The sequence below is a fragment of the Pseudorca crassidens genome, chromosome 21, assembly GCF_039906515.1.
Source record: "Pseudorca crassidens isolate mPseCra1 chromosome 21, mPseCra1.hap1, whole genome shotgun sequence".
Classification (NCBI taxonomy): Eukaryota; Metazoa; Chordata; class Mammalia; order Artiodactyla; family Delphinidae; genus Pseudorca; species Pseudorca crassidens.
In genome coordinates, this window is record NC_090316.1 from 32672845 (window position 1) to 32733792 (window position 60948).

General features: G+C 41.3%; 2 long non-coding RNA genes across 3 annotated transcripts; both read left to right on the plus strand.

The window, feature by feature from the left end:
• Positions 1 to 24841: 24841 nt before the first annotated feature.
• On the plus strand, positions 24842 to 53146 carry LOC137215959 (uncharacterized). Of its 2 annotated transcripts, none has more exons than XR_010939509.1 (4): positions 24842 to 24961; positions 32586 to 32781; positions 34892 to 35086; positions 53003 to 53146. It is a non-coding gene; the product is annotated as an uncharacterized lncRNA (long non-coding RNA). The 2 variants fall into 2 exon arrangements; XR_010939510.1 differs by lacking the exon at positions 53003 to 53146 and adding an exon at positions 52040 to 52146.
• Positions 53147 to 54510: 1364 nt separating this feature from the next.
• Positions 54511 to 57276, plus strand: LOC137215960 (uncharacterized). Its single transcript, XR_010939511.1, has 3 exons — positions 54511 to 54855; positions 54978 to 55177; positions 56533 to 57276. It is a non-coding gene; the product is annotated as an uncharacterized lncRNA (long non-coding RNA).
• The last annotated feature ends 3672 nt before the right edge of the window (positions 57277 to 60948 follow it).

Genomic DNA, 60948 nt, shown 5'->3' on the forward strand with positions numbered 1-60948 from the left:
CAAGCAAGAACAATGGGTTTTAGTCCTTTTTTCCCCAAAAAGTTTGGCTAAGAAAAAAGGAAGAGAAATATAAGAATAGGTAGAGAGGGACGAAGGGTCTAGGAAAAAAATGTGTTTAAAATGTAGTTGTGTGTGTGTTTGTGTGTGTCAGAGAAAGAGAAAGAAGAAGGAAGGAAGAGAGGGAGGGAGGGAAGGAGGAAGGAAGGAAAGACCAAACATGTTGATAGGCTACAGGATCTGTAAGCCTTGGCACATTTGGGGCCAGGTAATACAGTCTGTATGGGCACGTTGCCGGTGGTGGAGTGTCTTGTGCTTTGTAGGATGTTTAGCAGCGTCCACGGCCCCTGTGTGCTGGATATCAGTAGCATCCCGACCGGATGCCAGTACAGTAGCACCCCCCTGTGACAATCAAAAATGTCTCCAGGGCTTTCCTGATGGCGCAGTGGTTGAGAGTCCGCCTGCCGATGCAGGGGACACGGGTTCGTGCCCCGGTCCGGGAAGATCCCACATGCCGTGGAGCGGCTGGGCCTGTGAGCCATGGCCGCTGAGCCTGCGCGTCCGGAGCCTGTGCTCCGCAGCGGGAGAGGCCACAACAGTGGGAGTCCCGCGAACGAAAAAAAAAAAAAAATGTCTCCACACATTGCCAGATACCCTGGGGAGGGAGGCAAATTATTCCCGGATGAGAACCAATGGGCTAGAAGAGAAGGCAGTGGAAAAGGTTGCTCATGTAAGAGAGAGAAGAGAAAAAATAATGCAGAATGCACTGAGGTAGAAGGAGCCTCTGGGATTCAGAACTTAGATAAAGGTGCTTCCTTTGTACAGAAGAGACATATCTTCCTCTGACACCAAAATGAGGAAGAAAAAAAAGGATAGGGATGCTAGGAAGTTTGCATTTGGGGATGGGATGGTGGGTGGTCAGGAAATCAAGGGCTGACTTCTGTTTCTTCTGTGAGTTAAGGAGATGAGGTCATCCGGTAAAAATGAACAAGCCACAAGCTGAGTAGGAGGCGTGAGGAAGTGGAAATTACTCAGGATGATGAAGCTGAAGTGAATGTGACAATGAAATGCCCCAAATTTTTAAAGTATTGAGGACTTGTAATTGAGGCCTCAACCATGAATTTGAACGAGTCCCAGTTTCAGTACGTGACTGATTTTCCCCCAAACACATCTAGCTCCTCCGTTAAAGAAATGAAGAGGGCCTCTTGTAGGATTGCTATGGCGTTGGATGTTTGTGGGTCAGGTCGGGAAGATGGCATAGTAAAGTAGGTTGGATCACAGACAGACAAAGACATAACTTCAGAGGTTAGTGGATCTTAGGCAATGTTTAATTCAGTGGTTTCCACGCTAGAGTCAATCAATGAAAAATTGTTAAAAAAAAAAAAATGACATTGCTTCAACTCTTAACTCCAGAAGTGATATCTGAACATTTGCATGAGACTGTGTATAGTTCATATGTTAAAAGCCCTTTTAATACTCCATTTTGTGTACTACATTTTCATATATAAATACTTAGTAATGATATGCTTACCTTTTACGTATTGATTTGTCAGATATCTTTATATATTAAAGAAATCAAACCCATGTGGTAAGTAGTATAAATATTTATCTCAGTTTTCTGTTTGTCTTCTGACTTTATCTTTGGTTCTATTCTGGAATTTCTAAATTAGAATGTGTCAAGTAATCAGTATGTCCTTCCATAGAAGTTTTGTGACATATTTAGAAAAGGTTTCCCCATACAGATATGATGAATCTATTCTCTATGTTTTCTTCTAAAATTTTATAGTTTTGGTTTTTTACATTTACATTTGTGGGCCACCTAGAAATTTATTTTAGCCTAATAAGTAAGCTAGGGATGCAATTAAGTTGTTTTTAAGAGGGTATCAATCACCCAAACATAATTTATTAATGCAACATTTTTAGCATTGTTATGTGATGCTACTTGTTCTATAAAAACAAATGCATGCAGTTATTTGGGTTTGTTCATGTACCTGTATTTATTCCATTGATGTGTTTGTTTATTTTTGGATATGGATATATTTAAGATGTCCACGAGTAATACATGTGATAATAGAGTTACTTATTAGGCTTAACTCCTCATTTTATGATGAGGCCCCTTGAATTTAAGTGGTTTATCAGTGGTCATCCAGGAAGCCCACTGGAACCCCAGAGTCTTTTTCTCTGTTGAGTTTGGGTTACACTATTGCCCTTCTAGCTTCTTATCGACTAATTCTATTATCAGCCGTTGACTAGGTCTGTGATGAGTCAGTCCTCTTGCGTGGTTAGTCATTGGGCACTCAGGTAGCCAGATGAGGGAGTTCAACAGATGACTGATGGGAAGAGAAAGTGTTTGGAGAAAATGACTACTCAGTAGTCAGGAAAGTGCCTTATTCTTCATATTATGTTACAACTGAAGGCAAAGGATTGTGAATCCTTTGGGTTATGGTAGAAATATTGGGCTGAGATTGTGTGGCCCTGGAATTGGAATTTGGAGATGTACCCAAAGAAGGATAGATAGATGCTTAACATTAACTATGAACCCATGAACCACTAATTTTCAATGGTTTGTGTAAAAGTGTTTCTCTACAAAAATTATGCATTGGTTTCAGTTCTTGAAAAACTTTTTCTTTTGTGCTAGTATAAAGAAAGAAAAAAGAACGTTCTGTTGATTTGTTGAGCTCTTGTAGTGCTTACTTCAAAGTTGTAAGATCACTTTGAACTTCTCAATTTAGAATATGTTAATATTAAGTAGAAAGATATTGGACAGTAGTTCTTTGGAATTATTTTTAAAGTTTAGGAAAATAAGTGAGCCACACAATTTTTAGAACCATCCCCAAAAGACAGAGCAGTTACTTGATCATTTAAATGTTTGCTTTTGATTAACAAAGCACCATAGAGGTCCTTGAATATATGAAACTCCAGTTACAAGTCAACTGTGTTGATAAATCAAAGAGAGAGATGAAGGAGTGGTTTAAACTCCATTAAATCCTAAACAAAGATGTTGTTTAGGGTTTCATTCCCAGCCAATGAATGTACAGATACATCTGGTAGTAGTAGAAGGATTACCTGCATAGACTTTACCCTTATAGGATGGGAATTCTTACTATTAATATTTAAATTAAGTGTGGTTTGATCATTCAGGGGACATTTTATCAAGTTCAGGTCTTCTTTGCTCTCCTTATTCAACATAAGGTAATGCGGGTAAATAACTACAATGCAGAAACACACAAAAAAGGTTTTTGAACATTGACTCCAACAACAGATGTATGGAAAACATTGGCTGGTTTGAAACTTTAGCCAACTTAATAATTTGATGCCCTCTGATTTGCAAATTGCCTTAGTGCTTCCAAAATAAGTGTTGATCAACTAACTGCAGGAGAGGAGTGACCCATTTTCAACCATGAGACCCTTAATTTAACTCTCTGTAGGAGCCTTAGGGCTCAAATTAAATACTAAAGCGATAGAAGTTAGAGTTTTCTAGTGGACTCTGAGTTATCATATACACACTACATTTTGATGTTAGATGCACCCTTTTTTGGGCAAAAAAGACACTTTGGGAAACCTACTGGTTAAGAGTTCCACAATTGGAACTTTGAGCAAAAACAAAAAAACAAACAAAAAACCCCCAATGTATTGCTTAAGCTGAGAGTAGCTGAGTCATTAAGTGAATCAGGATGTAACTTATGGTGAATATTATGTAATATGATGAAGCACTTGAAAGGTTGGATTCTTTTCGTTTCTTGGAAGATACTTGTTTAAATTAGCTCTTACCCACTTGGAATTCAGTTTAGTGATGCTGGTGCTGTGTGGATGCTGCTAATTGCAGAGTTCCAGAGTGATATTAGGCATATATGAAAAGTTGTGAACACAATCAGTCTCTGATGGAGGAAGGCAATACTTCTGACAAGGTCTCAGCTTATCATATAGTAGTGATGTGGCCAAAGTCTGGATGCACCAGAACCTTTTCTTTCAGATCACCTAGAAGTTATGCCGCTGTGGATAAAACCACTGGCTAGGTCTACAGTAGATGTTCTTTGGATAAAAATATACTCTCCTAGTTTCCCTTCCATGTAATATTCTCTACCCATATCAAAGAGCCCAACCTCTCCCACCTCTGTCTTTCTGTATTAATACATGTCCTCTGGAAGAATCCAAGACCAGCCAAATACGTCAACATGAAGTTAATAAACTATTGTGTCTGGGTTAGTCACATTTAAATGTTTTTTGAAATTACAAATTGAAAGTATATATTACTTCTCAAAAATCTTCAATACTCATATGACACATGTATCCTTATGGATTAATTTTAGGATCAATGATTGATTTTAGGATTATGATTGATTAGCAGAATTTTGAATAGTTTTTTGAAAACCTCATGAGTGTGTATCTGATTTTGGTGTATCGGATATATATACCAAATATATATATATTAATTTCATATTAAATATAATTCATCTTATATTTGAATTAGTGCATTATAGTACCATACATACATTTAAAAAATATTTCATATATAAGCTAAATATTTCCTCAAAGCAATTTTATGCAGAGGCAAGCAGGGAATATTATTAACACACTTTCTTCAGATGAAAACCTTGAATCCCACATCAAGACAAATCTAGACCTAGATTCTAGTGTTCGTAATGCAGTTTATCCCTCACTTTGCGTAAGAGTTATTAGGCTAAAAATTCTAAGGAAAGGACAGTGTGTGATCTCCATTAAAAAGGTTTTTCGATCCACCAGAGGGCAGACAGCAGAAGCAAGAAAAACTACAAACCTGAAACCTGTGGAACAAAACCACATTCACAGAAAGATGGACAAGATGAAAACGCAGAGGGCTATGTACCAGTTGAAGGAACAAGATAAAACCCCAGAAAAACAACTAAATGAAGTGGAGATAGGCAAACTTTCAGAAAAAGAATTCAGAATAATGATAGTGAAGATGATCCAGGACCTCGGAAAAAGAATGGAAGCAAAGATTGAGAAGATGCAAAAAATGTTTAACAAACACCTAGACGAATTAAAGAACAAACACCTAGAAGAATTAAAGAACAAACAAACAGAGATGAACAATACAATAACTGAAATGAAAAATACACTAGAAGGAATGGATAGCAGAATAACTGAGGCAGAAGAATGGATAAGTGACCAGGAAGACACAATGGTGGAATTCACTGCCGTGGAACAGAATAAAGAAAAAAGAATAAAAAGAAATGAAGACAGCCTAAGAGACCTCTGGGACAACATTAAATGCAACAACATTCACATTATAGGGGTCCCAGAAGGAGAAGAGAGAGAGAAAGGACCCGAGAAAATATTTGAAGAGATTATAGTCGAAAACTTCCCTAACATGGGAAAGGAAATAGCCACCCAAGTCCAGGAAGTGCAGAGAGTCCCAGGCAGGATAAACCCAAGGTAAAACACGCTGAGACACATAGTAATCAAATTGACAAAAATTAAAGACAAAGAAAAATTATTGAAAGCAACAAGGGAAAAACAACAAATAACATACAAGGGAACTCCCATAAGGTTAACAGCTGATTTTTCAGCAGAAACTCTGAAAGCCAGAAGTGAGTGACACGATATATTTAAAGTGATGAAAAGGAAGAACCTACAACCAAGATTACTCTACCTGGCAAGGATCTCATTCAGATTCGATGGAGAAATCAAAAGCTTTACAGACAAAGAAAAGCTAAGAGAATTCAGCACCACCAAACCAGCTCTACAGTAAATGCTAAAGGAACTTCTCTAAGTGGGAAACACAAGAGAAGACAAGGACCTACAAAAACAAACCCATAACAATTAAGAAAATGGTAATAGGAACATATATATCGATAATTACCTTAAATGTGAGATTAAACGCTCCAACCAAAAGACACAGGCTCACTGAATGGATACAAAAACAAGATCCATATATATGCTGTCTACAAGAGACCCACTTCAGACCTAGGCACACATACAGACTGAAAGTGAGGGGATAGATAGAGATATTCCATGCAAATGGAAATCAAAAGAAATCTGGAGTAACAATGCTCATATCAGATAAAATAGACTTTAAAATAAACAATTTTACAAGAGACAAGGAAGGACATGACATAATGATCAAGAGATCAATCCAAGAAGAAAATATAACAATTATAAATACATATGCACCCAACATAGGAGCACCTCAATACATAAGGCAACTGCTAACAGCTATAAAAGAGGAAATCGACAGTAACACAGTAATAGTGGGGGACGTTAACACCTCACTTACACCAATGAACAGATCATCCACACAGAAAATTAATAAGGAAACACAAGCTTTAAATGACACAATAGACCAGATAGATTTAAACGATATTTATAGGACATTCCATCCCAAAACAGCAGATTACACTTTCTTCTCAAGTGCATGGAACATTCTCCAGGATAGATCACATCTTGGGTCACAAATCAAGCCTCAGTAAATTCAAGAAAACTGAAATCATATGAAACATCTTTTCTGACCACAACGCTATGAGATTAGAAATCAATTACAGGGAAAAAAAATGTAAAAAACACAAACACATGGAGGCTAAACAATACGGTACTAAATAACCAAGAGATCACTGAAGAAATCAAAGAGGAAATCAAAAAATACCTAGAGACAAATGACAATGAAAACACAATGATCCAAAACCTATGGGATGCAGCAAAAGCAGTTCTAAGAGGGAAGTTTATAGCTATACAAGCCTACCTCAAGAAACAAGAAAAATCTCAAATAAAGAATCTAACCTTACACCTAAAGGAGCTAGAGAAAGAAGAACAAACAAAACCCAAAGTTAGTAGAAGGAAAGAAATCATAAAGATCAGAGCAGAAATAAATGAAATATAAACAAAGAAAACAATAGCAAAGATCAATAAAACTAAAAGCTGGTTTTTTTTTGAGAAGATAAACAAAATTGATTAACCAGACTCATCAAGAAAAAGAGGGATAGGACTCAAATCAATAAAATTAGAAATGAAAAAGGAGAGATTACAACAGACACTGCAGAAATATAAAGCATCCTAAGAGGCTACTACAAGCAACTCTATGCCAATAAAATGGACAACCTGGAAGAAATGGACAAATTCTTTGAAAGGTATAATCTTCCAAGACTGAACCAGGAAGAAATAGAAAATATGAACAGACCAATCACAAGTAATGAAATTGAAACTGTGGTTAAAAATCTTCCAACAAACAAAAGTCCAGGACCAGATGGCTTCACAGGTGAATTCTATCACACATTTAGAGAAGAGCTAACACCCATCCTTCTCAAACTCTTCCAAAAAATTGCAGAGAGGGCTTCCCTGGTGGCGCAGTGGTTGAGAGTCTGCCTGCCTATGCAGGGGACATGGGTTCGTGCCCCAGTCTGGGAGGATCCCACATGCTGTGGAGCAGCTGGGCCCGTGGGCCATGGCCGCTGAGCCTGTGCGTCCGGAGCCTGTGCTCCGCAGCGGGAGAGGCCACAACAGTGAGAGGCCCGTGTACCGCAAAAAAAAAAAAAAAAAAAAAAAAAATTGCAGAGAAAGGAACACTCACAAACTCATTCTATGAGGCCACCATCACCCTGATACCAAAACCAGACACAGATACTACAAAAAAAGAAAATTACAGACCAATATCACTGGTGAATATAGATGCAAAAATCCTCGACAAAATACTAGCAAACAGAATCCAACAACACATTAAAAGGATCATACACCATGATCAAGTGGGGTTTATCCCAGGAATGCAAGGATTCTTCAATATATGCAAATCAATCAATGTGATACACCATATTAAAAAATTGAAGGAGGAAAACCATATGACCATCTCAATAGATGCAGAAAAAGCTTTTGACAAAATTCAACACCCATTTATGATAAAAACTCTCCAGAAAGTAGGCATAGAGGGAACTTATCTCAACATAATAAAGGCCATATATGACAAACCCACAGCCAACATTGTTCTCAATGGTGAAAAACTGAAACCATTTCCTCTAAGATCAGGAACAAGACAAGGTTGTCCACTCTTGCCACTGTTATTCAACGTAGTTTTGGAAGTCCTAGCCATGGCAATCAGAGAAGAAAAATAAATAAAAGGAAAGAAATTGGAAAGATGAACCAGTTTGCAGGGCAGAAATAGAGACACAGATGTAGAGAACAAACGTATGGACACCAAGGGGGGAGAGCGGCGGGGGTGGTGGTGTGATGAATTGGGAGATTTGCTTTGACAGGTAGACACTAATATGTATAAAATGGACAACTAATAATAACCTGCTGTATAAAAAAATAAAATAAAATTCAAAAAAACCCCAGAAAACAAACAACAAAATAACCGTTCACTGACACAAAAGGGGTTATAGTTATTTACTGATTTTGGACTTGATTGATATCCTGTAGTTCCCTCAATCTGTGGCAGAATAATCTGTGCTCTTTAAAACGGACGAATATGTGACCTTGTCAAACTGCTGTGGACGCTGTGAAGCGGGAGAGGGGTCAGAAGAGAGTGAAGGAGAAGGTTTAGGATCTGGTAGGGGGTGCTTTACTCCAGGAACCCTCCCAGCACACTCCACCCACTGGGAAGAGAGAGAAGTTAAAAAGAAATTTTTTTGTTTCTTCTCAGGGTGAGGCTTGGGCCAGGAAATGATTTTATCCTTTGGATCTGTGGTTTGTGGCTTGTCCTGGACCAAAGATGTCTCTGACAACCTGTGCGGATGTAAAGCCCCTGCTAAGAAGATGCTCTTTAAAAAAAAAACAGTGTTTTCTTCTCTACCCATTTCTTGAAAGGACGTCCAGCCAGCAAATTAAGGTGTAGAGAGCTGTGGCAAATATTGTTCTAAAAATTCAACTGTGTTGGAATCTTGAGAATGTTTCCTTCACTTTCTCATGTACCCACAGAATTTCAGGGAGAGCCACAGGATGACACATGTTGCAATACAGTGCTGGAAATGCAGACTCATGTTGAAATCTTAGTCAACAACTTTTAAAAAAAGATAGTGAGATGTGGTGAGTCATGAATTATGAGTATAGTGCAGGGCCGAGGTTATAGAATAATTTCAAATTGGGTATGCCAGTGGGTAGAGGGGAGAGAGGAGGAAGGACAAGGCATTTTAGGTGGAGAAAACAGGATTGCCCAAGCCCCAGGGATGTGAAGACCACAGAATGATCAGACAAGGGTGAGGCTGGAAACCAACAGGGTAGAAGGAGCCAGTTGGTTGGAAAGATACACTAGAAGGCATTATAAAGAGCTCTAGATGCCATGCTAGAGGTTTGGGACTATTTGCTGTAGAAAAACGTACATTGTGATCAGAATGATGGTTTGGAAGGCATAGAAAGTGGACATGATTGAGAGAGCGATGGATTATACAGAAATAGAAAAGATGTGCATTTGAATGCAAACTGCAGTTGTTGGGATGGAAAGCAGGGAGCACATCTGAGAAAATTTTGGTATATTTGACCAGGTTCAGTAAGAAAGTGAATGTGGGAATGGGAGTAGAAGGGGAAAGGAGGACTAAGGATAATCTCAATTTTTAGTTCAGAAACCTATGGGGATTTAGAAATGCCATTAACTAACTGGTCATTAAACATCTAAGGAAAGGGAGCTCTGGAAAATTGAGGGGATGGCAGGAAGAGTTATACATTTTGTTTGGGACATATTGAGGGTGCAGTTCCAATGAAGCATCCAGGGTTTTAAAAAAGTGAGAAATACAGGTATGGGGTGAGGGACAGATGCAGAGCTCCCCATCAGGATTTGAAGGATCATTAGGGTCCACTGGGATCCCTCTTAGAGAAGAGCTGAAGTGATGAAAACACTTGGGGAAAGAGTATTGGACAGAAAGAAGGCAAGCAGAAGGGTCAGAGGACCAAGCATGAAATCCTGAGAAACCCTAAGTTTAAGCGATTGAGCAGAGGAGATAGCTTTGGGGAAGAAGGAGAAGGTAAAGCGTCAACCAGGGGAAAGCGGTGTCGGAAACAAAAGGAAGGTCATTGGAAGGAGGAGAAAATGGTCATCATCAAATTCGGTCATCACAACAACCTCGTGTGTGCGAGGACTGAGAAGAGAGTCCTGGATCTGGCAATGAGGAAGGCGTTTGGTACCCTATCAGAGCTGTGCCCTTTGAGAGATAAGAACCAAAGTGAGGCAGCAGTGGGGCGAGTCACTGGGAAAGGAGGAAAAGGAGAAGAAAAAGTCTGTTCAGAAATTTGCTGGTGGATACTTTAGGCGTACACTAAAACATTTATCAGCCATGTTCTGTGTGCCATGTGGATAGACTTCTGTCCATTTGAGATTGAGCAAAGTGAAACAAAACAGCACGGCATTAAGAAGTAGTATATTGCAGTAGAAATTGAACAGCGCCCTGAAAGTCCAGGGTAATGGCAGCCCTCTGAAAAAGAGACATCCATGAGAAAAGTACACGGAACTGTCAATAGACTACAAGAACACATGCCTTCTATAAAAAGAATCGAATTTCAGATCAAGTAGGAATCAACTCAAAATGCATAAAATTGGACAAAGAGGATTATTTAAATATTTATCTTAATAAAACTGTGCCTATTGGTATCTCATCAAAAAGGTACATAGCTACAACTCTAAAAATAGAAAAACAGAAAACAGAAAAAATAACTTTGCCTTTACTCAGTCTCTTGAACAGGAGGAATTACATCCTAAACAACCTAAGATTCCTTTCATCAAAAGTTTTCTTGTTATGGTAACTCTGTCTCCCTCTTTTTCTTTCCCCCAATATCCAATATCCAATTATCCAAACTCTTTCCCTGTCTCTGTCTCTGTCTCTCTCTTCCCAAAGAAAACAATGTCAGCAGCCCGTTCTGACTCTCCTCGCTTCCTCCTCTCTCCCTGTCCCGTATCAGTTCTTTAAATCTTTAATAAACCAATTTACTCTCTTGGCTCCCTTCAATTCTCTGCTTCAGCTGTTAGCCTATCACAGCAAATCTCCAGGAAACTAGGAGGTAAAAGCAAAACTGTCTCAAAGAGGAGGTAGATAAACTGAGAGTACTTACCTGTGAATAAGTTTTATTCCAGAGACACATGGGCACAGTATAGTACTGAATGACCACATAATGGTCATAACTGTCACTCACTCCCCCAGTAGGTATTTGGAGGATGTATGAATCATGCTGGAAGCAGGGTCCATCAATACTCTTCAGAAACTGAGCAGAGAGAGCAACTTTTCCCTTCTTTTTTGGTGACCAAAACGAGGGGATAATGACATTAAATGAACAATAAGAGCAAATCTAGAGATATTCCATCTAGTGCCCAAGATTACCATTCTCGCCAAACTATTCATGTGGTGTGATCTTGGCTTTGAGTCCTTCCTTAGTTCATGTCAATTTTCTAAGGTTGATTTTTCAGTTTCCACAGGTATCTGATATGACACCAGTAATGAATATTTCATGTAAATGAGCCAGATTCTTTTTCTCTTGCTTGTAACAAGAACTCTGCCTAATATATAAACTAGTACCAGAAGCGGGGCTAAAGAAACATCCCACAGAGGAAGAGTGGAGGAGATGGGGGGATTAGGGTGTTTTGGGGAGATGGAGAAGCTCAGTTGAGGTTGAAGGACCACAAAAATCTCGTTGTTAGTCACGGAAGGGAATGTTGCAGCACATGGCATGCTGAGATAAAACCACCAATTACATTATCACCCGGAGTGAGGTGCTTGTTTCAAGTAAGCGTTCCAAGGAAGCTACTGCTACCATCATAGAAGAATATGAAAGACGTAAAGCATTTCAACTTGAGGTAGAGTAACTGCTTCCGATAGCACAGGCCAGATCAAAGAGCAAGAGTAGACAGCGCAAATCCCCAAATTCTCAACTCAAGAAGCAGACCAATCCCCAGGGAATGTCTAAGACCAAGCCAATAAATTTCCTTACAAACGCTACTGAAAGGCTGATAAAATTCCAAATAACAATGCACATTTTCATCTTGCTGGTCATCAAATTACAGTGTCAGTTGGACTCACAGCCATGGCAGATCTCTTACAGTGAATGCCAGGGCATTCTGGGGGGAAGCAGTAGGAGCCAAAGGATTGTTTTGGGACTTAAGGTAAGATTTGGAATAATCAGAGCATCCCAACCCCTCAGTCCCACCTGAATTTCCATTGTCACCTGGAGGACCTCTTATTTCTCTTTTGATGAGTCTATTCCCTCCCTCTCCTGCAGACATCATACCCTTTTCAAGTACCTTGTGATATCAAGCCAGTTCTCCTCGTGTGCCCCACCTCTACAAGGCCTTCATTGTTTCCAGACTTATGACTGAAGCCAGATCTCAACACACCCTAGGAAGTTAAGCTGTATGAAAATAATAATTACAGGACTTTGTTCATTTATATCAACAAAAATCTGGAGCCTTTATGTGCTTATGGATTCATAGGATATTTATCCAAGGAAGGAGAATCAGGAAATTTATTAATATGGGTGAAGTCTTTGGAGATTCTGGATTCTGTGTGCTGGGCAGCTGTATCTCTTTCCAATTGTTTACTCAGCTGGCTGACGGAAGTCTCAATTCAATGTCAGCCCACTGTAAGTAAAGTAGAGATACCGGAGTTACCTAGTCAGTGTAAGGAAATAGTCCTAATACTTTGGGACTCTAAACAAATTTCTAAACGCTTTTCTAAACTTTGGGTTATATGAATGTTAAAGTGAGTTTAGTATGTATGAACAACTATCTGATCTTGAAATATGTCCCTTTAAGAGGGCATGGATTTTCCCTTCATCAAGGCCTTGGGAGCCATGCTGGTAAAGGGGGAGTTAATTTGTAAGGATAAGTGATCACTGCTGCAATGAGAAGAAGGCACTGTGAATGGATAAAAGGAAAACCTGTTTGGAGGCTATGTTATTAATTCCAGGGACATGTGGTGTTACCTGGGTCAGGGCCAGAGCAGTGGAGGTGGCTCAAAGTGATCAGATTCTGAATATATTTTAAAGAGACCTTGAAAGATGAGATAATAGGTTATATAGATGGATTGGATATGGACTGTGAGAGGAAAAGGAGACTATGAGAGTTCCACAGATTTTTACCTGAGCAACTTCGAAGATGCAATCACCGTTAACCAAGATGGGAAGAGTTGCTTGCACAGCAGGTTTAGGGCAGAAATCTCAGAGTTAAGTTTTGGACACCCTGAGTTTGGGATAACTCCCAAACATCAAGTGGAAATGTAGAGTTGGTAGTTGGAAATACAAATCTGCTCTTTGGGAGGTAAGTATGGGGATGGAGATTCAATTTGGAAACCATCAACACAAAGATAGTATCTTGAACCAAGAGGCTATATGAGATTTCCAGAATGTTTAAAGAAGAAAGAAACAAGAATTAATTTGGACACGCTCCAACATTACCAAATCTGGGAGGAAAGGAGGAATAATCAAGAGACTCAGAAGGAGGGACTTCTATTTTGATCATGTGTTTTTCAAATTTCTAAACACTCATCAGTTCTATAGCTTCTCTGCTTATTCTCACAGAATGATTACTTAACAGATAATGACTGTTTTTTTCTTTTTGTTGATACACATGCTTCTTACTTCTTTCTCTTGTCTTATTACATTAGCCAGAATTTCCAGTACTCTGCTCGTAATAGATTTGCTCCCTAGGCACATTTTATATTTTATACACTCGCTATTGGGCATATTTCTCTTGATAGGACAGTGGTGCAATGAATAATGCACCTGACTATGGATGAAAACATTCTAGGCCGGTTACTCTGGCCCAGAACTAAAAAGGAATATATCTCATGTTTGTCACTGAGTATAATGGTGGTGAGTGTTTTATTACATAGTCTGTGTAAAGACATGCTTGTTTTTTCTAGCTTTACAAAAGATTTTACTTCAAAGGCATTTTCTGCATCTATTGAAATGATCAATGATTTTTCTTTAAGCCCTATGACGATTTATTTTCTTATATTGAATCGTTTTGTAACTCTAAAATAAATCCTATTTGATCATGATGGATTATATTTCTAATACACAGTTGAATTAATTTAGCTTTTTAATTAAGAGATTCATATAATGTTAAATAATATATAATTTTTAATCATAAAAAATAATAACATTTTAATTTGGAGGCATGTAATTTCTTATTTTGTACTATTCTTACCAGGTATTGAATTAAAAGACAAATAAATAAGTACTTTACAGGTTTTCTATCTTTAATTTTTTTTTTTCTGGAGAAAAAAAGTTGTTTAAAATAAGGATTATTTGTTTCTTTGAAGTTTGTTAGAAGATATATTTTAAGTCATCTGCCTTTGTGACTGTTTTAAAGAAATATTAATTACCATTTTTGATTCTGTAAAAGTTATTGTCTACCAAAATTTTCTGTTTTTTTATTAGCTAGTTTTGCCAATTCATTTTGTCAATTGTAAAAATTTATCTTATATATTCTATTTATTGGAGTATAATTGTGCATAGTATTAGTTTAATAGTTGTTTTATCTCTAGTTATATCCTTGTTTTTATTCTACATATTTTTAAAGTTTTGCAATTACTTCTTAATCTGTCTTATTTGGTTTTAGTCTATTTATGCTTTTTTCAGAAAACCAAGATTCAGTTTTATAATTTTTCGTATTTAATTTCATTGCTTTCTGTCTTTCTCTTTATTGTTGCCTTTCTTCTTTTTGTTTATTCTGTGCTTAGAGTCTTTTTGAGTTGAACCTTAGCTTATTTGTTTTCAATATATTTTTCTTTCTGATACGTAAATACATACACAGATATACACACGTGTTTAAAGCTTTAAATTTCCCTTGTGTTTCTTTAGTTTTTTAAAATTAATTTAAATATGTGGTGGTCTCATTGTCATTCAAATTTGTGTTTCTTCAAATTTACATTGCAAGCACCTTTTTCATCAAGGGTAATTTACTAGTCTGCTTTTTACTTGCAAACACATGGGACTATTTTTGTGATCCTTTTGTCATTGATTTCTAATTTTGTAGCGTTGTGCTTAACATCATAGGTTATACGATGTAGATTCTTTGGAATTTTTAGAGGCTTCCTCTGTGACGTAGCAAAAATTTGTTTTTTATACCTCCAAAGAATGTATATCATACCCTTCTGAAATATAAAGCTGTGTATAGGAATATTAGCTTAAGCTTATTTATTGTGTTGTTCAGATATTTCATAGCTTTGCCCATTTTAGTATTTTAATCTATAGGTTTTGCAAGGATATTTAAAAATCTCTAATTTCAGTTTTCACTTACTCTTCTTGAAGTTTTGTCCTTACTTCTTTACACAATTTGATTTAAAACTGACGTATATATATGTACTTATCTTAGCTGCATCTGGTTGGTGTATAGTTCTTTAGTTCTTTTTCACCAGCATTTAATTTTCCTCTTTAATTCTTTTCATGTGTTTTAATTTGTCTGTATTTAGTATTAAAATTCCTATCTACTTTTTTAAGTGGCATTGTTTGAATTCACCTGACATATGTTTTTCACCCCTTTATTTTTTTACTTTATGTATACTTTCATTTTAAATATGCCTTTTAAAAGCCACAGATGGCTCAAAAGTAGTTAAAAAATTCAAGCTGAGAGTTTTGTCCTTTGATCAATAATTTTATACATCTCTCACAACTATCATTTTATTCAGACTTTTTTTTGCCATTTTGTTTTTTGTGTTTTCTATTAATCATGATTTTTTCCTCTCCTTCCCTACCTTCTCTTATCTAGGTCAAATTTGTTCTGTTGTTGTTGCTTTGAAAGTTATGATTTCTATCTTTATTCTTCCAGTGGTTACTCTTACTAAGATTTATCCTTGTATGTATTTTAGGGCTCGCGATACCCGTGTCTTCTCTCCACGCAAAGTGAGTGATTCAGTGTGCTTTCCTCTTAATCTGTTCTCTCCATCACCTTGTCACATTTTAGTTCTGGCTTTTCATGGATTTGCTATGTAGACGAGGTTTTATTGTTACACAGAAGACAATACATTTTACTTCTTTACTCACCTACTTCTTTATACCTTGTTGCTCCTTTCCAGAAACATACCTCTCATTATTGGTGTACTGTCATTGAAGTCTCATGTTCAAGTCAGTTTTGCTGAAATTTTGTAGTCATTCATGCCTGAAAATATTTTTGCTCACCTTCACATTGAAATACCACTTTTTGCTGTATCTAAAATTCCATGTTCAAAATTATTATTTTTTCATCACTTTGAAAAGATTGCTTTATTGCCTCCTCTTGTGCAGTTGAGAAGACTGATGTCAAAGACTGATCCAAACACAAAAAGTTTCCAAAATGTGACCGGGTCTGCTCTTGTTTCAACATTCAATGAGCCATTCCATTCTGAGGTCCTGCATCTTTTCTTTCTTTGTGAGAAATGAGTGATCATGTTGTCTTCAAGTATTTTTTATTTCTATTTACTTTTTTGTCTATTTCTTGGACTATTTTAGAAGTGTGCTAGAACTTGTACTTCTGTCTTTCATGTCTCTTATCTTTTCTTTCATCTTCTTCCATCTTTTCTTTTTTTTTTTTGGTACGCGGGCCTCTCACTGTTGTGGCCTCTCCCGCTGCAGAGAACAGGCTGCGGACGCACAGGCTCAGCGGCCATGGCTCACAGGCCCAGCCGCTCCGCGGCATGTGGGATCTTCCTGGACCGGGGCACGAACCCGCGTCCCCTGCCTCAGCAGGCGGACTCCCAACCAGTGCGCCACCAGGGAAGCCCCTTCTTCTTCCATCTTTTATTCCTCCTCGTGCCTGTCGATCACTGGGGAAATTAAAAGGAAATTGACCAGGTCTGAAAGTCAGGCCACCCTAGGCTTCCATTTGCAGAATTGTTGTGTTGAAAAAAAGATCACATTTCTTTTCATCTTTTCAGAGACTAGAACTAGGAAGATAAGTAGAAGTTACAGGGAAGAAAATTGCAACTCATTATAAGGACACTTTTTGAGTAATTAGCGTAGCCTAGCCATGGTGTGGTCTACCTCTACTGCGAGGGTTCTCTTGCTTCCAGAGCCCTACAGCCACTGTCAGATGTTATAGGAAAGTTGTAATAAAGATTCCTATAGTGGAATGATGTTGGGCTGAATAACGTCTCAGTTCTTTTTGACTCATAGACTGTTTCAGTGCATTTCTGGCATTCGTTCCACACAGGAAGATGTGGCAGTGATGTGAGGAGGCTGGAGATCTAAGGAAATTCAAACGACCCACTTCATTGGGTGGTTTCACAAGGTCCCTTAATTGTCCATCAGCAAGCCTGATGAACTAGTGAGATAGGAGTGTCTAATTTAGTATATAGACATAGTCTTAGGAAGGCATGAGCTGAGCAGTGACTCAGTGGAGTGGACCGCAGACTCTGGGACCAGGCTGACTGCGGTCAGGCTAGGCCCTGGCTTTGTCATATACTGACTGCGTGGCCTGGGGAAGATTACGGTTCTCTGTGCCTCCATTCCTGTATCTGTAAGATGAGAGTGATAATAGTACCTCATAGGGTTGTTGTGAAGATTGAGTCACTCACATAAAGAACCCTCTGCTCTGTGCACATAATAAACATTATTATCCCAACATACACTGAATAAGAAAGCAAAGACATGTAGTTCCTTTCAGCTAACATTTGGGTGAAAGACCTATTACATTCTGGGGATTGTTGTACATGCCACGAAGAGCAGATCTTGTACTTGGATGAACATGCCATGTTCCAGTGCATCTGTAAGGAGTTTTCAGGCATTTCTTCAAACCAGGAAAGAAGGAAGAGAGCAGTGATTGATGTTTTCTCTTCTCTTGGATTTGAATGTAACTGGTAAACCCATTTAGAGATTCAGTAACACCCTAGAGTGAAGAAAAAGACTGATCTGATACTGAGACTCTGAGATGAAAAGACAAAGGAGTTTGTGAAATAGAAAGAAGAATTTGCAGTCCAAAAATGCAGGGCTAAATTTCTGGTCTACTATCTGCCTATGGCCTTGGGCTGGTCACAGAACCAGCTGGAAACTCAGGTGTCTGTTTTGTAATATAGGAATATTCACAGGGATGGAAGGCTCCAATGAGAGTTGGAATGTGACAGCCCTTTTAAACGGCAAAGCGCTACACCAGAATGTGGTGGTGTCCAGGTATGTTTTGGGGGTAAATGAGTTAAGTTCACCAAACAAAATTAATTTTCTGGTTCTCTTCATAACAGCACATATGAATGTGGTTACCATAATTAACATGAAAAGAGAAACAATCTATGGGGATTCAGGGAGCAGCCTCTGTTGTTACCAGGCACTGTCCCCCCACTTTAAGCCGCTTTTGCCCAATTCAGAGTTTTCAGAAAGAGCAGAAGAGTTTGGGGCAGGAGGAGAAATGAAGAGACAGGAAAAAAGGGACATTGTTCTCCAACTGGTTCCCAACTCCGCACTGAGTCAGACTTGAATTGCATGTGTGTGTGTTGTCAGCACGGGGACCTGGGGGGAGTAGGATGGGGGAGAGAGAAGTTTCTAGGTTTGACACAAGACTGTGAGAAAATTTTAATACCTAAAAAGGAGGCTGTTCTTTACTATGTGAAAGGAAATCGCTAAGGCATCTCTTTCAGATCTTTTGTAGGGACAAGCACAGGAAAGCCTTCAGGCTGAATGGGAAAGGCAGAAGGAAGGAAGAATGAACGTTTTGTCCTCTGCAGTCCCGAATGCAAAGCTTAATCGTTGTTGGGTCGCTCTTTTAGTGAGGCACAGAATTATCCAACTATTTTTCCTTCAGAATGTTGAAGCAGTTCTTCAATATCATCAGGTACTCTGGGCTGTTGATAAGAGTTTGGAAGCCAGTGACAGTATTGCTCTTTTGTAAAAATTATTTCCTCTTTGGAATCGTCAGGGATCTTTGCTTTATCCTTGGCATGCTCCAGTTTCACAGAGAGACGCTAGGCTTTTTTCGCTCCCTAGAATGTAAGCCCCATAGAATCACTCTCTGTTCACTCCTGATTCTTGCTTCGTTGTATCACTATGTCTGACACATAATAGGAACTCAATACATTTCTGGAACAAATTTATTCTCTGAGACACTCAGAAGACACGTTTAATCTAACAAATTTGTCCTTTACTGAAAAAAATCTCAAAATTCACTTTCATAAACTGTCTAATTTTCATTCACCCTTCCTAGATGGCAATAATGAGGTAAATTCTCTCATTTTATTGTGATCCTATGGGTATCTCAACAATCCGGATAACCCCACCTCATTATTTTTGTCTTTTCCTTTCAGTCCATTGGTTTCATTTCATCAAGTAAGCACCTTTTTGAAATTATGCATTTTGAAAAACTGAGTGGGTCTTACTGTAACTACCAATTTGGTGGGCGCCAATCTTTGTTATTAGCATGAAATCTCCTGCTCAAGCATGAGTAAAGTGTTAAAAAAATGTTTTTAAAATCAAAGTGGCTACTTGCAAGGATCCAGAGAAATCAACTCACGGGTGAGAGTCGTGTGATTTTCTAAATTTCATTTTGAGTGGATTCCTACTTTATCTGAAATTCGATCCTATTCTAGCAAATAATATTGTAGAATGCTGCTACAATCCAAGCTTGCCATGAATTCATTTAAAATATTATATTTGAGCCCCTAAACTTTAGACATAATCTACAAAGAAGGGAAAAATTATAGCATTACAAACATTTTTGCTTGTTATATATTCTAATTTACTTATTCATTCATTGATTAATTGATTCAACCCTTCATTCTTTCATTTCATTCCATGCAATCTTTTTTTGTGGGCAAGAAGGACTGGCCAGCGGGATCACTGGCATTGAAATATACAAACACAAATAAACAAGGCGAATTGCTCCCAGTGGATTCAGCTCCGCTTGCTCTGTTCTCAATTTATGGTCTTTCGCTGTCATTCACCTCAAGAGAAGGAAAGTCGGTGCACGGTCTCAGAAGATTCTTTCCATGATGACTCTATTAGGTACCAGCAGTAATCCAAGACATGGAATTAGAGTTAGAGATGACGTTTTTCCTACCTTTATTTAAAAAGACTCCCTATTTCCTGGCTGAGGAAGAGAAATAGGCAAAGAAACATGGACAGTGATGAAAGCAAAATGAGGCCACATCAGATTCCTCTGGGATGTTTTTCGAGAACATTTTTATCCTTTAAAAAATCTTGCTCTTGTTTCATTGCCAAGGTCAGGGAGAACTTGGATAATCCCCCAGGTATGAACTAACTGTTTAAATGTGACCTGGCAAGTAACATATTCATTCCGTGCTCTTTAACTTAAAGGTATTTGCAACATTTCTCAGTCATGATAAGTTCAAATACACTGTACCACACTTGCTCATTTTTTCCTATGCTTTTTTGTTCTAGAAAAAGACAGTAGATACATTTTCTCTTCAGAACTTGAATAGCACAAACATACTTTGTACATGGCTCCAAGGAGGAAAATTCCACGTAAATTGTCCCAAACATAGATAGAGGAGAAGTGGATTTGAAATGATTCTCCAGTATAGAAAAAGCGACAGCATTTTCAAAATCAAAAGAGAGAGAAAGATATGCAAATGAAGTTTAAAAGAACTGCAGAAGGAGCATTTGAGAAAAGAGCCATAGAAGGATGCGAATGAGTGGTGTGGACACTGATAGAAAGCAGCCACACGTCTTCCACAGTGATTGGCCCAAGCAGCAAAGGATTTTTATATCGGCTTCGGGAAGTCTCTGAAACCAGTTTCCTTTGTCCTCTTTAATCAAGCGGATTTATTGAGTGCAGTATGCCTTCCGTTCCACCCACCGTCCACTTTGCTTCTGTGGAGAAGGGACTGACCACAAATGGCTGGGTAATAATTCTTGATGTTGCAATGTGTACCAAGGCCATTACATGACTCAGAACTGTATAACCCTAAAGCAAACATCCTTAATGTGAGGACTCAATGACGTAACGTCACCTGTGAACTGAGCCTTGGTGAAAGCATTTGCCTTTTAACCTCTTTGCCAGGTGCTTGGCGGCTTTGTGTGGAAGATTATCCCCACCACTTCCACCATCACCACACCTCCTCTTTCCCTCCCTGTTATGTGTAGGCAGCCCTATTACTGCTGAGCCTTTGGGCAGCTTCTAGTCGTGCAATCCCAGAAGAAACACCAGATGATGTAGAACTGTACGATGTGGGGCAACGTGAAGAGGACGGAGGTGTGACCTTGCACTTGAGAATGGCTGGGGCTCAGATGAAACTGGTTTTGCTTGCATGGTAGGGCTCCGTCTGTGTGTGATCTCTCAGAACTAGAGCCACCATCCTCTGTGGGGTTTCTCTCCTATTTTTGTTTTGGGCAGTTGTTATCTGCAGAAAAATTTCCCACTCAAGTTGAGAGACGACATAAGTGCTCTCCTGTTTGCATCGGTGCCCCTGCTGGACTGTATATCCTGCTCTGGTTGCAGCTGGGCATGAGCCGGTGCTATGAAGACACCAAAGAGAGACTCCTTGATGTTCAGCTAAGTCAAAGAACAGAAGCAAGAACCCAGGTGGTTCAGCCTGAGTCTGCCCTGTGACGAGTTGGGAGTTGTTATGGGTTGCATTGTGCCTCTTCAAAAGACATGCTGAAGCCCCAGCCCGTGAATTTATTTGAGAATGAGTCTTTGCAGATGTAATTAGTTTAGTGAGGTTGAGGATAGACTGGAGTAGTGTAGGTCCATGATCCTATATGATTGGTGTTCTTATATGAAGAAGGAAATTTGGACCAGGACCAAGAGAGAATTCCACGTGAAGACAAGGTCCAGACTGGAATGATGCTGCCACAAACCCAGGAGCACCTGGGGCCACGAGATGCTAGGAAGAGACAAAGGATGCTCCTCCCCTGGAGGCATCAGAGAAAGCCTGGCCGGCACCTCGATTTGGGACTTTGAGTCTCCAGAACAGTGGGGAAATCATTTTGTATTATTTGTATTATTTGTATTTGTTTTAAGCCATCCAGTTTGTGGTCCTATGTTACGGTAGTCAGAGGAAGTGAATACAAGGATGTTTTAGATGAATTTAAGTACAAAATAGACACTAATGACCTTTTCCAAACCTCCATTGTTCGAGGAACCCAGGAATCCAAGTGAGGCTCGGAGTTTTACATTGTTCCAGATACATATTCCTTTTGGAAAAGAGGGAATAAGAGAGCAGGTAAAATGACTATATACCTCCTTGCCCTGCTGCTGTCTGCACTGGCAGGCTTGGAAGCAGGTAGCCCTTGAGGCTGCTCCCAGCAAGGAGCTCTCCTTCCCTGAAGCGAGACGTGTATCCACCCTTATTCCCACATATGCCCTGAAGGAGAGATCTCCTTCCAACAAATGGTGAGGCATTTTCCTGTCTGTTAAAGGAAAAAGGGAATAGGGAAGAGATATGGGGATATATGTATATGTATAGCTGATTCACTTTGTTATAAAGCAGAAACAAGCACACCATTGTAAAGCAATTATACGCCAATACAAATAAAATAAAATAATTAAAAATCAGAGTAAAAAATACCTGTGATCATCCAAAAAAAAAAAAAAAAGAAAGAAAAAGGGGGTCAAACATTTTGTATACTTAGCAATATCTGTGTTCCTAGGCATTAATTACATACACCGTAAGGTAAATCTATAGTATTTGCTGTGAAGCATTGATTACTCAAGCATGGTGGCCTTCTATGATTCAAGATGAATTAAACCTCATAAATTAATACGTTTAATGCATTCAATTGCGTAATAAATCACCATTAAATAAGAAAGAGGAAGCTCCCATTAAAGAGATCAGATGCACAAGTCTCTTAATAAATAATTTATATTTCAAAAGGAAAGATTCACCAACAAGCTAACGTTTCTGAAATGGACAATCACAAATACAAGATTTCAAGAGACAACATTTGTTTTCTCGCCCTAAATGGTGCTGTAGTTTCTTCCCACTACACAGAGCAGCTGTGTCCCTGGACTAACCTGGTCACACAAAGCGGACACCGTTTGCAGTTCTGTCTTTGGAATTCTCTTTTCCATAGAGATGTAAGCCAGGCCTGGGTTAAAGCTACTTCTTAGAAAACGTTACCATTTAAACGATGTCCTTAGTGGCAAAGACCTTCTACTGAATAACAGAGGACCATAATTTCCTGAGGTTATGTAACAAGTATGCTTCCCTCAATCTCTGCAGATGTGCATATTTGAGGTCCTAAAATTGTATTTTTGTTTTCAGTCGTAAGGGAGCACCCTATAAATATTTATCCGAAGGGCAAATCACTATCGGTATTGGGAACATTATGTGGCGACTTCTTCTGGAGTTTGTTCACTCATCCCCAGTCCCCACCCCTAATGTCTATCACCTACGACGTGCTGTACGCCAGGCCAAGAATTATAAGGCAAATAGCGTGCACCAGCAGCACGTTCCTCCATCACGGAGTTACAGGCTGTTCAAGAAGATAAAAAACAAACATAAATACCTAAGTGGCACATTTACTTGGTATCTGGACTCCACACTCACTGATGATTCAGACGCAGCAGGCTCGTTTGGAGAGCCAGTGAGGAAGACGATCTGCGTGCGTGAAGACAGACTTGTTTCAGGCTGAGAGTGACTTCCGGGGATTAAACATCGTGGCAATTTGAGAATGAGAGTGTAGAGTCACTCTGCTTTGTGACCTGGTGACCGTGTCTTGCACATTGATGCAAAAGCGGAATTCTTTCAGGCAGCCACAGTAGTCTTTGGAATGAAGTGGAATTAAGCCTGTAATTTTTAGATACAACAGTAGCCCAAACTGCACCATCAAGAGATGTGACAGAACGGTCGTGTGGCCACTCCTAATTTCCAAAGGTGAGGAAGTGTGAACCCTCTCATGGGCTGGTAGCAGGGCAGAGCCAGATACTGATGCGCCTCTGGGCACTACCAGTCTGGTAGTAAATAAAAATTATAGCTTGGGAAGATACAAATGTGGGCTGCAAGTCTGCACAAAGGCTGACTCATTTCTAGTTCAGAGCAACCCTGGGTGTGTATAACCCTTGGCTCCCAGATTCAACTGGAAGAAGATGCAAACTGATTCTCCCAGGGTGAGTGGCCCCTGGGATTTGCTCTCCTCTTCCTGAAAAGCCACCCAAACTGAAGCTTGGCTTGGTAACCATTTCTTCCAGTGAGTGAAAGCCCTCAGGGAAAAACCAGTTTTGTGTGCTAGGCTTACCTCTCTGGAATGTGGCATTTGTTCAGATATTGTTCCAATCATTATTCACTTTCTTTTCAGTGTTTTAAAAAATATTGACTTACACTTCATTGCTTCGTAAAGTTTGTCCTTAGTTGGAAGGTGAGTCTAACTTTCACTTGCTATAAAGCAAAAACCCCAATCAAGGCTTTTCAATCTTAGCTCTACTGACATTACATGGTAGACGATCCTTTTCTGGAGGGCACTGTCCTGTGTTGTGTAAATTGCTTGGCAATGTCATTAATTTCTACCGACCAGATGCCAGTAGTCACGTCCCCACTCGCCTTAGCCGTGACAAGCGAAGTGTCTCTAGAGATTGCCAAATATCCCCTAGGGAGCAAAATTGTCTTTAGTTCGGAACCACTGCCCTAGAGTATTGATATTATAAAATAAAGATTTCTGAAAATACTTTCAGTGTATTGGGAATTAAGAATAATTGTATTTTGTGCATTGGCTTCAAATTTCAGTTTTGTGATGTTGAAGAAGAGGGCCTTGAAAATCTGATGGGAAATTACTGAACAATGTGACATAGTAGAAAGAATATTAACTTACATACAGGTCAGACAGAACTGGATTCTAAATCTGCCTCAACTCCTTGCTCTGCCAGACTGCTGAGTGCATGGCCTCAGGCAAGTCACTTAACCCCCTCACCCTTACTTTCTGCTTCTGGAAATTATGAGCCTCAAAGGGTTGTTTGCAAGTCATTTCCTTCTCATTTGTTTCGGTTATTCAATCAGAGCATGTAATGTTAACTTCTTTTTTCTTTTTCAGATATTTTCTCAAATATAGACTCTTTGACCAAAGGCTTTTTGTGATGTTGGGAAAAAAATCCCATTGAGTTACATATGTTAATTCACAGAATATTTTATTTAACTTGGATTCTTAAAGAGTCTTCAAGGTAAGCCTCAATGTTAATCTTACTTGATGGGTTGGGGAAAAAAAGGCAGAAACATTTTACACAAGGCTAAATACCATGTTCCCAAATGTTTACTTTTTCTCGAGGTGTATCTTTAGCATTATTGTACACAGGTGGGAGATATGAACCATTTCGGTGTAAGGCAAGTAACAAACACAATTTGTATTCTTTTCCTCATCAACTCGAATCAAAGTCAACATCTCCTTGATGGTTATACAGAGAAAATGTACTGAGTGCCAGTTACTAGGCACCGCGGCAAGTGGGTTTTATGTGTCATCTCATTTGATTTTCACAAGGAACATCTGCGGGAAGTGCTGTTCCCATTTTACAGATTCAGGAATCTCGGGTATATTGAAGCTATAGATCCACATTCATCCAGCTAAGAGTAAATAATCCCAGCTCTGCTGTGTCAGACCCAGCGCTCTTACAAAAAACACCATGCTGCTTCTGATGACCAAATGGAGGAGGAGAAGTTAAGATGCCTGGCCACCCCTGGGGGGAAATCAACTGCCTGGGGTTCCCCCTCATGCTCATGCCCCCAACTAAAAGCCAATTCAAGGGCCTTTTTCAGAATAAAAAAACAGAAGAGGATGCATGGACCCCAGAGGATAACGTCCTATTGGAGGAAGCATGAACTTTGTGAAGTGTAACGGGCAGGGTTCTTGAGGAAAGACAGAGGTTCAGGATGTGAAAAATAAAAGACAGAAATAAACAAGGGAAAAGGGATGGAGGGTGGGACCAGAGGTAGGGTTTATAGAAAACTCCTAACACTTATCAGATTAAAGGAAACATCTTTATTTTTAGTTAAACAGAAACTCCCACGGCATCTATTCAATTTTGTGTGTTTAAATATAGGATTATAAATGATACCCTGCTGCCCACCAAGAGTTTACTTATGGGAAATGAACCTTCCTTTGACACAGAGACAAGCTTCTTAATCATCAGATAACTCTAGCATTTGGACGTTTTGGGAACGAGGGAATTACATTTCAAAGCTTCTGCCGAGTACAGGATTGCTCAGTGGGCATTTTGTCTCAGTAAGAAGCAGAGGTCTGGGCTCATAGATCTTGGCTAGAAAAGACCTTTGAGACTCAGGTGGATTTTCTTGCCAGGGCAGAAGAAGTAATGAAAGCTATTACACAGAGCCTCTAAGGAGCATCCGCTTAGTGGTACCTAACGCTTCAGCTTGTATCTGTCAAGTGAAGATGAAGTAGGTCCTAAGCCACTTGAGTTCAGCTCACATTGAAGGAATGATCACACCTGCTCTCCCTCTGTTTATGGCGAACACTTTCTTCCAGGAATGGTGACAAATGTGACACCGGGCAAGGCAAATTGTGAGCATTTGTTTAGTTAGTATAATTTCTCCTTCCACGCAGCAACATATTTCTAAATATTTTGATTCTATATTCACAACCGGGTATTACATGGAGTTTATCCTCAACTAAGTGGACTTCCACTAGGGGTTTAACTTACAGTCTGTGAGTGGGTATAGGAGTTTTTCAAGAGAAGCCAGAAATGGATATTTTGATGTAATATTTCCCTAGTTTTAGTTATTTGTAACTACTTCCCATATTTGTAGATACGACATAATATATACACAGTCATTCTGCGATCTCAGTTGATTCGAGGTCTGACTAGTTTGAAACCACTAAAGGCAAAAAGAAATTCCTTCTTGAATGTTCCACAATGGAAAGAGGAGAAGAAAGAATGAGATTTCCCACACTCTTTTGGGAATTAATGGTTGTGTGTCTTTGGGCCAGTTGCTTAATCTTTCTTATCCTTTATTTTGTTATTGTGAAAATAGGGTCATGGGACATGTCTCACTCGGTTGTAATGAGGACTGAGTAAAAAACAGCTCACAGTATGTGGCTCATAATATGCTAAACAAGCATCAGCTCAATACACATTTCAATTACCCAGTAGGCTCCAGAGATGACCAGTTTATTCAGAGTGATCAGATCTCACTTTGGCAATTTGGTACCTACAGAAATTTTATGTGGAGAGGAAGAAAGGGATAGAAAGAAATATGATGTGAGAATATGGAAAGGTGGGGATAGTGCAGTACTGATTTATGAATTAAAAGTCAACTCTACCTGAATTCAAAGGTGTTTTCCCATTCCCTGTTGGCCTCACTGATCCCAAATTCCTCAACTGTTGCCTTATTCCCTGTCATCTTTGTGAGGTTGGAGTTTGATGACTTGTCACGTCCATTGTCCTGATGGCAGCCTCAAGCTCCTCCCCCCCAGGGCAGCACCCAATCCTTTACCCTCTTCTGCAGCCTTTGTTTGTGAGGGTGCTCAGAATGAGGACTCAGAAAAAGCATCATCCGGACGCTGCTGAACTCCGAGTGGCCACGAAGCTTGAGGACGCCAGGGCCCAGCAGCCAAGGGCTACCTTCCTCTGTGTGGCCACTGTGTGTGGCCATGGTGTGGCTGCTCTGAAGATGAGACTAGCAGCCCGGGGCCTTCCGTTGTTCTTAGTTTTCTGTGAGATGTGAAGGAGCATGATGGGAAAGCTGAGCAACTCTTTATCCAAAACAGTGACGGCAGACTTTTTCCCAAGCTAAGGTCCAGGGCTAGAAACTTGGGAGTGAAAATGGTATGAAACATGAGTGATGCTTTTTAAATGAGCACAGTAGTTTCATGAGACCTCAATACTTTAAGATAACATAAAAGCTTGAATTTTTAAGTATATATCTTAAGAGAAAAATGTGTGTATACCTATACTCACCTACATATTTTATGGCCAAATTATAAAGTTCAGGCACGCTGTAGAATGTCCAGAAAGTCCATACATTACTTGACAAAAGAACAGACCTCAGATATTAGTGCTGTGTGGAATCCAAAGCTATTTCAGGAAAGAGGAACAGATGGCGATTGAAAACCACCCAACTGTAGCTCTAATTAGTATCAAAGTTCAATTTGCTGCAAAGCATGCAGATAATTTATTTGCTGTCTGAAAAATCCAAGGTTAAAATAAATTTGAATGTAAAGTGACACTTAGATTTGAAATATTTTTCATGGGGTTATCCTGATGTTCTAAACCTCGTCATTGACGATACTCCTTGATTTTAATTCAGAGCTGAAATTCCCCAAACTATCTCCTTGAATCCTACATTCTGTTTATTATAATATTTTCTGACCTACCAAGTGTTAATAGAATTTCACTTTGTTGCTTTTCAGTTTGCTGTGTCTTAGCTCCAGAATGCTCTTAGCTGAGGTCCTGTCAGTTACAGTGTGTTGGCTCTCGGTATACACAGCTCGGATTGCTGCTCACAATGAATAAACCTCTAAGTGCCTCTCCAAGAACAGGGAACTATCATGAACTCTTCCATGCAGTGGGAAGCAACTCTTTCATCAGTCATTTGAGATAAGCATTTCATTATAGATACAACTCCTGCATACAGAGTTAAATTGAGAAAACATTGAAAAGATGCCTTTATCATGTAATGAGGGAGTTGACTTTTATTTCTATAATATACTTCTTTTAATGACCTGGAGAAGGTTGTGGGCATAGTTTAATAACACACGTGACGGGGGAATTTGGAAACATGATATATCTAACTACAAGACCCAGGAGAGAGCCAAAAAAAAGCAATTTTATTTCTATAAGCTATCTGCATTTCTCATACCTCAGTAAGTCATACTTTTAAGAAGTAAAGTCTGGTGTGAACTTGAACTTGTACATTTAAGTTAAAAATCTTAGCCAATGATACATTGCAGAAGATAAGATGCTGTTTCCGCTTCCAAAATATATATATACACTCCTCTCCCCACTCCTTTGGCTGGTTTGTCCCATTTCATGGTAGGGTTGAAATATTTCAAGCTAAGATAACAAAGTCAAGTTCAAGGTCTTCCTAGCACAACTTGGGGAAATGCCAAGCCTAGCAGCATGTTGTTCTTGACAGGTACAACTCCATCAGTTTCTTAAGGGAGAGAAAGATTTGCAGAACATCCCACAGGGAAATGGAGCAAATGCCTTGTTGAGTTACAATCGCTGAGCTATACTCCTTGGCACGCTGTGCTGTATCTTTTTACAGAGCCTCTAAAAAAGATGATGGGACTGAAAATGAAAGCACATCTTAGTGGAATGGCTTCTATCTGGTCAGTCGGTACCGTGAGAGATTGGAAGATTGTTGGGACTCATCCTAGAATGAATTATTTTCTTTGAGCTCATATTAACACCCCAAGTGAACACAACAGTCAATTGCGGAATTAAAGATGCTGCTTGACCTTTTCTTGGGGTCGCTAATGGACTGTGGCCTGTGCCTGTCCCTCAAGGATATTTCCAGTGCACATCTTTATTATGTCAGTGTCAGACTCCATAGCTCAGACTAGGATGTGGGCTAGCTATTTCTGAATTGGTTGTACAAGGTTTCAGTCTGTGTGTCATCAGCGGGTGGAGGATTGCAGCTTCTCCAGGGACGGAGCCTCAGACATTTGTCAACCAAATCTCAACTTGTCTGAGGTTTTTAAGTGAAAACTCGCCTTTAGAAAATCAGAATTGTTTCCCCTTGTCATAGCTGCCTCAGGCTTTACTCTGCTCACAAAAGCGAAAACATCAGTTTGTCCTAGTTCACTGTTTGTGTAAAACAGAGGAAATAGACTTAGGCAAAAAGGTTGTTTTTTCTTGTATTACATCTAGGCATCTGGGCAGCTTCTAGGCAACCATGCTGGGCAGATGGGAATCTAGGCTATTAAGAAATATCTGCTGAGGAACACACTTCACAGCTGCTCATTTAGCTAATGTGGACTATTTGTAATGTTATTTTTAATGTATTGGATAGTATTTGCACAGCGTCTAAACAGAAGCCCATCATAATTACCTACAATCATCTGGAAGAAATATTTTTAAAGTAAACAGTCATTCTCAAGTAACTATTTTAAAACAATGAAGTGAATGTGTACCCATGAACATGTGAACAGTGGGTTGAGGTATTTAGAATTTATTATTAGAGCAACCTACAGAATACGAGTTAACTCTAGGAGGCACTGCACACAATGAAGATGGTGGGCAGGTGGGTAGGGACACTGTTTGTAAGTGTCCTGCTCAAAGCATGGGACTTGGCTGAAAGGAATATTGGCATTTGCTTCGTTTTGCTGTTCCAGGTGGATCAAATCCATGATCTCATAGTACTTGAGGCAACGTGCACCAGAGGGTATGTTATTCGTGTTCAAGTGCCCTTAAAGACACGCATGGGTGGACTCAGAATTCCTGATTGCTTATCCAGACTCACGAGGTTATTCCCTGTCCATTCACGAAAGTAAATTTGGGGAAGTTCAGAGAACAGTGGAATGGATTTAACCTGATGACAAACCTTGTCAAGCTGCCTAGTGACTCCTCAGTCTTTACCTAGTTAAAGCTGGAATCACAGCAGTCTGTGGCCAGGTCCTTTTCTTTCACTGTTCAGTATCCTATACAATTGGGTTAGACGTATTTTATACTCATCAAATCACTATGTAAGTTTTCTGAACTATAAATAAGAGGCTGGCGTTACTCATTCCAACTGATGAATTTTTACCATCAAAAATCAAAGCATGGGGCTTCCCTGGTGGCGCAGTGGTTGAGAGTCCGCCTGCCGATGCAGGGGACACGGGTTCGTGCCCCGGTTCGGGAAGATGCCACGTGCCGCGGAGCGGCTGGGCCCGTGAGCCATGGCCGTTGAGCCTGCGCGTCCGGAGCCTGTGCTCTGCAATGGGAGAGGCCACAACAGTAAGAGGCCCACATACCGCAAAAAAATAAAAAAAAATAAAGATAAAAATAAAGCAAAGGGAAGTCAGAAATAGAAAATGATTTCTGCATAAAAGTGATACTTAACTCAGTTTCACTGCATATATACAATTTGCATAGAAAAAAATGTGACCTGACTAAAATTCTGTGATCCTGATTATGCTATAAATATGAGATTATGTTTCATGTGTGATTGGAAACTTGGCTTTGGAGATGAATGAACCCACTTGGATTCAATCCACAGAGAGGAGGTAGGTGAGGAATATTAGAAAGAGACTTGGTTTTGGGGCCAAACAGATATAGTTTGAAAGACAGCTTCTTCCACTAACTTGTATTGCAGCCTCAGTTCCTTTACTGTGATTAGTCTTTGTTTTCTCATTTTCCTCATGCAATAGTTTTAACCTGCAGAGTTAACTTAGGATTAAAGAGGTAACGTGTATAAACAGCTGGTGCACAATTAGGTCTCTGAGGGGCGGTCAAGTGCACTTGCTAAGAGTGCAGATTCTAGAGCAGAAATGCCTGGGTATGGATCCTTGATCTGCCTCATCATCTCTGTCCTTAGACGAGTGACTTGACCTCTCTGTGCTACGGTTTGCTCTCCTGTATAAGAGGAGTAATAGTAATAACTAGGGTTGTTATGATGATTAAATGAGTTATTGTACGTAAAGTGCTTAGGACAGTATTTGGCAAGCAGTAAGCAAATGACACTTATTCAATAATAATGACATATTTATTATTATAAATAAGCATTATAAATTCCATTTCTCCTCTTCTGTCACTTGATGGTGACGATAACTTTGCCGTTTGGGGCTCTTGCTTTGACTCTAGTTACGTTCTCCTGCATTCACCTGTAGTGTAGCATCCCAGCTTGAGAGGGACAACTGGTCTAGCAGCAGACAGGAGTCACTAGGTCCTCTATCTTGGAATCACACATAGTGTATTCTGGAGCCCCCCTGCACCATGAACTTGAGCTCAACTGGATACCCTGAAGGTCAACAATATGCAGAGGAAACGCAATTGTGATGTTACGGGGAGACTGTGGTGGTTAATTTTATGTGTCAAGTTGAATGGGCCATGAGGTGCTCAGACATTTGGTCAAACATTATTCTGGGTGTGTCTGTGGGTGTTTCTGGGTGAGATTAAAATTTGATTCAGTAGACCGAGCAAAGCAGATTGCTCTCCCTAAGGTGGGTGGACCTCCTCGATCGGTTGAAGGCCTGAATAGAACAGAAAGGACTCTTAAGAGGGAATTCATCCTGCCTGACTGCTTTCAAACTGGGGCATCGGGTTTTTTCTTGCCTTTGGGCTCAAACTGAAACACTGGCTTTTCCTGGGTCTTGAGGTCTTGAGACCGTGGGCCTTCCGACTAGAACTATACCATTGGCTCTCCTGGGTCATGGCCTTTGGACTTGAACTAAACCATCAGTTCTCCTGGGTCCAGCTTGCTGACTCACCTTGAAGACCCTGGGACTTGTCAGCCTGCATAACTGCGTGAGTCAGTTATGTATAGGTACATTTTATTTATGTACATGTATACTTTATTGAGTCTGTTTTTCTGGAGAACCCTGAGTAACATAATACAGAACTGAACAGTTTCATTTAATGTTTAAATTTTTTCCAATTAATTTTTGTTTCTTGCCTGTGGAATTAATCTTTCTAACAATGATTTTATTTGACAGAAAAAATAGAAATGTGTATCTAACACCATCCATTCATTTGTTCAGCAAAATTGCCTTTAGGGTGTATTATGTACCAGGCCCTGTGCTAGTTGCTGGTACATAAGAGGGAAAATGGTTCTCACCCTTGAGGAGATGGTAGACTGGTACTGGAGAGAAACGACGTGGAAGTAACCAAACCAAATTTATGATTTTTACAGGTTCTGTTCTTCTGAGGAGATGTCAGCTAGGCTGAGATCTGAAAGATGAGAAAGTTTTAATCATATAAGTGACAAGAGGAGGGGAATTCCAGACAGAGAGCCTCTTGAAAACCCAGCTGGGGGATGTCGACCTTCTGAGGAAGTGGAAAGGGAGAGTTCTCGTGAGTCATTGTGGACTCGGTGGAAACAGCAGGAGGTGAGGTCAGAAAGCAGGTAGTGGGGAGGTTGGGAGGGGTGGGTGGGCAGGACGGAAGTGGGAAGGTCGGTATCCTAGCTGGGTGGTGTGGTGGTCGGCTGGGGGATGCTGCCTCCTGGATGAGAGCGGAGGCCGGAGGGGCAGGGAGAGAAGCAGCGGCAGGAAGTGCATTTTTTCCAGATCCTGGCTCGTCTCCACCTTCACCCAACTTCACTCCCTTAAGAAGGCTTTTTCACTCAAGGGCTGCCGGAATAGATTAGGGACCATCACCGCCTCCTTGTTGTAATTTTCATGGTGGGTCACAGTGTGATTAACTAAAATTCTCGAGGGGGAATTTTTCTCTTGTTTTCAGCATTACATCTCTGGGCTCTAGCAGAGTCTATGGCTCACAGTCCTAACTCAACACATATTTGTTGAATGAGTGAAGGAAATGAGCAAGTACTATATACTCTGCTAGGAAGGAGAAAAAAAGTCCCAACTTCCAGAGAAATTAGAGGAAATGAAAAAAAGTAGAGAGCAAGAAACTCTTTGAATATGCGGTTCAAAGTTGGTTGAGACAGAAGTTCTAGAAATGTTAGGTGGGAAAGTCAGGCCAAAATATAAATGTCTTAATAGTGAAAGAGCCTTTGATGCTGCACCAGAGGTGGGATGTTAGCCTAGAAGGTGGGACCTCGTTGGAAGCACTGAAGTCCCCCTTTCCGTCCTGCGCAGTTATATTTACTCCTGACACGTCCAGGCCAGGGGAGCTGCGGGGTGCAGGTGGGGTCCGCTGCTTAGGACTTGGGGAGGCACGAGGGAGGAGCAGCCCTGACAGCGAAGCGGCGCTGCTGCTTCTCCTCAGAGCTCGAAACATTTCTCTCTGCCCTTTGATGCGTCTTTGAATCAGTCTCTGGCTGCCTATAGGCCTGGGGACCTGTCTCCGCTCCGATTAAGAGCAAGAGTCTTAAGGGTCAGCAGTACATTTCACTCCAACGTTTTACCTGCCAGTTAGAGGACACAAGCAAGCCTCCAGTGCTGAGGATTTATGGGGCTTCCGTGTGCCCTGTTTGCGCTCGTTGGGCTGGTTAGTTCAAGTAACTCATGTGACGGATTTATTTTCTGCTGCGTTAACCAGTAGCCTAATTCAGCAGCGGGGCTTGTCCTTTTGGTGTGACGTAATAAGAGACTATTCGTGGGTTCAGGATCAATAGTCAGTGTGAAAAGACATCACTTAGATTGAAATAAGTGTTTTTTAAGCCTGTGTGGGAAGAACATGTGTAAAGAGAGTTCACGGCATTCCTCCTCTTCTGAAAAACACGAGGAACCCCAACGTGTTAGCAGCGTCCTGGACGCTGGAAAAGAAACACGTGCCAAAGTGTACAAAAGGCTCAGAAACCACCCGATGTGCTTCAGCAGGAGAGTGGATAAATGAACGAGGGGAAGTTCACATAAAAGAGAATAATACAGCACAGACAGGCACTGAGCGGCGTGTGACACCAGTGGCAATATCATGTTAAAGTAAAAAGTTAAAAAGAGGTAAAACATTTACATTTCCATTTTAGGGATGTATAGACCATGAAGCCACATAAAAACAGAAGTAAGGGATTCCGGATGGTGATTACGTTAGGCTGCCCCGGGGCAGTGACAGGATGGAGACGGAGGAACCACAATGTTGGATGCAGATGACTGTCCTTATCTGAGCTCGATTTGCATGGTAGGGATCTGCAGGTGCTGATTACATTATTAGGGAGAAGGGAAGAAGAAAAAAGAAGGAGAGAGGGAAAAGGGGCCTTGCGTACATCAATACGATGAACCCGATTTAAGCCCTCAAGTAAAGAGACATAGGGAGAGAACACACAACAGTTGATCCAAAAGCCTTTTCTTGCGACACTAGGCAAAGGTTTCTTTCTAAGTTGATCTGGTTATCTGGGGTGTGTTGGGGACCAGAGCCAGAAAGGTAATGTGTTTCTCCTGACCCACTTGTCCATATTTCTGTGCATCTTATCGGAGTTAAAGGCATCCCTCTTTGGAAAGTCTTAACAAAACAAAACAAACCAACTTTACACTTTTCTCTCTCTCCATCTCCCTCTCCCTCCTGTCTGTCCTGTGTCCTGCGTGTTCTACCTTCTAGATGTCTGCCGAGGTCATTCATCCTTCTCCACCTCCAGGTCAGGAGGCGACCTCTCTGCTAGCTGCCCGTTTGTGACGCTAGCTTGCATTCTAAAGAGCGGCCGTCATCTTCTCTCTAACGTGAAACTCTGCAGCACGCCCTGCTCAGACCCTTTCATCAAAGTGTAGGATAACGCCAAGCACCTTAGGATGATAGGTAAGACCTTTTATAATCGGACCAGCTTCACACCTGCTCCCCGCCCACATGGACGGTAAGTTGCTGTCTTACCCTGACTGCCCTGATCACTCTTGTTCTGGCGTTTGCTCTCCCTCGTTCCTCCAGTTAGCATGCTCTTCCCTCTGTCTCCCTGACCAGTTTCTGCTCTCCCTCAGGTAGTGACTTCTCCGTTTTAGGAAGCGTTTGCTTCCTGACATTCCCCAGTACTGCCTTCTCGGCCTCTCTCTGCTCCCCGAACCCTCCAGAGCACGTGGACTGAGGGCGGTGCTGCCGTGAGCCCAGCATCCCCAGCCGGGGGTCTGACAGCCGTAGGTTCTCAATCAGTGTGTGTGCAACAAGTGGACGGGTTAAAAGCAATTACCATGTGCTTAACCTGCTTCGAGAATAAAAGTGGTCCTCTTCTTATTCCTTCTGCAGTTGAATATTTCTCTCAGTAGAGAAGAATTCTAGTAATACCGCTCCTTTTCTCAAAATAAAATTTAGTTAAGTGTTGTGATCCAAAGCTCAGAAGATTCAAATATTTTTGAAGGTAGAAGTAGACCAGATGTATTGAAACTTCAACCACATTTTGTGTAAAATGTAGACTATATTTTTTAGCATACAGAAGTGGTCTCTATTGTTTCAAACATCTCTATTCATATTAAGCTTCAAAGGTGGTTTAAGTAATAGTGGACTTTTTATATAAAATCAAAATACAATATGTCATACGTAGACAATCTAATTCTAGAGGGTCCAATGAAGTGGAAATATATACTCATGAGAGTTACATTAAACAAATCCGCATTTGAAAAATACTGTCCTAAAATTAAAATGCTATCAAACTACAGTAGGAAATATTGTAGCATCAATTAAGTATCAGCAGTTAAACTAAAAAGAGCTCAATCAAAATTACTTTTAAAGAGAGAAAACATTGGCAACTGTTGCGCTGTGGCTGTGGAAGTTCAGGGGTTTGCTGCTGTGAAAGTTGAATCAAGCCTGCACGTGACTCAGAATTTCTGAGCCCTCCCAGCCGAAACCTCCTCCTTCCTTGGGGATCTTATGATCCAGGGGGACCCCCTGATACTTGCAGGCCTTTGTGGCTGCAGGTGGAACAGCAGGAACTGAAGGGCTCCCGCAGGGAAGGCTGGAATTTGAACTGTATTTTAGCCACTATTTGTCTGTTGCGGTCATTTTCTTAGCTCATTGGGCGTTCTCTAGGTTGGCAGGGCTGCCATTCAACTTTCATGAGCTCTTTTCCCACAGAGGAGAATCTGGTTTTGATAGAAGAAAGTGATTCTTTCCAATTCTTTGTCCACATCTTCATCCCTCCCTGGAGAGGCTGAGTTCTGATTTGTGTAGTTTATGTTTCCGTACACTTTGGGGAGCTTGGTCTCTATTTGTAAGCAACACATTCCCTCTAGCAATGTTCCCTGAAGTTGCATTATACGTTCTCAACATAATGTAGGCGGTGTTTGAAGTTTCGGCGGAAGTTTCTGAATCTCTTTCAAGCTCTGAATTTTCAGTCTGCAAAAATGTTCACTCAGTTTGAAGGTTTTTGTTTTTTTTACTTGTCCCGTAAATTCTTAATTTGCATGTCGTCTTCAGATAATTTTTTGAATATTTATTTTTCTCCTTCAAGTCTTTTAAAAGAAACATCTACATATAACAACATCCGTGAGTTTTTTCAGATGAACTTCTGACTGATAGAGTAGTTGATCTCCCATTCCTAATGCACACTTTTTCTCGAATTCCAAGACGCTGTCATCCTATAATCTTCTCTAAAGAGATCAGGCAAATTTACAACCTTCAGTACAGTTTCAGGTGGAGATTTTAACTGGCTCTCTATCGTTCACAACCTGTTTCGTTTGTGTGTTTGAGTTTTCAAGCACGTTTTTCTGTTCCTTCGGCTTGCAGGTACTTCATGCTGCAGTTTCTTAGGCAAGCAGTTTTTAGACTTTACTGAAGAAATTTTCATTCAAAGCATGCACTGTTTTCTCCTGAAGTCGTTCTGCGTTCTCCTGAGATGCTAAGCTGTTTTTTTGCGTTAGCAGATTAGAAGGACGCTGATGCCTCTTGGAGCGGCTGTGTCTGCTCCCGAAGGGGAGTCATCATCACCAGCCGATGAATTATTTACTTTTTTGGCCAAGCAGAGTAGCTGGCTAATTTCTGACACAGGTGAATCCCAGGACAGTGGCAGACTCTGGGACGAGAGGGTGGGTGTAGGGGCCGGGTGGAACCACACCCTGCACGGGCGCCCTGCACGGACACGGCGCTCTCGCTGTCCATCACCCGATGCCCGGCGCCCGGTGCCGGCCGCGCCTCCGCTGCTGCCACGCACGCGTCGCCCTGGGTGGAGGCGGGGGTCCGGGTTCCCTGGCGGTCGCGGTCCTGCCCCGCTTGCCGGCCGGCAGCCTCCAGCCCGGCCCGCGTGCCCGGCACCCTGCGCTGGTCCTGCCAGGGACGAGCGGAGCGCGCGTGAGCGCTCGAACTCGCCGTCATCCGCCCGCGGCAGGTAGACGCGCCAGGTAGACCCGGCGCCGCGCGGGGCGCCGGGCGGAGCGTCCACCCACCCGGATGGGCCTAGAGCGGCCCCTTGGGGAGCCAGGGACTTTCTGGACAAGGGGCGCCGACCTCCCTTTTCACTGAGCTCACCTGGTGCCCCCGCCAGTCCCTGGGCTTTGGGGACGGCGGGGCCGGAGTTGGGGTGCGCGAGGCCTCGGTCAGCCGGGCCTGCTTGGGGCAGTGCTTGGGGTCCGAGCTTGAGGCCGGCGGGCCAGGGTGGCAGGCAGGGTGGACGGCGTCTCGTCCCTGCGGCTGCGGGGGACACGGGTGGCGGCACGTGGGGCGTCTTTGCGATGCTCAGGCTCTCTGGGTGACGCGAGGCCAGGTCGCGGTGGCCTGTGGAGGTGGTGACAGCGCCTGCTGGGGGCAGCTGGGGGCTCCCCTTTCTGTTCTGTCTTGAGAACGTGTACTGTGCCTTCAAGTGAAGCCCTGTTCCATTTTTATTACGCGCTGCCAGTCGCTGGGGTTTGTCACCGGGAGGACCGGCTTCCACCCCTGGAGACTTGAGGATTGCGTAGGCTTGTGCCGTGGGCTGTGGGACGGTCCTGACTCGGCAGACGATCTTCTGGCTGTGACTCTTTTTCTCTCCTTAAAGCGCGTGGGCTGTGCACTGTGGAAACGACCACGGGACTGTGTGACCAGGATCGCCCGGGGACACCCAAGGAGACCCGGGCCTGGCCTCAAGCAACTGGACGGCGCGAGCAGAGACCCCATTGCTGCCCGGGGCCGGCAGGGCAGGCATTCCTGCGAGGTCAGCAGGCCTTCCCTGGCTCCAGAGGGCCCCGGGTTCTCCGCTGACGGCCGGGATCCCGTGGGCACAACTGACTGCGCAGAGCCCTGAGGACTGTTCTGTCCCTGGAGAAAACAAGTGCCTGGCCAGCAGGACGAGCATCGGTTGGGCTGGCAGAGGGGAGGGTGGCCACGTTCTGGAAAACGGTGAAGTTCTCGCTCTGCTGCTGGCTGCACACCCGGGAGAATGGCATCGCTAGTCGGTGCGCTGAAGGCGGTGGAAAGAGCCGATTGCAGCCAGAGACCAGCCTGGAACTCGGGCCTTACGGCAAACATGGAGGATCAAAGTCCTGCCGCGCCGTCCGCTTCCCGCCCTCCGACGTGGGTGTCCCGTCACAACGGAGGGGCTGCCGTGAGGGCTGCTGACATCACGTCCCTGGGTGAGGCTGAGTCCCTTGGTTTAGAGTTTCCTTCTGCAGCAGGGAATGCTGCTTCTCCCTGCAAGGGTCACAGGGATCTCCGTCCCCTGCAGGCACCTGCTCTCCTTTGTGTTGGTCACTCAGGCAGGCAGGGGCAGGGGACTCAAGGGTGTCATCAAAATGAGAGACTTCGATTGCACTTGCAAGAACTCAGGTGAAATCAGTTGAAACTGGCAAGGTCTTGACATTTTACAGGTTTTCCGTGGAGCTAGTGTGTCCCCGTTCAATCCCAGTGTTCCTAGAAGGGGTGACGTTCCTCTGGGGCTCAGGCTGTGACTCAGTGACTCGGGCTCCCTCCTTCACGTGGCTTTGCCATCTTCAGCACGTGCCTCCCAAGGTGGCCCTGGGGATTGTCTCCAGTCCACCGAGTCATCTCAGAAGTGTGCCTCTGCAGAGAGAGGGACTCCTTCTTTGGGCTACATTTGCCAACTTTCATTTCTTCAAATCTCACTCTCCAGGGGCTTCCCTGGTGGCGCAGTGGTTGAGAGCCCGCCTGCCGATGCAGGGGACGCGGGTTCATGCCCCGGTCTGGGAGGATCCCACATGCCGCGGAGCGGCTGGGCCCGTGAGCCATGGCCGCTGAGCCTGCGCGTTTGGAGCCTGTGCTCTGCAACGGGAGAGGCCACAACAGTGAGAGGCCCGCATACCGCAAAAAAAAAAAAAAAAAAAAAAAAAAAAATCTCAGATTGAGGCTCAGAGCCTCCTTGCCAGTCACCTGGGCCTCTGCCATGAGAGGCTGGCCCCAGGACTACTTCCAAGACTCTCTCTGTCTGCGTTCTCTGGGTCAGAAAACGGCTTCTGCGTCTTTGGGCAGGATTCACTCCCTGGTTTCTCCTCTGGAGGGAACATGCTTACTGGCATCTCTAGTCGCAAACCTGCACTGGGGGTGTTTCCTGGTGGCGCTGGCTCTTCCCACTGCTGACAGGAAAGGAGGCCCAGGAAAGGAGGATGTGGTCCGCCCAGCGGAGAGGAGCTTGCACAGCAACGCAAGGATGCACCTCTCCCAGGGCGTTCCAGCACCCAGACCGCAGGGCGTCGGGTTCAGAGTCCGAGGGGTAAAGGTGCCTGGGCCAGCAGAGCTGCTGGGAGGGGCCCCCAGAACCGAAGGCCTGTTGCTCACATCCTCGTGGGGGACCATCAGCCCATGGCTTGGAGTCAATGATGATTATAGGGGCTGGCAAGTCCGAAATCCATAGCGCAGATGCACAGGCTGGACGTTTAGATGAGAGGTGATTTTGCAATCTTGAGTCTGAGATGTGTAGGGCAGGCCAGGCAGGGTGGCAGCTCAGGCCATATTTCTAGGTTACAGTCTTTGAGGTTGAATTCCTTCTTCCTATGTTTTCCTGTATCATTTTACTTCTGTATACTGGAGACAAGGCAGACTTTCTCAAGAGGACCAAGAATACACACTGTCACAAGAGAGTATAGGCAGAGTAATAGGGAGAAAACCTCCTTTTCAGGCGTCGACAGAGGTTTACAACGCAGAGGGATCACCTGCAGTGTAACTCAGAAAGATCAAAGGAAGAGACAAGTGCTCCCTCTTGACCTCACTCTGAAAGCACAGTGTAGGTGAGGGCTGGCCTGCCTCAGCCCAGGGCCCACGCACAGAGTCTCTAAGATGCAGAGCTGAGCCTTGGGAAGGGAAAGAAGACAGTTATGACTTTCAGTCCCGAGGGTTCCCACGGGCTCGAGAAGTGATTTGGACAGTAGCTGCTCCCGGGGCAGGGCTGGTTTTACCTCCTTGAACTCGAGTGTGGTGCGTTCCCAGCTCAGTGGAGGTGTGACAGGACGTCTGCTCTGACACAGGAGCTGTTGACCTGGTTGGCCCCAAGGCTTGCTTTGAGAAGATTTCCTGCCATGAGTCAGGTCCAGGAAAGTTTCTCACTGATGCTTAATTTATTTTTAATTCACTTTATATGACCACGTTGCCTTCTCCCTTCTTTGGGAGTGCCGCTAACAGAATACTCCACTCACTTGCCTGAATGACGTTCACGGCCCCAGGGTGAGAATATCCTCAGTTTCTTTGTGTAGCCCTGGTTGGTCTGTTAAGGGTGTTTTGTTATTTCAGCAGCTTTCAAACAGGTAATAAATAAATTTCCACTGGGTTGGCATTTCCTTTCATTTCCTGAAGGAGGGGCTGATTGTTTCTAACAGCTCCCCAGGGATAGCCCAGGCTCTCTCAAAATGACTGAATGACCATTGCGTCATTCCCTGTGGCACTGTCACACAGAAAACCCAGGCAAGGTCATTTAAAATTACAGCATCAGGGCTGGGAGTGTCTGCATTGGAATTGTTCTGAAGCTGAAGAAACCACCAAATGGAGTTACTGCAGAAAATGGTCGAAGAGGCTTCAAACCTGTTGAGATGCTCTTTGGGAATACGTGCCTTGCATGCAGTCATCTGCAGAAGAATAGAAAGGCCTGGTCTCCTCTGAAGAGCCTGAGGGTGATGTGATGTCCAACACAAAGCACAGAGAGAGTCCTGCCTGACACGGGGCAGGCAACTAGTAATCAAATATGTCTTGCCAAGATGATGGAGTTTCTGAAAGATGACTCCTCGTCTTCAAGGATACACATTACAATTAGATTTGAGTGCATATGAAAAAGAAACAAGCAAAGATCTAAAAGCTGTACTGCTGCCCACTCAAAATTGTTAAGTGATTATGCAAAAGAAGATTCCTCATAAGTGTGGAATGTACAGGACTCAATTGCTTCCAGGTCTGGAAGAAGGCCCTATAATTTGACAGTCACTTAAATTGATATTTCTTTCAATAGCAATGCACTGCTCATTTTGTTAATGAACTCCAAACTGTCAGTCCTAGTAACTCACTAAACTTTCCTAACACCCTCATTTCAGCGATTTAAGCATATAATTAAGAAGTGATCAAGGCAGCACACAAAAACAAGTATAAATAATCTTCAGGATTCGGTGGGTCTCTCTAAAATGGTAACATTATTGGAATTATTATTAAAACAAATTTGTGAACTGTCTTCATAAGTGCTATAAATCATTGTGGTTTTTAAAGTTTTTTTGTAAGGAGCGGAACAACAAAAGAAAAGGGCTAGAAAAAAACCTCTTCCTCTTCCTTTCCTTTTCAGAATTTGAGCTGATTTAAATGTTAAAGATTGGTCACTTGATGAATGCTATATTTTCCCCCTTTTCACTCCAAACCAAATGTTATTTTATTCCTTTTCCATTACCAAATCATCTAGAACGATTTGGTAATGGAAAAGGATATTCTAGAATTCCTAGAAAGTGTAGATAAATTATAGTAGGAAAGTAAAATGTCCTAAATTCCAACCCAACACCAACACACTGTAATTTTATCATGAAACATAAACCCGAGTCCAATTATATTAAATTCTACCGATAGGCACTGCAATATAGCAGTGGCATAAGCTTAGCTCACTAAGTGTATCTGATGTGCGATTATTAGGGATAATTTATATATATATAATTTATTCTGGATACAGGCTTTGGACTTAGATTCCCTGGGTCAAACTATTGGTTTTGTCAGTCACAGCTGTGTGAGCTTTGGCAAATTACTTTTCCATTCTCCAGTTTCTTCATCTGATAAAATGTGAACAGTAGTACACATACTTCATAAAGATTTGTGACTTAATAATTCAAAGCACTTAGAATAGTGCCCACTTTATAGTAAGAATTCAATACTTTTAGCCATATTGATAGTGATAACAGTAGTAATGTGCAAGAGAGTATATTGAAAATTTTGATGATGCAATAAAACCAACTTCCAGTAGCAAAAAAAATTAATAAAGCCATTGGTGAAAATATTCTCAATGTGTAACACTGAAAAAGAGCTAGAATCCTAATAATATTTTTAAAAGCCCTTTCAAATCAATAAGGAAAACTATTCAGAGTGGACAAAGGGGGTAGAACATGAGAAGATAGTCTACAATTTTAGAAATACAACAGTCGCTAAGCATATGAGATGTGTTTAGTTGCATTAGCAATAAAATAGTGCCAGTTTAACCAAATATGAAATGCACTCTTCGGCTGTTATGTTTTGCAAATATTAATAATAACTACTGTTGGGGAAAGTGCAAGGAAAGGGGGCTCTCGGCTGATGGAACCATAAGTTAACACAACCCATTTGAAAACCATATTTCTTAGGACTTTTCTGTTAAAATAAATATCAATGTATACAAATATTTATCTACAAGCAAGTTCTGTAGAGAATCTTATAAGATTCTTAAGTAAATGATGTACTTAAGAAATAAAGTGAAATGAATATTTATTGACAGAAGGATGCACACAATTGTTCAACATCCCACTTTGAGGACCAAAACACTCACTGCCCCAGATGTTTCAGGAATGCTTTTTGGCCACTTATGGCTCACAGCTGTGACCCCCTCAGGAACTGTCCTCAGCTGAAGGGAACTGGCTCCCTAAGGTCACACACCCCGCTGGGGGCAGCCAGCATCCTCTGACTCATCAGTTTAGGCACACAAAGGTCCAGCTCCCTGTTTCAATTCTGAGCCACTCTGTTGGGGAATCCCAACTCGAGCTCCTGGGATTGTCTGAAACCTTTTACAAGACTGCATTATACTTTAACTTCTCCCTATTGCCTATGCTGGTTCCTTCACTTCCTTACAGGTACTGTTCTTAATAGCCCAATAAACTTCCTGCAGACAAATCTTCATCTCAAAATCTGTTTTCCAGGAAAACAACCTAAGACAGTAGGTGCCAGAGGGGACTGGAGAGGAAACCAGTGGTGTGCAGGTACATGTTAAAACACTGGCTCTCTGGGAAAAAATACGCCATGATTTGTGGTTCTCGCGAATTTCCATGGTGTAAATACACCCACCTTGGAAGATCTGACTGAATGCAGAGTTGGGAAAAGATGTGTCCAATCGCTTCTTGTGCTGTGGTGTAGCTAGCTCCGCACTCTAGTAGAAGGAGCAGACTCTAACATGAGATTTGGTACTCGATTACTCACTACTAACTGGTTGTAGGCAATGAGTACTCCATCCAGTTAGTAGGTGGAGTGATAATCGCCTGTTGCAGCATTTCAGTTGTTAAGACTTTCATTCCTGGTGAACTGTGATGGGATGTGGGTGGAAAGGAATGCTCTGGGACACATAGCAGGGCAATACCACAGGTGTTTGGAAGACTGGAAGGTGATATAAGAACAGTGGAATCGGATGGCTTCTCGTGAGTAGCATGGATGAACTAGAGAAAGGAAATAAAAGACTGAAGGGAATTAATCACCAATTGGAACGGAAGTGTGAAAGTCAGAGGGTCTCTTTGGCTGCAGATAAAGAGACCTTCACCTCCTGCATCCACAGAGCAGTAAAAAGCAGACAATTACAAGCCCAAGGATTTAATTGTGTTATGACTATTTGTTGGTGACTTTTGAGTTTCTCATGCCAGCAGTGAGTGGGAAGAAGAGTCACCATCCCGGCTCTGGCGATGGACCCTGTCTATCAGGAGGAGTTAAGGCTACTGTCATGCCATGTGGGCAGAAAAGACTGTCTGTGACACCTAGGTCATCTGCTAGGGCATCTTTGCCAGTCATTCCCTTGCTCACTCTTGTTTATAAATGGACACGTGCTGTAGTCACAACCTGAGAAAGGAACCCCACCTAAGACGTGAGTTAAGAAAACATATTAAATTTTCTGGGATCGGAAGCAGAACCCCTGAGGTTCCTCTGGACTCAGCTGGCGTGGCAGGAGGCGAGCGGTGAAGTGGCTGTTACAGCGTGGGGCAGATAGGGTGGAATTGGACATAAATTCCACGTCCTCGTTCACTGAAAATCCAGGGTCAGGTGTGGCCATCAAGGTGACTTAATCTAGATCATGGTTTCTCCATCTTGTCACGATTGAAACGTTTTGCTTCCCGGAGCACTCCCTCACTTGTGACAACTGATAATGTCTCCACACGTTGCCAGATGTTCCTTGGGGGACAAAATCACCTCCAGTTGAGACCACTCATGTAAGTATGTGTAGGAAATCTTGAGAGCACAGAGGACAGATCAGTAAACTTTATTTTAATATATCAAGAAAGGCTTCAGACAGCAGGTAATGTTGATGCTATATTAAGGGCTCTGTACACAATCAACATATTTGGGGGAAGAATCCACAGTGAGCCTTTATTAAAAGAAACTTGGAAATGCTGTTTATTAAGCAAATTAAGTCATTAGGGGGACAGTTTCTAAGTGAGTTACTATGTAAACTGAGGTAGATTTGTAGCATGTCAACATCACCAAAACACCATCATTGCATCTCTTTGTATCTAGAATGAAAGAACCCTACATCTTGATTAAATTACCCCTTTTAGTGACCCTGAAATGTCCAACTACTGCAAAAACGGGCACAAATCCATTAACACAAAGATGTCATAGAGTACAATTTTTCTCACAATTGGGTTTATGACTGCAAACAGATGGTGAAAAAGCATGAGAATGACCCTGTTCATAGTTGAAACCATATAGTCCAAAGCATATACAATCCTCGCCAAATGTTAGATTCTAAGTCATAGTTTTAGAAAACGTTTGAGCTATTTTAATATTGTCCCTTCCCCTCACCCGTCCTTAGTTTCCTCTTTAGTATGTGTGTTTATGCCTAGCGTATTACATACCAAAATTGATGCTGAACTCAAGACATGCTTACATAAAGTCAAAATCATGATAATTAGAAACACCTACCTGATTGACTGTATAGCTATTTTTCATTCAGAATCTTGGCCTCAAGTAAATATTACACAAAAAGTGACTTTTAGACAGAGTACGCCTTTTCGGACTTCTTATACTAAATACCAGAGCCTCTGCAATGGACTGCTCTTCTCACCACTCAGAGCATTTGTATTCTGTGGCCAATTCTCATTTAGTTTTTCGCATCTATTGTTTTTATGGGGTGATGACCTCCTAAGTGAAAATAACATGGATGAAAATTATTTCCTCATCTGGGATGCGAGTTGTTCTTTTCGGGCCTCCGTGGTCTGCTCAGCCTCTGTATTCCCTGAAGGCAGTTGTCTGGATGGTTTTCACCTTGATAACTGGGTTGGTGAAGTCAGATGAAAATGATATTCACAAACTGAACAAACTGTGGGAAAAGTCATTCGGTCCAGGCTGATGATGCAAAGGCATTTCTCATGTTATATGGTTTCCTCTTTCCCATCAAAAATATGAGAGAGAATTATCATTTTGGAGTCATCTGCCAACAATGTTCTGTGCTTAAGTAAATTTTAGGTAACTGGAAATACACTGACATATGGGATTACTATTTATGTTAACATGCCTTTAATCACAAGAATACTCTTTAAGAGTATTTTCTATGTGTAGGTTCCCTATAGTAGTTCCTCATGAAAGTCCTCCAATGGTAGTTTCAACTTGAGGCTAATGGTGTTTTGTAAAATCACTGATAATGTGAATTTTTTCACTTATGCCTTTGAGACAGCACTGTTTAAAAATCGCACCAAAAGACTTTGCTTCTGGGAAGAAGGAGTAGACATACTTTTCCCTCTAAGGACAACTAAAAACCACAACCGTTATATACATAACAAACTCTAAAAGTGAAGAGAAGAAAGAGGACTAGCTGGGAAACTCGGGACCCAAGGATTAAAACAGGGGTGAATTCCCCTGTTTTTCTTTTGCCCTCATATATCCCAGACTTGGAGATGAAGAAGTTGGTGATCCAGACCCACCAACAGGTGCAGACAAAAAAAGCCCCAACAAAAACCTCCTCGCTCTAGTCAAAAGACAGGGAGAGCGCACCTTAGAAAGAAAAGTTTTAGACAATAGCCACTCTACTCCAGTCAAAAACCACAGAAAGTATTGTGGCCTCACTCCCACCCCACCCATGTCAGTAAATGGTGAGTGAGTAGCCTAGACCTCCACTCCCGTCAGACTGTAAAGAGGGACCCCAGCCCACCTGCCAAGGTGATGTCAGAGAAGGTCAGGTTAGGAGCTGGAACTTTCATCTCTGCCAGGTGGTAGTGTTGCACCCCTTCCCCACTCAGTGTAGGGGAAGAAGTTTGAGGATCCAGGGATTCCAATCCCATCAGTCAGTAATGACGTATCCTTCCCACTTCCTGCTGAAGTTTTGTCAGTGGATTTTCACCCCAGCCTGGTGGCCATGAGACCTATGCCGTGGTGTCAGTGGAAGACAAGCGGGGAGCAGTAACGAAGGAATTCCCACCCCTCCCATCCAGAGTGGTGTCAGTGGAGACCCAGAGGGAAGACAGAAGTCCCACCAACCCAAGAGTAAAAAGCAACCTCCCTCCTCCCTTCTCCTTATTGCCCCCGTCGTCAACAAAAGCCAAGTAGATTTCTACCCCAACCTGGCTACAAGTAACAAGGCAGCAATCCCCACTTCCCCAAAACAGCTAACATAGAAGATTTAAATAAGATCCAGAGTCTCATAACTTAATACACAAATCATTCAGGTTTTGACTGAAAATCACTTATCATACCAAGATCCAGGAAAACTACAATTTGAATTAAAATAAAAAACAGTAAATAGACTCTACCACCAAGACAGCAGAGATGTTAGAATAATCTGACAAACATTTTAATGCAGCCACCATAGAAATGCTTCAGTGAATAACTATGAACACGTTTGAAATAAATGAAAAACCCTCACCACAAAATACAAAGTATCAACAAATAGAAGATATGAAGAAAAACCAAATAGAAATTTTGGAACTGAATGTATTAAAAGTGAAATAAAGGGTCCAGCAGATAGGATTAAGAGCAGAATAGAGAAGAGAAAAAATCAGTGAACTGGAAAACAGAACAAGAGAAATTAGCCAATCTGAAAATCAGAGAGAAAATAGACTTGGAAAAAGATGAATGGTGGCTAAGGGATCCTTGAGAGTATAACAAAATATCTAATATTTGTGTCGTAGAAGTCTTAGAAGGACAGGAGAAAGAGGATGGGGCTGAAAAGTACTTGAACAAATAATAGTTGAAAACATTTAATATATAGCAAAAGATACAAATAATAACTTGGATGGGATTACACTACCCAATTTCAAGATGCACTGTATAGTTATAGTAATCAAGACTGTGTTGAATTGGTGGAATCACAGATACAAACATCAATGGAACAGAAGAGCGATCCCAGAAATAAATCCAAACAAATAAGCCCAACTGACTTCTGACAAAGTTACAAAAGCAATTCAATAGAGGAAGGATAGACTTCTTGACAGATGGTGCTGGAGCAATAGGAAGAAAATGAACCTCTATCCAAACCTCATACTCTATACAAAATTAACTCAAAATGAAACAAGGATTTAATGTAAGAGATAAAACTATACAACTTCTTAGAAAAAATGGAGAAAGTCTTTGGGAATCTAGCACTAAGCAAAGAATTCTTAGATTTGGTTCCCAAACACAGTTTCAATAGTCACACCATATATACCTATGCCTAAAATCACTATTACACATAAATCAAGTCCAAAAATATTTATATTTTTTTCTCAAAGAAAAAAAAAAGAAGGAAAAAAGCATATCAAGTAAAAGCCACACAAGATGAAACAGAACAAAATGGCTTAGATGAGAAATGCATTTCCTCCTGAATCATCAGCATGTCTCCAAAGTTTACGTGAAACCTTTCCTTATAAGGTCACCACATACAAAATTTTATGTTGTGGCTTCTCAAGCTGTTGTGGAACATCTAACAGGTTATGATACATTATTTGCTCAGTATTCAATGCAAGATTTTCTCATGGACGCTGACAGAGTAGCAATTTCAGAACGTCTTAGTATTCAGCTGTTTTAATGCAACCACAGAGAAAATGATTATCTTACACTGTGTGTCTATGGAGATCTCTTATTAATCAGTAATGGCAGTTATATTAAATATATTATAGAAGAAAATATTTAGTTCCTTAAGTAAGTTGCCCCCTACCCCCTGCCTCTCTCTCTCTCTTTTCACAAAATAAGAAGTAATTCCAGTAACAGTGAGATGGGATGTAGAGAAAAAGAGATGAGTTGGGTGGTATTTTTTTACACAAAAGTACATCATTAAATTAGTTCTCCATTTTTTTCACCACTGACACTTTTCAGCCCTCTTTATGAAAATGAATTGTAGAAGCGTATCATATATATTGACCAGGTTTCTGGGAAGTTGGGAACTTGAGATTTTTTCCCATCTACTCTGCTCCAGTTGAATCGAATATTCCTTTATGCTCTACAGAAATCAGTGTGAGTTTGAAATCTACTTGTCATCCTCACTTATTATATTTTTTCTTGGCCCTTTATAAATAATATCAGGGAAGTCCACAGAGCTAACAAAATGTCTAAAATTTGGCCTCACAATTTTGCCTAGCAAAAATATTATCACACTGTTTCTTTAGTTACTTTATTTCTCATCCTGAAAGTTGATTTGGGGGTGAAGGCACACTCTTTCTTTTTCACATTCACACACTTAACCAAACTTATACCCCTCTCAAGCCTTGTTTTCTTAGACATATGGAGTTATATAGAAATATATATGAAATACGTGCAAAAGATTCCCAAAGTGTTACTCTGGTGCAGCCTACTGAGACACTGACAGATTTCAGGCTCTTGTACCTTCTTGTACACGTTCTATTAGCAGAGAAATCCATTTTCAAAAGATTGACATAGCATTAGGGAAAGGCTTATAACTTGCAAAATATCTCAAAAGTGGTATTTTGATCTTAGACCTGTTGAATTTTTATTTAAAAGAAGACAGATTTGTGAACTGCTGCCTTGGCGCACATGAAGAACAAATTCATCTAGTATCTCTTACGTTTAACCAACTCCCTGAGGCCACACAGTATCCTGGAAGGAAAACAGAAAAGGATCAGGGAAGCTGTTTTAGCCTCTCGCACTTGCCTGAGACTGTTAGGCATTAAGTAAACCTTTGTGTTTCAATTTCCTTATCCTGTAAACTTGTAATATATGCTCTGCTAGTCTCCTACGGATGTGAAATATATCAGCGCTTATATAGTTGGCACTGTTCCGAGTACTTTACACGGGTGGCAGAGTGAAATTATAAAGGCTTCCTGTGTTCTTCAGCTGTAGCACACCCAGCTATCTCTATCCTTCCCCATCTCCTTCTCAAATTCAGGGAGCAGTGGGGAAATGGTGATTTATATTACTGCCCTCAGGTAGAGATTCTTGCAGTAGTGATACAAGCAATCTGATGAGCTTTTTTGGTGGTTGTTGTTTTCAATAGACTTTAGAACCTCAAGGCAGAGTACATGTCATTGAGAAAAGGCCTTTTTGGAGTTTTAATCTCTATCCATTGAATAGCAAGAGCCGAGGTTTCCTATCTAAACAATAAGCAAAGAATATACAGTAGGAGCTGGTTTTTCTCCCCTCAACCACCTAGATCATATTTAAGATTCCATGGGCTGGAAAAGGAGGAAAAACTGGAGAGAGAAGAGGAACCCAGGGGGTGTATCTGTGTAGGGACCAGGTATTCCCCTACTCCATCTCCAGAGTAGCCTTTGGAGGTTTAGCCTCGAGTTGAGAAAATGTGGCACAGAGGCATGCTTTCAGCTTCCTCGAGAAAGTGAGCAAGCAGGGGGTGGGGTTTTCCTGATGTGTGCCCACCTGTCACAGTAGCAGAAGTGTAGAAATGGCAGCAAGACTTCTTGAGACAGAAAAGCCTGGATAAGATTCATTTGCCTCTGGAGGTTTGAAAACCATCTCTGTGTTTCTCCAAGTCCCCCAAAAGGCTGGGGGTGGTTGAAAATGAGGTCCCTCAGAGTCAAGTAAAGGAAGATGTAGACCACACAGACCAACGGAGAATCCAGGAAGGCAGGCATCTCAGCATGTGCTGGTGTTCCTGGCTGACCGCATCCAAGGACTGTAAAGCGCAGTAACTCACAGGGTTCCGTGTGAGCAGACGCCAGTATCCAGCTATAGGTGCTCTCTCCCAAAGCCAAGGTATTATGTCACAGCTAAGAGGCTATCTGGTTGAATGTAAATCTGGGATGAGGGTTCTTCCGTAGTTGGCCAATGTTTATTTCTTTTTGTCATCAGACACATATTGCCTCAAAAGAGATGAAATTATAGAAAAATATTACAATTTTTCGCATGACTGAATAAATGAAATGAAAGACATGGAGGAACCATGAACGCTTATTACTAAGTGAAGGAAGCCAATCTGGAAAGGCTACATACTGTAGGATTCCAACTCTATGACAATCTGGAAAATGCAACACTATGGAGACAGAAGAAGATCAGTGGTTGCCAGGGGTTGGAAGGAAGTGGGGGCGGAAGATGGATGTCTGCAAAACACAGAGCATTTTTAGGGCAGTGAAAATACTCTGTATGATACTGTTATGATGGATACATGTCATTTTGCATATTTCCAAACGCAGAATGGATAACATCGAGAGTGGAGTCTACGATAATCTGTGGACCCTGGGTGATGATGATGTGTCAGTAGGTTTATCAGTTGTAACATATGGACCATCTTGTGGGGATACTGGGCATGTAGGAGGCAGGGCGTTTGGGAAATCTCTGTACCTTCCTGTCCGCTTTGCTGTGATCCTAAAAATGCTCTAAAAATATAGTCTTAATGAAAAAAGGTGACTTGTGTTATTTCTGGAATATGGTCTTTCTTTACTATCTTCACAGGAGACCATTTCCTAGAAAATAAACAAGCATAATACTAATTTAAGGGAAATATTAACGTGATTTTCTGATGATGAAATATAAGGATATGCAGAGATTTCTGGAATACCTTAGATAGAAGAGCACAGTGCATTTTATATTCATTCTTCCTAAAAGCTAAGCTCTGAATAAAAATTTCAATTAAGAAAAATAAGTCTATGCAGAATTAAAGTGAAGAATTCTGAATGAAACTAAAGTGAATATGTCAATTTCTTAGTGAGCCTAATGTTAAAAAAAAACTGACTAAAATAGATTAAAGATAAGAATAGATTTTCCTGATCTGCTGAGAATCCATTTCATAACTTCCATAGTAACTGAGAAAACTATTAAAACATTTAACTCAGTCTCAGTATTTTAAATGTATTAATTACTGTATCATAACATTGGGAATAATTTCATTATTTTTTTATATATGTGGTTATTTTTCTTAAATTATTAATGTTTTATATTATCTAGCAATGTTAATGTGGAAACCTAGACAAAGCAAGGAGTGTGAATTAATACCTACAGTCTTGTTATAATTGTTACGGTTCCTTGAATGAATCTACATTTTTCGTCCCTTTCCTCCAGTACAATGGTTTCCATAAGATTGAAATAGAAGAGTGCTAGGAGCAGAGAATGAGGAAGGAATTTGGTCGAGGGAATTGGTAAATGAAAGCCGAAGAGTAAAAGAAAAAGGAAGATTTATGTTCTCTATTCAAGGTGAACATAACCGCTACCTGCATACAGTCATCTCCAGTTTGGTATATCCCGGGGCCATCCTTGCAAACACCATGTGGTTTGTCACATCTAGATCCCCTTGCAATGGAGAAGTTATTTTTATTCTCCAGCTGAGCTAGAAACCACACAGTTCTGGCATGCAAAAAGGGTTTTAAGTAATTTAATCATGTATGTGCACAATTGTTGCTCTCCAATAAGCTAGTGGCAAGAACACACCAGATGTTTCTAACTGGCTCCTGCTTTGTGAATGCACGTTTAAAAATCAAAGCCAGTTACCTGAATTGTGAAGCAGAGACCATGAATTCCCAGATTCAGTTTCACGTCCAAGGGATTCCCACATCCCTCTTTAACGTGGATCCATCCACTGCTCAGGTTTGAAACACACTAGTCGGTGCCCGGTCAGAGATTTTTTTCCGTGCAGTCAAAATCCTGGCTTTGATGTGTTGCCCCCATTGTTTTGGTCATATGGATTCTTTTAAAGATCTTATCAGAATTTGTTTTGTTTTAGAGAAGGTTCTCTCTCTTGAGCTATCTTCCTTTTCAGAGTCTTTTCTGATACAATGTATTTTAACAAATATTTGAATATTTGTATTATTTACATAATGTAAGTACGCTATTATTTGCTAATTATTAATATTATTCATTATAAATTAATTATGTAATAGTACTGTGATTAAGAACATCATTTATTAACTATTAAATACATTGTTTAGGTGACAAATTTTCTCATCTGTTTTTTGTATACAAAACAAAATGTTATATAAAATTTAATTAAGTCACTAAACATCTCTGAATTTGTTTTTATCCCAACAGTTGTAAATAGACAAAAGTTGCAAAACTACCGTATATTACTGATTGTACATCGATCTCTGTGACTGCGTGTCACACTCTGTGCTGGGTGCTGCAAGGAACACAAAGGTGAAGGATACACAGAGAAGTAGTCAAGGAATGAGGTGTGAAAAGATAATATTAGCATATCTATCGTGTGGTTGCTGGTGAAAATATAGCTTATGAGATATTATGTACAGCGTGATACCATTTTCAAAGTATGTACTACAACAAAGTTTAAAGCCTGTCAAGGGTGTTTTATCAAAATGTTAACTATGAGTATCCCTTGATGATAGAATTAGAGTAAATTTAATTCCTATGTTCATGTATTTTCCGAATGTTTTAGAATGGAGTTACATTCTTTTTATAATCTGGTTTGATTTGAAAATCATTTTTGAGAAGTTGTGGCATTACTAGGAAGGGTAAGGTATCAATCAGGTGGGCGGGAATGAGGCGGCTATCCCCAAACAGGAAAGGTAGTGGTGGGAAGAGTGAAGGGTCCAGTCCGAAGTTATCAAAATCTGGATAGTAGTGGGAAAATCCTCTGGGGGTTTTTGTGGCGCACTCTGAATGCTAAGGAAAGGATTCTGCTTCTGATTAGTAAGGCAGTATTGTAAATTCTTAGGCAGGTAATAGATTCAGAGTAGTGTTTCAGGAATATTAGTGTATTTGTGGTGCTTAATTTGAAATACAGTGAAAAATGGGGGAGAGGAGACTGGATAAAATAATGCTAAGTTATTTGTCCTTTACTCATAAGGATAAAAGAAATATTTAATTATGTACACAAACTAATTTGAGAGTCAAACCGGCTTTACTGAGGGTAAGGAAGAAAAATAATACAATATGTAACATCTGATCATACTGTATTCTTCCTGAATTAAAAACCTACCTGTTTCTCTGTAGATCTTGTGAAACAGCCTTACTTACAAAAGAGTTTCTACATTCTAGGTTTTCCTTACTAAAGTCTTTGTTATAATAGTCTTTGCTAGTTCATAAGAACTAGTAAAACTTCCATCTTAACTTTTTAATTGACAAAGTATTTCTGTGACTGGTACTTTGGATTACTAGTGATCTGGCAATTGAAATACAGCTCTCAGCCCAGCAGGAGTCTTATGTAGCTTGAGTTATTTTGTTGGAAGCATACCGGCCAAATGGAAAGGAACGAGCAAAGAATCAAAGAGAATTTAGACAAATTATCCAAATAGGAAAACAATTTGCATTTACCTCTTGAAAGCTAATTTAAAATTTTATCTTAATATGTGTGACTCCTCAATCGTTTATTTATTAATAATCATAACTCTAATTTTTGAATTCACCTACATTTCCAAAAGTTAGAAAATTTCCAAAAATTTAAAAAACTTTAATTGGGAAATAAAATTTTAGAGTTCTCCCCAGTAATCTATTTCCAAAATCCTTTTAGCTTTTTTTTTTTTTCCTTTTGCAACTCCAATGATAGAAACCAGCTCTGTGCTTCCAGATTTCTGGAATAGTTGCAGATGAGTCGCTATAAATGCCAGCCTTCTGGTCTGGTCTAGTATGATGATTTTGGTGGTAGTTTTTCATAGTTGGTGCTTTTGAATTCATTTACAGGAGAATTGCAGCTCTTTTCACTTTTGTCTTCTGGAGAAAATTACACTCAAGCAAGACATGTTTTTCTAAGCTTTTTTTTTTTTTTCAGTATTGGTGAAAAAAAAAAACAACCAGAAACATCTGTTTTCCTTCACATCTCTGTGACTTTCCATGTCCATACCTCAGTTATTACCAACAACTGATTGTAAAGTGGATGATTTTTCTATAATGCTCTGTACAGAAAAATAGGAATAAGTAGACTTAGGAAGGTAATATTTCTGAACCCATAAGATATGCACTTTGGATTGGCAAGCAGTTCTCAGTTCTTAAACCAAACTGTGACCTGGGTTAACTTGTTATTTGAATTTGGTTTGTTTTCACCTCATTTCAGCAAGCTGCCTCCATGAAGTTGAGGGTAGAAACCTTTGGAAGGGGTGAGAATGACGCTGAAGGTAGCATTATGGCGCATGGGTGTGTGTAAGACCTGGGGCTTGCTCTGCAGTAAGAGATGACTGTCCAGATCCCGCCATTAACTTATTCAATGATCCTGGAGGAGCTACTCAAATCTCGATTTTCATCAGCAACATGGAAGTAAGTACACTGACCTACATCATTGGAATTTTCTGAACCATGACAAATATAGGTATTAGTAACTTACTTTATAAATTAATAGAGAAAGATATGATTAATATAGGATCTACTCTCAAAAAAATAAGCTTGTTCTGAAATTAATAGAACATTTCCAGGGCTTATTGGCATCATCCTGAAATCAAATTTACCAGATGTTTATTAGTTTTTCATTTTACACTTGTCAAATTCTCCCACTAAATATACATTGATAGTAACTGGTGTAGCCCAACTCCATAAATAACTGGAATTATATTTAAATTTATTTTAATATTTAAAATTAAGTTTAAATATTCATTTGCCGGTGATTTACTGCTCTGCCTTCATTTGAGTATTACATGCAGCAAAAGATTGACACATGAGGGATGCTCATAGAAGAACACTGATAAAAGATGCTGAGTACCTGAGGTGATGGGGGTGGACAGTATATTTATAGCTCACCTGTAAGGGCAGACAGAGCTTGGGGATTTCTTCTGCGTTCTCTCACTAGGTATCAATAAAAAGCATAGGACGAGATACATTTTACACTTATTAGCTCACTTAATTCTCACACGAACCCTGTGGAATGTGTAGTGTTTCCTCCTTTTTTCCCCCAAATGCAGTGTGATAAAGGGATATATCTGACATGACAGAGTTGGTCAGAGTCAGAAGGGGAACTCGAAGTATGCTTTGTGACTCTGAAACTCAGACCCCGTTGACAGGCCACAGTGCTGAAGAGCCGAAACTAGCCATCTATACAGGGAGGGCTGAAAGTAAATTAGAGGATTTTTTTTCCCTCTTTTCAACAATGTGGTTCCACTGATGTTAGGATGACGAACCAGTTCACCTTAAAACAGGGAGGTGGTGAAGGTGGGCCTAATCTAGTCACACGAGCCATTTGAAACCTTCTCCAGCTGGTTGCAGACTGAGTCAGAGCGAGTCTAAGCATGAGAGGGTCCTATGTGAGGCAGGGAGCCCTTGGAGGGATTGGCCTCTGCCAGCAGCGTGAGTGGGCTTAGAAGCAGGTCCTTCCCCTGGCCCGCACGGGGGTCCAGCCCAGCCCAGCATCGGGCATCCAGCCTTGTGAGATTCGGAGCAGAGGGCTCAGCCCCTCTGGACTTCCGGTCTGTGGAACGTAAGTTCGTAAACAGGGGTCGTTTGAAGCTGCTCAGGCTCTGGTCACTTGCCCTGCGAAGACGGAGACCCACTGTGTTGAGCGAACGGTCCAGTTCCCATTGTTTACACTTGGTGACGCCTGCCCGTGTTCCTCTTGACACAGTTCTCAACCATGAACCTGTTGCCTCCTTGGATAATTGCATCCATTTGTGATTGTTCTTTAGGGTAAAGAGACTTGCTCACCCGGAAGTCTTGTTCTCCCTTATTTGAGCAGGTTGTCGTGTGCCAAATCAGGATAATACATGGATTCTGTCACCTTTTAAAACGTTGTTTATGGGCGTCCCTGGTGACGCAGTGGTTAAGAATCTGCCTGCCGATGCAGGGGACACGGGTTCGAGCCCTGTTCCGGGAAGACCCCACATGCCGCGGAGCAACTAAGCCCGTGCGCCACAACTACTGAGACTGCGTCCTGCAACTACTGAAGCTCAGGTGCCTAGAGCCCGTGCTCCACAACAAGAGAAGCCACCGCAATGAGAAGCCCGCGCACCGCAATGAAGAGCAGCCCCCGTGCGCAGCAACGAAGAGTAGTCCCCGCTCGCAGCAATGAAGACCCAACGCAGCCAAATATAAATAAAAATAAAAGAAAGAAAAAAACACGTTGTTTATAAAGATGATATAATTTGATCTAAAACCGAGTATTTCTCTTATGCACGAATACTGAGCCACGTTTTCAACAAAGGATGCAAAGACCTACCCGGTGATAGCATGCTGCCTGCAAAAGGCATCCGTGTGTTTGTGAAGGAAGCAAGTTATCACAGAAGAAGCGTCTGTGTGCTGTTAAGAATTAAGAATGCTTTGAATCCACTGGAATATCTGGCAACTTTGCTATAAAATCTTGTTTTCATTAAAATGGTTTGGGCTGAAACTTTCTTTGATAATTTAAAATTCCTTTCCACTCTCCCTCCTCCCACCTCCAACCCCCTTGCTTAAAACATCACTGGTATTTTGGCAAATCAGGCAGACTTGAAAACAAACGACTTGCTTAACATTTTGTCAAGCATCTCTCTAATAATGACACAAAAACGTATTGATGGGCATGCTTCCCCCGTGCCGCTCTTGTGCATGTATTTGATTTTCCCGTATTAATCATGAGCTGTGTGTGGTGCACGGAGCACTAATGGCCCCATTATCCACGTCCAGGGCCTTTATATCCCACGAAAAGCCCAGCTGCTGACATTGTTGAGCACGTAAACGAGATCAGTTGTAGTATTAATGTTTGTTTACCTCTCCAGAGTTTCCTTGGTGACTTCTTCTTTTAATTGGTACACTTTGATCATCCTTGTTTTGGTTACTATGTAACAAACTATCCATATTAATTACCGTAAAACTGCATAATTGTATTACGTTCACTGATTCTACTGGTCAGGAATTGAGATAGGGCCCAGCAGGGATGACTTGGGACTGCCAGAGAACTTCTGGGGCCTCTGCTGAGGGATTTTCAGATATCTGAGGGCTGGAGTCATCTGGAGAGTTCTTCACTCACATGTCTGGTATCTGGCCTGGGGTAGCTCAAAGGCTGGACTCAGCTGGGACTGTTGTCGGGGACTTCTAACCATGGCCCCTCCATGTGGGTTAGGAGACCCATGGCACAGTGAGGAGTTTCTGTGGGAGAACACCCCAGAGGCAGTGTCCAAAGAATGAGAGTCTCAAATGACTGGGACCACAAAAGCAGCACGGGATTACTGACCCAGCCTAGAGGTCACACACCAGCACCTGCACTGTACTCTGAACCTGCACAAGCTCACCCAGATTGAAGGGAAGAAGAATAGACTGCATTTCTTGATGGGAGAGTCGCAAAGCACGTTTCAGAAAAGTATTCTGTGTGGGATGCATTTGGTGGCCACCTTCAGGAAATAGAGTACGCCAAATTCACCCTTGGGCCACAAGAGTTCAAATCTCACAGCCTGCAAAATACAGTCACTCTCTTTTGCGACTCTAGAAGTCTCATTCTATTTTGGTTTCCAACTCAGGCTCAAGGTCCAGACTCTTGTCATCTAAATCAGGAGACATGTAGATAAGACACCTTGGATGCAATTCCTCAAGTATGGTTTCTCTCAATCGGATCTGAGAACAAAAGAGCCAGGTTATCTGTGCCCAAAATAGCAAATATGTGATGGTCAGACTTAGGATAACCAAAATAGACCCTCCTATTCAAAACCAGAATCACTGTTCCATAGCAGTTCTGAAATCCAGCAGGACCATGTTACTGGTTCCCTGATGAAGGCTTAGACCTACAACCTGAGAGCTGCTCTCTGAGGCTTTTGGATCCATCCTGGGCTCTTCGTTCCTCTCCCAAAGACATTCTTCTTTTTCATAAGCTGTAGCTTATGTTTACAGCCGAGCAGATTTTTGTTTGTTCCTTTCTTTATTTTTGTTTTTATCCTGTATTTTGCCTATAGAAGTTCAGGGATTCAAAGACTCTTCATTTTGTACTATCTCTGTTCCTTTTAGTTTCAGTGAATACACTTCTTTAAGACATTTGTGGGTTTGTTATATTTCAACTTATGAACCTAATGCTTTAGAGGAAATCCATACTCACAAATCTCTTAGCGATAAGCCCATTTCTACATTGGCCACTTGTGCGACTTCTTTGGAATAACATCATTAAGATTTTTAAAAATCCTAATTTTTTCTTAGCAGAGGTAGACCCTGAAGAGCCTTAGAAAGCTGTTTGTCCATCTAAATGTGTCTGCAGGTCATGAATGTAAATCTCTCTGAGGTCTTCATGGTCAGACATAAGGTTTCATCTTTACTGTGACGATGTTTTCCTGCTAGCACTCTGGGTTCAATATTTGAACCAAAGATCCTTTCTTATTTAAGATTTTTCTGTCTTGAATTGCTTTCCTAAGCCCTCTGTAGTTTTTCCTGAAAACAGAATATAGTTTGTTTTCCAGTTCATCTGTCTGCTCTAACCTTCTACCATAACCAGTTAGAGAAGCCACACGTACCCAGCTCCTCTCCTGAAACCCCCTTACGCAGCTTATTGAGTTCATTGGTGTTTTTCTGATTTTCCCCAGGACTGAGGGCTTCCTTTCCTCTACTTTCCAATAACAATCTCCTTAGTCTCTTTCAGCCTTCATGGACTGTCTTTCTGTGGGCTACTGCTTTCCTAGGACTGCTAACGAATTACCACAAGCTGAGTGGTTTAAAACAACAGAGATTCATCTCTCACGGTTCTGGAGAACCAGTCTAAAATTAGTTTTACTGGACAAAATCAAGGTGTCGGTAGGGCAGACTTCCCTCTGAAAACTCCAGTGGAGAATCCATTCTTTGCCTCTTCTAGCTTCTGTGGCTTGTGGCTGCATCACTCCAATCTCTGCCTCTGTTTTCACATGACCTTCTTCTCTATCTGTGTGTCACACCTCCCTCTGCCTCTCTCTAATAAGACACTGTGATGGCATTTAAGGCCCACCTGGATAAGTTATAATTGCCCCATCACAAGATCTTTAATCAAGTCTGCAAAGAACTTTAAATAAGGTTATATTCACAGGTTCCAGGAATGAGGATGTGGGTGTCTTTCAGTGGCAGTATTTCACGTTACCACAGGCTTTTCAGACTTCTACATCACACATAGTCTAAAGACAAATTCTGCCTGGTTTAGGGTTTGTTTTGGCAGTTCTTCATTTCATGGCATCCAGTTCTATTTAATTTACTATTATTGCCTAAACATAGCACCTGGGACTTGGCACAAAAGAAATCTCAGGGCTTCCCTGGTGGCGCAATGGTTGAGAGTCCGCCTGCCGATGCAGGGGACACAGGTTCGTGCCCCGGTCTGGGAGGATCCCACATGCCGCGGAGCGGCTGGGCCCCTGAGCCATGGCCGCTGAGCCTGCGCATCCGGAGCCTGTGCTCCGCAACGGGAGAGGCCACAACGGTGAGAGGCCCGCATACCGCAAAAAAAAAAAAAAAAAAAAGATCATCATTCATAACACCAGGTGAAGAAAAACATGTGGAAGGCTGCCAGGTATAATGTTTTAAATTTACTCTTAAATACACTTAACTTCTGTTTGGAAAAGGGAAATGCATTGTAACTGGAATAACCACTTCATGGTTCAAAGAGGTCAGAGGTTACATTCCTGTTCCTTTATTATTTTTTATCCCGAGTAGCATAAGCTTTTAACACACATCACTCAGCTTGTAAGCAGACACATAATTTTGAAGTCTCCTAGGTTTGATAAGCTTCGAGCTGCCACTTAGGGGTTGATGTAAGAGAGTGAAGGTGCAAGAAATAGAAGACTTGGGAATTAAAAGTTTCAGAGAAAGTAAGCACGTTCATCTAGAGCATGCCCTGGGCACTACTAAAATCACTGGCAGGATACAAAATGAGAAAATACAGAAAGACCACTAGCACTTTCAAATTTAAAATGTTACTTTTAGGTTCTCTATTTGCAAGTGTTTGGCTCGACGTTTTTGTTTTTATTTACTTAGGGACAATCTTCTTTAAAAGTGAAAAAGTAATTATTTGAAACATCACAGTCCATAGTTTGAAATCTTTTAATCATACAAGGGTCTATCTTAGTTACAAAAAGAATGGCTTTTCTCAAGTTTATGGAATTATGTGATCCAAACTTGGTCATCTC